Source organism: Dipodomys ordii, unplaced genomic scaffold (genome assembly GCF_000151885.1).
Source record: "Dipodomys ordii isolate 6190 unplaced genomic scaffold, Dord_2.0 Scaffold192, whole genome shotgun sequence".
NCBI classification, from domain to species: Eukaryota; Metazoa; Chordata; class Mammalia; order Rodentia; family Heteromyidae; genus Dipodomys; species Dipodomys ordii.
In genome coordinates, this window is record NW_012267408.1 from 2,189,911 (window position 1) to 2,261,999 (window position 72,089).

General features: G+C 40.9%; 1 protein-coding gene across 5 annotated transcripts; it reads left to right on the forward strand.

Moving 5' to 3' along the window:
* The first annotated feature begins 8,457 nt into the window (after positions 1–8,457).
* Eva1a (eva-1 homolog A (C. elegans)) lies at positions 8,458–59,398 on the forward strand. 5 transcript variants are annotated; one of them, XM_013034652.1, is made up of 5 exons: positions 8,458–8,574; positions 8,876–9,122; positions 35,597–35,718; positions 37,272–37,448; positions 58,138–59,398. In XM_013034652.1, exons 4-5 carry the CDS (start codon positions 37,349–37,351, stop codon positions 58,506–58,508), a joined length of 471 nt encoding a protein of 156 aa, XP_012890106.1. In that variant the 5' UTR covers positions 8,458–8,574; positions 8,876–9,122; positions 35,597–35,718; positions 37,272–37,348; the 3' UTR covers positions 58,509–59,398. The 5 variants fall into 5 exon arrangements, with proteins under 5 accessions (XP_012890106.1, XP_012890105.1, XP_012890107.1 ...); XM_013034651.1 differs by having other exon boundaries at positions 8,458–9,122; XM_013034653.1 differs by lacking the exons at positions 8,458–8,574; positions 8,876–9,122 and adding an exon at positions 17,981–18,001.
* Positions 59,399–72,089: the final 12,691 nt, after the last annotated feature.

Genomic DNA, 72,089 nt, shown 5'->3' on the forward strand with positions numbered 1-72,089 from the left:
CAGGTGAACTTGCTTTGTAGCTCCAGGCAGGGGCCAGGACAATAAGCTGGATGTGTTTGCGGAAACCCACACACATCTGGAAGGACTTGTTTTAATATCCTGTAGTTGAGAGTCATGATCAGCTTCCATGCAACTCTGGAGGGTATTCCCCAATAATGACTGAAATTACATTTTCCCTACAGAGTAGAAAGCTTGGGGTTAATCATGTGATAGGTGTTGTACCAATCTCTGGATTCACAGATAGGAATAAGCACCTACTAGTGTCACCGGGCTTTGATCTAGGAGAGAAGTACAAGTGCACAGCTCTACAATGAAGATCTGTCAGACACTGGGGACACAATGGGGATTACTGCCTCTATCCCAGGGCAGAGAAAGCTGTTCAGAATTTCTCACCTTTGTTCCGTGTCTTGAAAGATGAGCTGGAATTCCTCAGGAGGACGCGGGTGGAGTCAAGAACACTCTGTACAAAGGTACAGAGCGTGAAATAGCTTGGCATGTTTGGGAGCCTGTGAAGAGGTTGACATGGCTGAAACATAAGACAGGTTGTTACGGGCAGGGTGGAAGAGGCAGGTAGAGGCCAACCCTGAATGGCTTTGCATTTTGTTCTAAGAAGTCTCCATATCCTAGAGGTATTTTGGTGATACAAACAGAAGCATTTATCAAGAAGCAAAGCTGATGCAAGAAGATTGCCAGAGTAAGAGGGGATCTCAGAATTGAGGAAGTAAAGATGAGAAGAGAGTGTGAAGAAACGGTGGCCAATGGCGCCAATGCTACAGTCAGTCAGAACACAGCACAGAGACACCCCAACTAGTGACATTAATTATGTCCATTCCAGTAGAATTTGGGGACAAAATTCAGAGCTGAGGATTGAATGGGGGTTAAGAAAATGAAGATAATGAAAACATCCATTTGTCTGAGAAGGTTGGTTATTAAAAAAAATAAAGACACAAAAATATCTAGAAATGAATCCAGAACAAGGAAGTCTATTAATAATTTATGGTCATATGTAATCTTCATTTTATTTGTTTTTATATCACTATAGAATTGAATATATTATGGTGTTCTAGGTATTACGATTTATGAAAGCACATGAGGTAAATGTAGTAAATAAATCAAGAAAAGATGAACATGTCAAACACCTCAAATATTTGTCTTTGTTGTTGTTGTTGTTTGTTTGTTTGTGTATGTGTATATGCATATGCCAATCCTGGGGCTTGACCTCAGAGCCTCAGTACTGTCCCTGAGTTTTTTCACTCAAGTCTAGTTAGTACTCTGCCACTTGAGCCACAGATCCACTTCCAATTTGAAGGAGTGGGAGTAGTTAAATGGAAGTAAGTATCTCTTGGGCTTTCCAGTCAGGGCTGGCTTTGAACCTTCATCCTCAGTTCTCAGCTTTCTAAGTGTCTAAGATTACAGGCATGAGCCACCAATATCTGGATATCTATAATTTTTTGTGGTGAGAATATTTGAAATGTACTCTTAGCAATTTTGATTATTATTAGCTATATTTAACCATACTCACCAGGTCTCATGTCATAGTACTTAGAAATCCTTATTCTCTTGCCTACTATTATGCACACTTTGGCCATCATATTCCATTTTTCCCAGCCTCCAGACCCTGTAGCTACCATTATACTTTCAGAGTCTAAGTTATCTTAGAGGCCAGGTATACATAAGAATGTGAGGTGTATGAATGGTGCTCTCCATAGTCCTTCACATTCTCCTGTGCCTGGCTTATTTCACTTAGCATAATGTTCTTGAATTCTAGCCTCACTGTAATTAATGACATTTATTTGTTAAAGGTAAATATCAATCCATTTTTTGTATATATATCTATATACAAAGATATATATAGAGAGAGAGATATATTCTATTTTCTTTACCCATCTGCCAATGGATAGATCCTCAGGTTGACTCTGTGACTTGGCAATTGTGAACATTGCTGCCATCCACATGGCAAATTGATTTCAAACTTTTGAGGTAATTTATCCAGGAGGATTTCTGGATCATATGGGAGTTCTATTTTTAGCCTTTTGAGGAACTTCTGTACAGCTTTCCATAGTAGCTGAAACATGTTATAAATAACAAGGGAGGTTCAGGCATGTTCAAAGCTGGGGGCAAGGAGGCAGAGGAATGATTAAAGATGAGGAAAGAGGAAATGAGGCTGAAAAGGAAAGGTCTGGCAAGCAGGGGCTTGAAGCACAAAGACAGACCCCTTATCCCCCCAGCCCCACCCCCACTCCCACACCAAATTCCCATGTGCTCAGGGTGTTTGAAGCTACTCTTTGTGTGGAAGCTCTGTTGCCCTGTACATCTCATTGCAAGTTGGAAATTCGAGTAAACCACTAAAAATAAAGCAAATGTCTCATTGTGTAATACATTATAAATATAGTAATCCAACTTGCTCATTTTAAGGTTGCTTTTCCTTTGGTGAACCAAATGAACCAGCTATTTATTTATGATCTCATCTTCTCTTAGATAAACATCTCAGATTCCTGAACACATCTACAAGTAAATGTGGAACTCAGACCAGGAACTCAGTTTGGATTGCACACACAGGAGCCTGAACAGTTGCTGGTTGCAGACACCAGTTTAGGAATTTGGATTTGAACATTGGGGTCATAAATACGTTGCTACAGAGGATGTTTCATGAGATCTATCACACCATTCATCAGGACACCATGGTCTAAAACTTTCTGATACAAATGATGAAATCCTCTCTTCTGCTTAATGTACATTCCTAAAGGAAATTAAGAGTGCGGTACACTTTATTCTCTGTACTCTGGTTGCCCATTTATTTTTTCAGACCAAATCACTCTATTCCTTTCTCCAGCTTGTACGTTTCACAGTTAGAGGAAATCCATCCTTGAGGAATTTGAGACTTCTGCAGGTAGACGTGTAATGAATGGAACTCTGAATTAGGGACAAGTTATGTTGTTGCATTGAGCTATTTCAGTTCAGATTTATACCTTATTCCAAGATCATTTCATTTTGTTCTAGATATGCATTGTTTTCTACATATGATGGGTGATTAAAAAATAAACTAGGTCATGGGATGAATATGCAGTGGATTTTCCAATTTTATAATGAGAATCAATGATATCTTCAATATAAGAGACATAAATATTTATCTTATTGACAACTTTATGAGGCAATGCACATTATGACTGGGGATCTAACTTGTATTTTCTTTAAAAATAAGTATTAGCAATTTCTCTAGATGTTTCATAGTTCCATTGTATCATTATTTATTGTTGACTCCTCTCATTTTTATAGCAACTTCCTGTTATTAGAGTCTGTTTTATATAGATGATTTATTAAACTTCTGCTTCTGCTTAGTTAACCTTGTTAGCCAAGATGAAAGAAAGTAGAGGAGGTGTCAGCCAGAGAAGGAGACTTTCCTAATGGAAAATACAGAAGGAAAAAAGAAGAAGAAGAAGAAAATTATACTAAAATCTGTTTATGGTTTATATGGTGAATATGTTTTGATTTAAAACCTATCATTAATCAGAAATAATGTCATGTTGGGCAGCAGCAGGCTAGAGAAATATTTTTTATTTCTACTCTACTATCCCATGCAAGATAAAGTGGTTGGATCAAGAGAATTCAGATCTCTACTCTTCTGACTGGGAAATAATTCAATGAGATAAGCTTGTACTCTGTAGCAGAACAGATAAAGGGATGCTTAATGGATGCTGTTTCCTCACTATTTCATCCTTCTGGAGAACGTTGCTTCTTAAAAGAGAAGAAATGTGATTTAAATGGAGTGCGGATTTCACTTTGTAGCTATTTAGTCTCCGGAAGGTCCTTTGTGACAACTGAATGGTGATCTATAGATCCCTTCATATTCTTCTGTTTGGGTAAATGTTCATATCTGGGAAAGGAAGACAAAGGGTGGAGAACTTGGACTGTTTTTCTTTTTTTTGTGTGAAGTTGGTCATCTACATCTGAAAATTAGAGCCTCACAGAGAGATAACTGTCATCATTGATTTATTTGTTGATTAAAGAAATCCTTCAGACCTTATAAAAAATTGCTGGAAGAACTATAAGCAAAGGATGTTGTATTCTTCAGACTTTGCTGTCTAGGAGGTGTTAGTAGCTAACACTCAGATTGCCAGCTTCACTTTCACAGGCTGATGTGGAATGAATGCTTTTAAATGCCACCTGACTAATGACTGCCCATGAGATTTAACAGAAATCTCATTACTTTGCCATGAAATGCAATGGCAAAAATGAGTCAGTGGGTTAAAAAAATAAAAGAGAGAGAGGGAGGGAGAGAGTAAGAGAGAGAGAAAGGGAGAGAGAGAGAGAGAGAGAGAGAGATGTTGGCTATCCTTTCTCCAAACTAACATTTAACACAAATGTACATTTTCTCTTCAGGCTCACTTTTGCTAAGGTAAACTGAAATGAAATGACCACAGGGCAAAGCATTTTTAATAAAAAAGATGAAAGAAAGAAAAAGAAAAGAAAAACTTAGCCACCTAGTTTTCCTAAAGTGACATCATTATTTGTGACACATTGGTGTCTCTGTCTGTACATCCCTGAGCCTTTCTTTGGGCTATGAAGCAATTTCCTCTGTGTTTCATTATTCCATTTACATGACTTCCATGCTCCCACCACTCCTGGAGATCATTTACTACTTCTGGAATTAATAAGAGCTGGAAGTTTGAAGGCTTCTTGTAAATAGCAGTGCCATAGTAGAAGCACTGATTCTGGTTTCAATCATTTGTACTTTCCTAGGCTGGAACCAGACTTCCTACCCTTCACTATGTGGGGATGATTTACTCACCCAAGGCAGAATCAAGCCCAGGGATTGGGGGTCGGGGAGGGCTGTGATTTTGATGTTCATTTGTAGATTGAGCTCCTTATTGTTTTTAACTTCCTATCTGTGAATTGACCCAAGAGAATGCAGATCACTACTCTTCAGTCTGGGAGAAGGACTAAATTTAAGGCTCCGGGTTTTATCTGCATTTCCTATAAAAGTGAGTGTCGTACTGACTGCACACATTATATACTGGCAAAGGAGTTTTTTATGGTTATTTTCTAAAAGTCTTCCTTTGGAGATTGTGGCTCAATGGCTCAGTTTCTCTGGCCTGGAGTTCACTCTGTGATGAGAACATTCCCTGGGCTCAGTTTAGTGTGCAACAAGGTTATCCATGATCTTTGCACTCCACAGGGAAGCCCCATCTGCTGGAGTCACTTGTCCATATCAGAAAAGCTTCTCACACCGACAGCCCCAGATCACAGCCTGAATCTCTCCCTTCCCCTCATTGTGGATTGTGGGACTTGAATTCAGGGCCTGGGTACTGTGCTGGGCTCTTTCACTTATGACTAGTGGTCTACCACTCTGAGCCACAACTCCTCTTTCAATTTTCTGGTGATTAATTGGAGATAGGAGTCTCATGGCCTTTACTTCCCAGGCTGGCTTTGAACCACAATCCTCAGATCTTACCTTCCTGAGTAGCTAGGTGTGAGCCACAAGTGCCCAGCTGGACTCTCATCTCTGTGTAAATCAATGTCCCTTAACAGTCTATGGGTTGTCTACTCTACTCTCCTGTTGGGCTATGGAGTATCATACCACCACCTAATATCTTAAAAAGTGCAATCAAGGATGATTTATTTGAAAAAAAAATTAGGCCTAAAGAGTTCTGATGACTTGGAATCATATCTAGTGAATAAACTGTGAAATGAGAATTCTCTCTTCATGGAGGGACGTAGGCAGGGCTGGTGGTAGATGCAGGCAACATGGCTGGAGAGTGAACCACTTAAGAAATCTGGCCTTAGCCGGGTGCCGGTGGTGGCTCACACCTATAATCCTAGCTACTCAGGAGGCTGAGATCTGAGGATCATCGTTCAAAGCCAGTCCAGGCAGGAAGGCCCATGAGACTCCTATCTCCAATAAACCACTCAGAAAACTGGAAGTGGTGCTGTGGTTCAAGTGGTAGAGCACTAGCCTTGAGCTGAAGAGCTGAGGGACAGAGCCCAGGTCCAGAGTTCAAGCCCCATGATCGAACAAAGAAAAGAAAAAAGGAAGAAATCTGGCCTTCAGGTATAAATGGATCTTCCCCTCATGTAGCTTCAATTTTCAGACTTACAAAATAAAGATCAGTAGTACTGAAGAAAAAGGCATGAACAGGACTGGCACAGGCTTGTCAGCTAAGGCTCTCATTAAAGGCAGTTCATGCAGGCACACATATGTACACCCATACTACCATGAAGTGACTAGCACACTCAGGAGTCTTATTATTTATTTATTTATTGACACAAGGTCTCGCTGTATAACTCAGGCTGTTCGCAAACTCACCATCATTTTGCCTCAGTTTCCTAAGTGATGGGATTACAAGGCTGTGCTGTTACCTTTTGTTTGTTTTCTTGCAGTGCTAGTAAGGAAAGAACCCAGAGCCTGTATATGCTAGACAAAGACATAACCTACAGATCCTCTGATGATTATTTCCGCAGAATCTGGACCACTTACTTCCCTCAAGTTTCATCTCCATGCAAGGATGGAGGCTGACCAACAGGAACCCCCAGTGGGGTTCTTTACTTAGCAATGCATGTGCCTATATCCTGCTGCTCTAGATGGCAACTTTACTCCCTCCATATCCATGATTCCTTTTTTTTGTCGGTCGTGGGGCTTGAACTCTGGGCCTGGGCGCTGTCCCTCAGCTCTTCAGCTCAAGGCGAGCGCTCTACCACTTGGGCTACAGCGCCACTTCCGTCCATGATTCCTAAAAGCCATGGAAGAGCAGGAATCTAACAGTCTCTGCTGTGTTTTAATGAAATGAGGTAATACTGATAAGTAACTTAATGATTGACATGTTCTAATTGTTCAATGTATGTTGTCATTTGGTAGTAGTCATGATTGGTTAACATCCAAAGCTTGACTGGGTCACAGTGCATCTTATATCCTTTCTCCAAACTGAGATGCAAATGAATAGGCTCTGGATTAGGGCCAAATAGTCACTAAGAAACAATGGTGGGTAAAGTGGTCTCATGGGAACATCTATGCTCACCTATTGGCAACTGCGTTGTATTCCATTCTCCAAACATTTACTGAGCACCAGCTATGTGTGTGGCCCTGTGCTCTACATACAAACCTGTGATCTGTGGAATCCATGCATGCTGTGTTCCAGGCAGCCACACATACTACATTACATCAGGAAACCTCAGAACTGCCTGCTGATACAGCTGGCCGGTTCAAGGGAGTGCTGAGAGCACTTGCAGGTGGGGTGTGGGAATCAGAGTCAGTCAAGTGTGTGTTCTTTGTACAGATAGGAAAATTGCTGTCTGCCTGAGTGAGGAACACTTGCCCAAGTTCAAATAGATAGTAACCTATGGGCTCTTGGAGGCTAGGACCTGGTTCCTTGGTGTGTTTTTGGAAACAAAGTCACTTTCTACCAGACCAGCTACCACTGGATGAGAGTCTGTTTTCATATGTGAGTGTTATTCTTTTAGCTCATGGCTAAATGAAGTAACTCTTGGATAAGTCCAAAACAGTGGTTCTCAGCCTTGGTAGTGGTTAGATGGTGTGGTGACTCTTTCAATTAAGGAAGTATTTGGTGGGGGAGGGATGAGGTTAGGACCTCCTACTGGTTTATAAAGACTCCCAGGTGTTTTTAACATACAGTCTGGGATTCATAGCCTAATAGAATTAGTGTAACATATGGTCAGTGTTGTGGAGAGCCACAGTCCCAAACAGTAATTTGCATTTTGTTAGAGTACAGATTTGGATTCAGCAGGCCAAGGGAGGGTGGAGAGAATCTCCATTTCTAATAAGCTCCTGTGTGGTATGAGTATTGCCAGTCCTGGAACCACACTGCCAGGTGCAGTGTGATTCGGATCACAAGTTACTCTAGCCAGAAGCCTGGGGGAAATCTTTTCCCTGTACTTCCTCATCTCTACCCTAGGCAGGCATCCGTGGTAATCCCCTCTTGTACAAGGATTCCATCCTATCCCTGCAGGCAGCGCCTACAGTTTCCTGTTGGGCTGTCAGTGTGATGGGACCCTTACTTGCTCCTACCATCACTCTTCACCCTGTCTCTGCCATCTACTAGGCTGCCTCCTGATGGGGTTTTCTCATTCTTCCTGCCTCTGGCGAGGCTGCGCTCATTCCACAGATGGCTCTTCCACTCTTTGGCTGGTCTTAGAGACCCCTGCATCTCTGGACCCCCGTTCGGCCTGCACTAATTGCTGGTGATGACTGTCTTGGAACAGAATGCCCTAGTTGATTTCAGCATGTCCAGCACCCAGCCCAGCGCCTCTCAGACACTCCATAAACACTTGTTGAATTTAACAAACAAAAAACCTCAAACCCAAGGGAGGAAGGCCAAACAAAGACTGCAGCTCCTCTCCGATAAAAATGTACATTCCATCGAGATTATGCATCAGCCTTTAAACTTTTCACCGGAGGGGGGAAAAAAGTCGATCAAACTTTTAACAAAGTAAGTGGTTATTTCCTGTCTGGGCGAGTGTTTTAATACAGGCTCAAAGCAGAGGACAGGGCAGGAATGAGAGGATGGATGCTGGCTGGGGCTGGGAGGTCTGATTTTCAATGTGGGATCCTCGCGATAGGGGGTAAGGCTGGAGGTCCAGGACCCAGTGCGGGACGACCGAAGCGGGACCCTCCAGGCCCCGGGGACAGTCAGAAGCGCGGGGAGGCGGGCTGGAGCTGGGAGCGTGAACTAACTTGGAGCAGAGGGAGGGGCAGCGCGCGGCAGGCAGCCGTTCAGGTTTCGCATCTTGTAGGCGCCCACAGGGGCTGGGGAAGGGGGCGGGAGAGAGGGAGGGCAGGTCCGGAGCCGAAGAGGGTGGAGGAGAGGGGAAGGCCAAAGGAAATGAGACAACCTTTTCTTCCCACTCATTCGGATTCCACTAGCGTTTCGGGGATTCGGCGCGATCGCCCGTGAACGCCAAGGCCGGGACCCCGCGTCCCCCAGTTCAGTCCTGACCCCGGCAAGGCCGCTGGGATTTCTCTCCGAGGCGTCGGTGCCAACTTGGAAACTCGCGATCAGCACTTTGTCAAGTCGTCCCGTGGGGGATCGGCTCCGGGTTCCCCGGCTCGGCCCCGTGCGTGCGCCCGGAGCGCAGCCCCCGGAAGTGCGCGCTCGGCGGTCCCGGCGAAGGTAAGCAGCGCCCCAGAGCGCGCGCCCAGGGCGCAGAGCACCCGGCTTTCCATGTCGTCTCCCCGACTCCCCACCGCCCGGGTCCCTTTGGAGTCACCCAGGCCACTTCTGACCTGAGGCCGCCGCTTTGTTCTTGAACCTCTGCCCAGGTGTAGGCTGGATTTCCCCAGGGAAATCGCGCAGGGTTTCCTTTTTCTTTTCTTTCTTTCCTTCTTCTTTATTTTTTTTAAAAAATACTTCCATTTCCTCTTATTTTCTTTTCTGCTTCCTCCTTTCCATAAGCTGCCTTCATTGGATCAGACAACTTAGACTGGGGCCTCCGCAGCCTGGTGTCTGGAGTAGGTCCTTCCCAAGGCTGGACGCCTCCAGGCACGAGGCTGAGCCGACCGGTCTGCGCCAGTGTCTGGCTTTGACCTCGGGCCAGGAGCTCATCTGCCCCAAACGTTCCTGGCCCTCGTTCAACTATTTACCTGGCTCGTTTTGGAGGCTCTAAGCATTCTGTGCCCATTTGGCGACCCCCAACACCCTGAAATCTGTGGATTAGGGAATGGCAAAGCTGTTGGCGCCCCCTAAAGCCGCGATGGGACACTTTGTTCACGGAGAGGGGCGCAGTCAGCTCCCACATGGCTCACCTGAGGGGTCCCAAAGACTGGGGTGGGAGTGCGGAAGACCTCGAACTCGATCACCTCACTGGCATGGAGGTAAGGAGAAAGAGGTAGCTCGGAGAGGAAGACCTACCACATTGCGCTAGCCAGTCAGTTTGCTTCTTACTAAGCACCTAAGCTTCCACATCAAGTCTGTGAGTAGAGACTCCTATCCCCATTTTACAACAGGACAAAATAAAACATGAAGAGATTACTAAGTGCTCAGGGCCACACAGTTTGGAAAGGGTTCAGGCAGGATTTGGATCCCAGCTGACCGCACCGTGCAAATCCAGTCCTTCACTGGGTTTCTTACATTCACTTCGAGCAAGAACTTGCCAGCACCTCCTGCTTATACCACAGGGAAGGCTTTTTTTTTTTAAATAGCAAATGGATTCTACTCAAATCCAAACTCAAATCCAAACTATGTACTAGTGTCTACTGTCTTTTCGGTTAAGTAGCCGACACTGAAGTGCGTTTCCCCTCTAGTCAGTCATCAGCTCCCCACTTCTGACACACAGAGCTGCCTTGGGTCTCTCCTGCCTGAAAGGAAGTTTAATGGCCAGGAATGGTATAGTTTAAATTACAAGTAGAGTTTAGATTTAAAGTTTAAATCAACAATGGGGCTTGGTTTTGCTCCCTACATCCAGACATTTTTTGGAGTCATTTTTTGGTCACCAAAGAAGTGGGGAAGGAGGCTGTTCTGTCGGAAAGAGACACCAGGGATGCTGTTAAACATCCCCCATTGGAAGCCCAGCTTTGCCCAAGGCAGTTTTGTTAATAGTGCTTAGAAACTTTGGCTTAATTTAGTGCCTTGTAATCAGTGTCATTATTTCTCTATCCTTTGCTCTGCTCTACTTATACCAAGCTCTGGCCTCATGTGAGCCCCTGCCCTAGAGCCAGAATTCTGTAGCTAAATCCACAATGGGTCATACTGCAACTAAGCTTCAACCCCTTGTTGGTCTTCCCATTGCTAAAAGAAGGGACAAGGATCCACAGGTTTATAAGCATTAAAAAGTAACCTCTGGAAGTGGCGCTGTGACTCAAGTGGTAGAGCACTGGCCTTGAGCTTAAGAGCTCAGGGACAGCTCCCAGGCCCAGAGTTCAAGTCCTGTGACCAATTCCCACTGCCCCCCTACCCTCAAAAAAGTAGCTTCTTCTCTGCATGTTTAAGTGTGGGAAATAGTCTTTACACAACAAAACTGACCTGTGACCTGTTCCGCATTGGCTCAGCCCCAACTCACCTGCGCAGCCTCCCTTCTGCCATTTTCTCTGGGTTCTTGTCCTATCCTAACTCACTGCTTTTTTGGTATGCTCGGTCCTTACTTCTAGGAATACCCTTTCTCCTCCTCGGTTGGCAAATACCCCCATCATTCTTTAGAGTTTAGGACTGTAGACCCTTTTGGGATGAAAGATTTTTCAGTTCCTAGACAGCTCTGTTGTTTCTTCCTGTCCAAGCTGTGCACATTTCTTTTTTCACTAACTCACTTGTATTATTTACTGCATCTTGTAAAGACCCCTTGTTCATCTCTACAGTGGTCTCTGCATGTCTAGAAGTCTTCATATTGCTGTGCTCACAATGCTGGCTAAAGCTCTCAAATCCCAGCTTTGGCACTTATTACTTCTGTGACCTTGAGCAAGGAGACTCAGTCTCTCAAAGTCCTAGTGATAGAATATAAAGAAAATAGTTTGCCTTCTCTACAGACCCATGAGTGTGACAAACTAATGGGAAAATAATTGTTTGACTTATGTTATCATATGATTCCACCTTAGCAAATTGTGAGGTTTCTTTTGCTTAATCTATAATGTCTCTTTAAAGATAGCTGTGGTATTGTCCTTTTTGCCATAGTAAGAATCACATAGAGGCTGAACAGTTTGCTTAAAGACATACAGCTCATTGGTTCACAGGGCCAGCATTCACATAGACATCTGAATACCAGAACTTTACACTATGCAGGTAAAGGACTTAGTCCGGTGCTGGGCATATATTGAGTGCCCAGCAAAGGTGAACTGATTTGTTTATGGAGTACATTAATGAAAACCTAAATCCACTGAGTTTTTCACTTGTGCTATACCTGTGATGTAAGATGGTGCTTTTATCTTTACAATTCTTGTGTCCTTTAATCCTTGACTCACCTACAGCCACAGAAGGATGTTGGGCTGGGTCTGAGTCACAGTACTGGGTCAGCACCACTAACCTTGATACTAAATGAAGCATCAGTGTATCTTGTCATGGCTAGAACTTATTAGAGGTGTTAGAAGTGGAAGATAGGAAATGGAGGAAGGATGAAGTCAACACTCCTGCCTGAAGAGATAGTTGTAGACGTAGGGATTGGAACTTTATGAACCCAATTTTGTCTTTTGAGCATGTGGTTTTTGCCCTGTGCATCATGTACATGAATAATGATGAAATCAGTGAACTGAGGATAGATGAATAAGTGACATTGGCTGTCTCTCTCACCTTATACTTGATGAGATGTAGAGGGCAACTACTCTCCAAGAATTAGGAGGAACATTTACCTATTAAAGGTAAAACTTGTTAAAAAAATGTAATGGCCATCTGTGTTATTAGAGAGGCCGATTTGGAACCAGTTCCTGACTCCCCATGTGAGTTATGCATAACACCAGATACAAGGTTACAGCTGATCACTTCACCATCTTGGAATTTCCCCCAGAGCAGCCCCAGCTTTGAAAGCTGAACCCTTTCTTTGCTAGTCTCTGGACCACTTGGTCCATTGGACAGGCTAACTTGCACAGCAACCTGTGCATTTGTGTACTCTGGCTTCCTCTACAGCTGTACTACACAGCTGTAATCCCCCTGAGTTTGTTTCTTTTGGCAGATTGTTCCTAAAACTTCAATGGGATGATGTCACCTGGTATGTGCAAGGGCTAGCGTGGCAGAAATCTTCCAGTGAGAACTGTTTTATAGGGTAGAGCAGGGTGAAAACTTTCCTGTTCATTGGCCCATCTGGGACCCTTTGGATCTCATGTGGCTCAGCCTTCCTCTTCAGGCCCTAGGCATCTACTGGCTTTATCCCATCTCCTAGGTCACCAGCTGGCTGATCTGAAAAATCCCTACAGGCTGTTTTACTGGGTTAAAATAAAAACTAGACTCAAGATCCTTGAGCACCACTTATATGTAAACTGATGCTTTTATAGCCTAGCTTATATGATAAACCAGCTCAGGTGGCAAGGTGGGGTACCAGGCTTGGTGCCTGGTCTTCAGACCTCTATTGTCACACTTTGTTGGCTGCCACTGTGGATGACTCCTCTTAACTGGGCAGATTTCTAATGCAGCTGGCTTCTGGCTTTAGGGGGATATATGTGGATGGACCTTAAACTATGTTCTTCAGGTGAATTCTGTTAGGTGCAGTCAAAGGCACTTAGGTCTCAGACTAGAGTAATGCTAGAATTTTGAAGTTGCCTCTGGCTTGGAACTCCAGTGCAAGAAAAGCTATATGCTGGGTAGCATGAACACAAAGAAGAAGAAGGAATGGCCTGTGTCATCCAGATCATAAGATGGACATGTGAACAGGCCATTTGATGGTGATCGTTAGAATAAGAAATCTGCTTAAAGGAACCAGCCACCACAACCTAGGTGAGTCAGGATAAAGCATCAGAAGGGGTATTTCAGCTAGGCCTTAACACATAGGAAAGAGCCTGCTGGCTTTGTGAGGACTGGTGATCAAAGGGCATGATAGATTGGAAAGAGCTTAATGAAGTAGAAAGGCAAAAAAGAAAGGGGCTGGCAGATGTGTGGGGAGGACTAGAGGCTTGGAGATGAGTCTGGGGAGGCTTTTCAGCAGTCCCGCTTTCTGTCCCAGTACTGTTGGGAGACGGTGCTGAGGGCTTGTATAGCTCAGGTGTGCTGAGATCTTTGAATGGTGGCTGTGCCTTCTGTCTCCACTGGCTTTGTTTCCTCCGGGGACAGTGGACAAGAGTGGGGGTGAGGCAGAGACGTCGACTGTCTCCTGTAAGCAAAGAAGCCTCAGCCCAAACAAAGCTAAGCTTGATGGCCATGTATGGTTGTTTTGTTTTCTTTCCAAAGCCCTGGCTGATAAACTATGCTCAGGGCTCTCTCAGAGCCTGAGTTGTAGAACAATTACTTTTAGAGCAGGGGGGTGAGGTAAGGAGGGAGAACAGGAAAGAGAGAGAGAGATACCGAACAGTGGACAGAAAGATGGAAGAGAGGCTAATTTTGATACCCAGGTATTTTTTTTTAACTTAAAAACCATCCTGTAATCCAGCAGGTCAGCTGCTGTCAAGACCAATATGTTTTCTGAGAATTGTGTTCTCATTTACTGTCCTCCTCAGAGAGGGACTTTTATGGTGTCTGTTGCAAAGAGTTTCCCATAGATGGCAGGTACACGTGCTTTCTGATTGGACAGTTGGGCTTCTACAGATCATCCCCAGATTTGATCCCTCCTACACTCCTGTGCTAGGGATTGGACATAAGACCTTGCACGTGCCAGACAAGTGCTCTACCACTGACATATATAACCCAGACCTTCAGATAGATACTTTATTGACACTTAATTCACCTCTTAGTTACCTCCAGGGCACATGGAAGTACTTTGTGAGACATATGTGAATGAATTCCTCACCTCCAAGATGTTCATAGCCTACATGGAGAGATAGATGAGAAGACAGACAACCCAGCACAGTGACAACAGACACAGACATACATGAAGGAGGGACTCAGTCCAGTCAGAGGTGAGAGAGTAGAAGTAAGGAGAAAGAGGTGAGCGAGTAGAGGAAGGGAAAAGACTGCCCTATTTTGGGGCCAATCTGTCTTCCTCCAAAGAAATGGTCTCATGACCAGCTCCTATAGTTGTCTCCTTTGGTGGATGCCAGGCTTTGTGTTAGGGGCTTTGGCCGCCTTTGACACATTAATCTCACAAACCCCCTCTAAGGTTAGAAAAGTCTGTTTTCAAAAAGGGAATGGCTGCTTCCTCCTGTTTTCCTTTTTTTCCTCTGCCCTGCTGAATGTTGGCAGCTGTACCTGGGTAGTTGCAAACTCTTTGCTCTGGAGTTCAGTGACTCTCCCACCTCTTGCCCCTTCCTTGATCACCAAGACAGTCTGCACTTTGTCCTCCAAAGCCAGAGCAGGCGGAAATGCAGCATCATAAACTTGGGAGGAAAACAAGGGTTTTTACAAAACACCTGCTCTAAGTGAAGCCTCTCTCCTTTGCCCTGGGCCCTCCTGCCTGTCACTCAGAAGGACATTTTCTATAGGGGACAGACTTCAGGGATCTTGTTCCTGTGTAGGGCCCTGTGATTACAGAGGGCTGGGAAAGGCTGATTTTCCTCAAGACACCTATTCAAGCACTGCTTGACTTTCCTCCTGCCCACTTGTCTTGTCAGGACAAGACAGACCATAGCAGCAAAAGGGAAGAGGTAGGTAATGGCACATGTGTTCTTTCCTGAGGCCCTTACCCTGAGGGCCTCTTCTCTGACCAACCTCTGACAGTGACTCTGTTGTTCTGCAGTTGGACAATGAACCAGATGGTGGGTGGAAGGAGCATTGGGTCCTTCATTTCTCAGGGAGTTTCATGGGGCAAGAATGGTTAGCCTCTAGCTGTTCACCCTAAGAGCCTCATGAACATTTGGAAACGAATGACTTAGATATTTGGTCTCAACAAGACACATGTAAAACTGAGGAATGTGCCTGCGGGGGGGCCCCCTTGTGCTCACCGAGAGTGCTTGGTAGCCTTGGTTTGTTTCCTCAGCTTAACTGTCACTATTTGCTGATACCCTAGCCCTGGGGATCTAGAGATGAACAAGCTTATTTTGTTGTTGCCAAAAGACCTCAGTGATCCACATCAGATAAGGAATCAGAGGGACTAATGCTGTGTGCTGCTACGCATCCCTCTCTCTAAGTTCTCTAGAAGCAGAGCATATGTCTGGTTGATTTCCTAGGACACCACTGCCTTACCTTGAGCTGTGGTATGCAGCAGGTGTCCAGCCAATGAATGTTGCCTTACTTCCTTTTCTGTTGCTACAAAAGGATACCACAGACTGGGTATTTTATAAAGAAAACCATTTTATTCAGTTCATAGTTGAATAGCCCAGCTTGGCATCTAGTTAGGGCTTTCCTGTTAGATGGTAACTTGGTGAAGGGTGTCATATGTCCAGACAGAGCATGCATGCTAGCTGGAGTCTCTGCCTCTTCTTCTCAAGCCACAAATTCAGATGTATGAGTCCTACACACATGACCTCATCTAATCCAAATTATCTTCCAAAGGCCCCACCTGCAAATACCATTCACTGTGACTATGGAGATTAACTTTCCATCTCTGACATTCTGAGGAACACACCCAAATGATTGTAGTTGTATCTTACTCAAATGCAGTGCTCGAGGCAATCACAGATGGTTGTGAGTGCCCAGAAGAGGAACACTTCAACTCAGCTAACTGGCAGGTCTAGGAGGACTTGTAATGAGGAGAGTGAGACATGGGCTTTTGGACCAGAGAGAAAGGGGAAGACAGGCAGAAGGGCTGTTTGGGAAGCCAGGGTGGCCATTTGGGTAGATCAGTACTGCCTTACAAGAAAGAAAAGAAGCTAGGTAGGTGGCTGGAGATGTGAGTTTGCAGAGAAGCAAAATAACCACACCAGGGAGAGCCTTGCTGAAGAATCCTAACTTTGGAGGGACATGGAAGCCATTGCAGGGTTCCATACAGAGGAGACATAGGGTCCAAGTATCCAAATAATGGCAGTGCTCTCTGACAAGACAGAAGAAGACATGATGGCAGAAGAACATTCAGGTTGCTATTGTAGGGAGAGTAGAGAAGGCTTGGGGTTTGGAGTTCAATGTGCCTCAGATTACTTCCCTGCTTTGTAACATCGGTGTGCAACTTAGGCTGTGCAGTAAAGCTCTCTGAGACCCTGTCTTCTCTGAAAACAAGTACTGTAATTCCTCCCTCCTGGGTGATATGGTATGGCTAATAGTCAGGTTATGAATGATGAAGTAGATGAAATGTCTAGTGTAATGCTTTATCCATAATTGGATTGTGTTAATAGTGGCCAGTATGTTTTACTAGGGTTGCTATCATCCAAATGAGAAACAATGAGGTTCTGACTAAGACACTAGTGATAGGGCTGGAGAATTGGGCACAAATTCAAGAAATACTTGGGCGATAAACTCAACATGATTTTACGACTGATTGGATGGGGGAGTAAGGGAGGGGCAGGAGACTGTGATGATGACTACAGCATTTTGGCCTGGACAACTAAGGTAAAGATATAGTAGGCCAATTCATTAGGAGAAGTGATGGAGAAGGAGAGGAGGAGGTCCAGAGAGGGTGATGAGCTCAGCTTGAGACATGCTGTGTTTGAAGACTCAAAGCTAGTCAGGGAGAGGTGTCTGTGGGCAGATGTTTTCATAGGTTTGACATTCAACACAGAGGTCTAAAGATGAGGCCAATTTTAACAAGAGGTAATGAAGTCATAGTGGGGATGAGTTGATCAGGAGAGTTATAGAGTTTCAGAAGAGGAATTATAGTGGATAATACTTACTGAGTGTGTCCTGTGTGTTCTAAACACTCATGCGTATGAATCGTCAACAACCATCACCAGAGTGACTTCTGTTGGTATACCTGTTTCATAGTGAGTAAGCTGAGACACATGAGTGGTAAATAATCTACCTAAGGTCTACAGATAGTAGTGATAGCTAATGATTGGATTTTAGCCCAACTTCAGGATCTGGGCATGTGCCAGCTTACTTTGAATGTGGGTTCCTTGGGTATAACATTTTTTAGCTCTGGGGAAGATGACTTAATGAAGACCACATTAGGAGGTGACTGGGAGAGAGCAGGAGGGAGTGGAACACTGGAAAGTAGAGGGGGAGTTTCCAGGTAGAATGGATCGACAGCATTGGGTCATGTACAACTCCATGTGCTCTGAAATATCCTTGTGGAAATTAGGAAGTTCTTGAAGCTTTAGGGAAGAGAGTTTGAGAGAAAAGTGGCTAATCAACCAGTGGAAGCTGAGGAAGTAGAGATACTAGGCAGAGTCAGCTATTTCTAGAGCTTGACAATGGCAGTCAGAAGGGAGAGACAACAGTGGGATTAGACAGAGACACTGTTTGGAGAAGATCGGCCTGTATTTATACACAGTCGCCCTGGAGAGCTGCCACGGACCCACAATGTTCATTTTCCTTTCCACAGAGGCCTTTAATATGTCACCCCATGTTCTGGATGCTGCCATGTGTGGAGCTGCACATCCTTAAAGAGGTGCTGGGTCAGTGTTTCAAATCTCCAACTTTTAATAGGTGGAACAGAGAAATTTTCACAGTGCCCAATGACGAATTATCATTTGTTGAAGCCAGACACTATCAGGTTCATGTATAGTGTATCACCCACTGAATTTGCCTTCAGAAGAGTTTCTGAGACAATAGAAAGTGCTACGGTTTCATGCCCGGCACAGGGAACTGGCATCGACTACGTAGATGGGAGGGAGGTGAGAACGATGGGTTGTATAGGTCTTAAAGAGGAAGGAACGTACTGGAGTTTGTTGGGAGGGGCCACCAGTTTTGACCTAGACTTGAGATACCTGGTCTGCTGAGCAGTGGGAAAGGGGGTGGGCATGAAAGCAAATTTCTGGCAGGAAACAGAGTTGCTTGTTATTTTGTAGGAAATGGAAAATATAGTGTAAACAGATCTGCTGGGGTCACCATCCCCTGTGAATGGATGGTATAGCTGCTGTCGTCTAAGTGTTTTTGTTTTTTTAATTTGTTTTTGTTGGCACTGGGGCTTGAACTCAGAGCCTGTATGCTGTCCCTACCGGGTGGTAGATGCTGATGCTCTACCACTTGAGCCACAGCTTCACTCCCAGCTTTTTATTTTGTTACTGTTGTTGATGAATTGAAAGTGAGAGTTTCATGGACTTTCCTATCTGGGCTGGCTCTGAACCACAATTGATACTCAAATCTCAGCTTTCTGAGTAGCCAGGATCACAGAATTGAGCCACTGGTGCAGAGCTCAGTTTAAGTTTCCAATAATGAAAAAGATTAGCATTTCCATACAAATGCCATGAGCAGGCATGCAAGTCGAACAGGAGCTGAGATAATTTATTTTTACCAGTGGCAAAGGCAATCATTAAGCGTTCATGTCTAGAATCCTTTTATTCAGATCACAGGCAGATACCACAGAGGGTTAAAATGACTTAAAGAAGTTCAGCTTTGCCTTGATTCCTGGTGCTGACACCCTGAGGCTCAGGGCTAGAATTAGGGTTTGGCTGCCAACCTCATAAATATGCCTTGGTTGAAATGGCATTTTCCCTCATCTTGGAAACATCTCAGTGAAATGCACATACCTTCACAGAGAGCCTTTATGGATGGAGCACTCTCGGTGAGACACTGTCCTCAATCAGAAAGGCCACACAGGAAATGGCCTCGGGGTGTGTGTAAGTTTTTTCAGCAATTCAGCTGAATTATTTGCTTGATGTGAAGGTTTGGGACATTAAGAAAAGTGAACAAGGCATCTTTCAAGAGTCATAGTTCAAGCTTGGAGGTTCCTGTGGTCTCGTTCTCTAACCCCATCCTACCCAGATCCTTAGCTTGGATGTGATCTTATGCAGAGTGTTTTTGGCCGTGTTTAAGTATGACGGACCTAGGGACAGAGAAGGAGCTGCTGGTGCTTTGTCCTTACTTTTCTCAGCAGGTGACAGGGAAGGACACCCTTCTTGAGGAGGATGTGGGTAGAATACTCTATTGCTCAACTCAGTGAAGATTCATAATCCTACATCTGGCTTGATTCCAGTTCTTCCAGAGCTGAATTTTCTGCCATGGGATAACAGAACAGAGAACAGAAGGCTGCTTATGGGCTTGTTTATTCATACCCAAGCAATCAGTGATGCTCTGGTCCATCCAACCATCTGAATGTAAGGTTTGGTGAAAAGAGACTGCCACATGGCTCAGGCAGAAAGGAGTTTATTAGGGGGAAGAGCAAAATGCCAGCCTGCATGAGATGGAGGCACGAGAGAGAGAAGAAAGAGGAAGAGGAGACGAGGGGAAGAGAAAAGAGAGGGTCCAGACAGAGAAGAGAAAAAGAGGCAGGGGACTGTAGGTGAGTGGGATTATACAGGCAGAGGCAGGGAGGTGTGGTCACAGTGGATGCAGAAGTGACCTCAGCATCTGGGTCCTTTGCTGACTCACATTCAGGTGATTGACAGTCAGATGATTACTGGTTTCAAGCCAATGAACAGGAAGAGCTGTTCTCCCAAGCCAACCTAACACTGAACTATGAGGCTCCAGAGGGCCCCAGAAAGTAACAGCTTTGATATTCCTTGCATTGATTCCCTTTCATTTGATTCATTTATAAAAGTAACTTTGTTTTATTTTGTTTAGTGTTCTGCTTGTTAGATTGGCCAATCATTTCGTTATTCCAAAATCTGAACAATTTCTAGTAGCTTGCTCCAGACTGGATTGATGAGAAAGGAAAGTGGTAGCGATTCACTAGTCTTAGTGCTTGCCTTCTTCAAACTAAGATGTTGGGTGATAGACATTAGGGAAATAAATATACTGGTAAGCACACAAGAACAAACTATAGAAAGTGCTGTGATGGATATGAACAGGATAGTTTCAGAGGCAATGAGGGAGAAGTCAGTTCAGGTCATTTTTTTAAATTGTTTTTGTTGGTCATGGGGCTTGAAATCTGGGCCTAGGTGCTGTCCCTGAGTTCTTTAGCTCAAGGTGAGTGCTCTACTACTTGAACCACAGTGCCACTTCCAGTTTTCTGGTAGTTAATTGGAGAAGAGAGTCCCACGGACTTTCTTGCCCAGGCTGGCTTTAAACTGCAATCCTCAGATCTCAGCCTCCTGAGTAGCTAGGATTAGGCATGAGCTATTGGCACCCAGAAATCATGTGTTTTTTCTTAAAAAATTATTATAAAGATGATGTACAGAGGGTTTACAGTAATGTAAGTCACATAATGGGTACATTTCTTTTTGAACAGTGTCACTCCCTCCATTTTCTCCCAGTTTTTCTGCTCCGGATCCCCCCACCAAGTTGTATAGTTCATTTCCAACATAGTGAGTATTTGCTAAATTAATTCACCCTTTGTCTCACCATTTCTGTGTTTCCCCTTCTGCTCCCCAAATTAGATAAATAGCCATGTGTTTTGAGGGAAGTAGACAGATGTAGACCTCTGGTCAGTGCATAGCACATACTGTTTATTCAAAAGATAGAAAATACAAAGTGGTAAGGCAGTTCCAAGATAGGTGCTGACTCTTGGAGCAGACCAAGAGGACAGTTCTGGAAGATCCTGATGGGCTTTTTAAAAAAATTATATTTTCATCACCTTTCAGTAGTTGTACAAAGGAGTATAAATCAGCTTCTGAATACAAGACATCTTGTTGACATCCCTTTTCATCATTTCCCCCTTCTGACAGGGACATTCAAGAAGAGTCTTGAATTCAGAGTTTTCTGGTAGAAAAAGGAGTAGCAGTATACATAGTGGAGAGATTCTTCTCAGCAAGGGTAGAGCTAGGAGTGGAAAAAGATGACCTGGGCCAATTAACATGATTCATAGTTTGGGGATTAGAAACAAGTCTCTGGAAGGAGTGACAAGTTACTATTGTGTTAGAAAACTTTTTCTGTGAAGGGCTAAAAATGTGTTTTCTAAGCTTTGTCTCAGCTACTCAGTTGGTCACTGTAGTGTAAGAGCAGCCATGGGTGGCTACATGTATGAATGAGCCTGGCTGTGTTTCCAATAAAACTTTATACAAAAACAAGCAGTAGGTGGGTTGCTTATAAACTATGGATGACCACTCCCTGCTCCAGAATGATAATTCTTGTGGTTCAGGCAAGGCTAGATTAGAGGATGGAGAGAGGGTAGATACAGACAGGCCAGTGAGGAGCTACTGTTTTCATTTGGGGGAACTAAGCTGGGTGCTGGTGGCTCACACATGTAATTCTAGTTACTCAGGAGGCTGAGACGCTTATCTCTAAATAACCACAAACAAGCTGTGGCTCACTCAAAGAGTAGAAGCACTAACCTAGAGTACAAAATTCTGGACAGTGCCCAGGCCCCACTGGCATGTGCTCACACACATACACACACACACACACACACACACACACACTTTAGTTCATGGAAAGTTAGGCACAGACAATGGGAGAAATGGTTTGTAATGTTGTCAAGGTAAGAATGATGAGACTCCATGACCAGGGTGATGGAATTATGTTTAGTTTCTTTAATGATTTGTGGCTGGATCTTTCTAGTGAAAGAACAAACAATTATGGACATTTTGGGCCTGAACTCAGAATAACATGCACTTTCCAGAAGGTAACGTGCTGGTCACCAGAGACTGTGCTTGGTGCATTTCAGAGTTTATTTCATCATCATTAAACATAATTCTTAAGAATACATAAGGATATTAAATTGTATTTACTTTCTCAAACTCAAGTTTAAGAATATCTCATTTGCCTCAAATCTTGTAGCTGGTAAATGGGTATTTAACTGGAATCTGATGGCAGGGCCTGGGCCATTTCTCCAGGGTGTAGGCAACATGAGCCTGTACAGTACCCTTTTTCCTCTTTTCCTCTTTGTCTTCCCCCTTGCTTTTTGTGCTGGGGCTTGAACTCAGGGTGTGGGTGCTGTCCCTGAATTGTTTAGCTCAAGGCTAGTGCCACTTAAGCCACAGCTCTACTTCTGGCTTTTTGGTGTTTAATTGGAGATAAGAGTCTTGCTCCTGCCCAGGCTGGCTTTGAATCATGATCCTGAGATCTCAGCCTCCTACATAGTGAGGATTACAATTGTGAGCCACTGTTGCCCCGTTCATTGTTGCTTCTGAGACCCATCCAACCTCTTAAGGTTCTAAATTAGCCTCTACTGGGACAAGACTGGACCTATGTTTAATCTGCAAAACTTAGAGGCTTCCAAGGAGATGTAGCAAAATTTACACCTATACAGTGTTCCGCTCATGATATGTGTGTGTGTGTGTGTGTGTGTGTGTGTGTGTGTGTGTATGTTATAATATGGATAAGGCATGTTGGCACTGAGTTATGCCTTGACTCACATTTTCAAAGATGGCCTTCCAAATATTGTAGTGTTTGAAGGTATTAGAGATGGAGATTTTACCTTATCATAACTGAGCCCTTTTCCAAGAAGAAAGTAAGAAGTTCCTCAAACTGAGGTGACTGAGTGGGTCTCAGCCTACTTTTCTACTTTAAGATGTCTACTTCATCTGTGGTGGTTTTCTGTCCATTTCCTATTTGTGATGCTGGGGATGTAGAGATTCTGTGTGTATTTGTGCATCATTTAATTATTCTTTGTCAGATGGCTTCCTGTCCTAATTAATCAGTCTTTGCCCTTGCTAGTGTGGTCTAATCCCTGTTTGCTACATCTGCCTTTGTGGCCTCTCCTTTCCTCGCTTTGCTTTTTCCCCCCATTTATTTGTTAGTCCATGTAACATGCTGACTTCCTGTTTCATTCCAAGTACTGCCTTAAGCTCCAAGAATAAAAAGGTTAAAAGATGAAAAAGGCAGTTTCTGCTCTTAGAGAGTTTTTCTGAGGGTGCCACATAAATGAATAGTGTAAAGAAAGTGAGTCAAGAAGTTCCATTTATGGTTTTCTAGTGGTTTATTGGAGATAAGAGTCTCATGGATTTTCTTGACCTGGCTGGCTTTGAATCGTGATCCTCAGATCTCAGCGTACTGAGTAGGTAGGATTGCAGGCATGAGCCACCGGCGCCCAGCTCTCCCACACATTATTTACGAGTCATCTATCTGTATGACCACTTCTTTCCAGGAGTCAACTATAGGTCCTTTCTCCTGGCTTCCTCTTAGCTCTCTTTGGTAACAGCCTCTCCTTCCCTAGAGACTCAGGTCTGGCTTGTTTTCATGGTTATTCCAGTCCTAGTGTATTGTAGGTGTCCCCTTTGTCTCCAGTAAATGAGTGGACAAGTGAGTGTTGTGTTCCTGGCTCTGCTAATGCACTCTAGGCTATGTTTTCTCCTTGGCCTCCCTCCCCTGAATCACACATCTGGTTACTACTTTTTTTTTTTTTTTGCTCCAACTCTAGAGACCTCACCTCTCATGCTTACTCAGCTGTGTTGTCTCTAATGGTCAGTGGCCACACATGGCTTCCACTGGCCATCCACTCATTGGTCTGAACTGCTAGCTGGTGTGTAGGAAGAAAGACTTTCTAGGAACGCAGAACTTCCATTATGGCCTTCTCTTTTCCTATTTCCAGAGCTTCTTTTTCTTGATGAATTCGACAAGCATGATTTTGAGCTCCAAGTGTGTAAACTTAGGGCTATACTAGAAGCATACTTACTCTCTTGTAGTTTCTGCCTTTTTAGCCAAAAAGACATGTTTCTTTCCTGCTCAATATATTGGTCTTCTCCTATGTATTCAGTGGCATAGTGACTTTCAAAAATATTTTAGCATTAGAACTCAACGAAATATGTAATATCAGTCCATTGAATGAAAGAAATCAGCATTACATGATGCATATTATTTGCTTTGACAAGTCTAGATGATTAGGCACAGTTCATTAATGAGAACAATGAAGGTTGAGATGAATGTGAAAGCCGGAATACAGCCTATTGTACTCTTGCTATCAAGTGCACCCCTGTATTGTGCCTTGGCTTTATCGCCTGGTGAAAACTGACAATTTAATATTGAGAGTAATAGTGCTTTAAACAGGGTACCCTGTAGATTCAAGCTATTCTGATTCAAACAGTCCCAAAACTTGAAAGAATATAGGAAAATTGGTTTTAATTTTGACTCACTAACACCAAAATCATGTAACATAGTTGCATTCCTTAACTTTAAGGGATTTAGCCAAAAGGAATGGACAAACAAGTTCTCCAACCAGGTTATAACGTTTCTTGGCAGAATATAATTCTCCAACTTAGGTCATTATAAGTGGTTAATAGTGATCATTTTTAACAAAGTAATTTGAACTTAGGACCATATGCTTGCTAGTCACATGCTCTAGCACTTGAGCCAGGCCTTCAGCCCTTATTCTATTTCTTTTTGTGCCATTCCAGGGCCTTGAGCTCAGGACCTTGGAACTGTCCCTGACCTTGTTTTGCTCAAGGCTAGCATTCTACCACTTGAGCCACAATACTACTTCCAGCTTTTTCTGAGTAGTTTATTGGGGATGAGTCTCAGGGCCTTTCCTGCCTGGCTAACTTCAAATCATGATCCTCAGATATCATCCACTTGAGTAGTGAGGATTACAGGCATGAGCCACCAGTGTCCAGCTATCCTTTTTTTTTTTCCCCAATGAGAAACTTCAGTACTTGTTCCTCTTCAGTTATCAAGTCGTTAATCGTCTTCAAGTCTTTAATATAGCAAATATTGATTAATTTGGCATATTGAGCCCAAACATCAGACACTGTGGGTCACAGGAGAGCTGCATTAGAGTGGACCTGCATTAGGGTATGTTTTGTTCAGATATTGAAAGTCTGCTAAACAATGTAAGAGTAAAACAAAAGCTGTAGTCATACTTACAGCTGATCACCCATTATTGTAGGGGGCATATATATTTGTACATGGTGATATAAGATAAGATGTTTATATCTTTATAAAGCATGCACTCAGTGAGATCTACTGAGCCTCACCTGGCATTTTAATTGAACATGAGACTTGGCAGCCAAAGTGGTGACGGTATTCTTACTTACAGAGTTTTACAGCATGAAAAGACTTGCCTGGATCCAAGCTGTTGAAAGACCTTTATGGAACTGCATATTTCCTAATTCATGATAGAGCTACCTGTTTTCTAACATATTCATGGTTTGAGTAGTAGAATCTTTATTCTGAAGTAGATGTAAGTCTCTTAATCTGTCATCTATAAATCCAGGGGTCAGTGATTATTTACATTGTGCATCCAATACTCCAGTGTGTCTATTAACAGTTTTTAACTTGAATCAAATATTTGGAGAGTCCTTGAAATAAAGTAGGTGACCTCCTTTGTATGGGAAGAAGGTTTAAGACAATCTAGTCTCAGCTGGGACATTTAGCAGGGCTGGCTTGGAAAGACCTCTTTGTTGAAATCAGATAAATGTCTGCCCAACTCAGAGCTTTATACCTCCTGTGTGCTCAACAATTTGTCTGCATTGGATTGAACTGAATCAAACAGAGCAAGTTTTGCATGGCTGTGGGACTAGCTCCCTCTGGTGAAGAATGATCAGGAAGGTCTCAGATGGGAGCTGCCTGGCTCTACACCATCCCTGTCCCTCACACCCCTGGTTAGAGCTTCTGTTTTCTCTATGTATCCGGAGGCTGTCCTAGACTTCAGGCTGTCTATATAGACAGGGGTTTTGACACCTCCCTCTTGAATTCCTTAGGCTTTCTTTTTTTTTAATTTAATTTTATTTTATTTGTGAACATACTGTACAGAGGGGTTACAATTACATGGGCAGGATAATGCGTACATTTCTTACCAAGCATTGCAGCCTCCTCCTTTGGTTTACCCTTCACATCCCTTCCCAGCCTCCCCCCTCTGTGCTTAGGTTCTAGTTTTAATCATTGCAGTGTCCCTACAGGACACTTCTGGAACTGGAAGGCCAACACTGAAAAGAATTTGATGCTTCCTTTTCCCATTGTGTCTTTATATTGTTTAGTTCTCCATAGCTGTAGATGTCTCAGGGTTATGGGGCTTAGAGGCCTTTGGTAGTAAATGGTGCCATTTCTCAAGAAAGTCTGGTCAGGAAAAATGTACAGCAAATGTATGGCCTTTATTCTCTTGAATCAAGGATCCACATTGTCTGCTAGCATGTCCTACACTACTGCAGTTCTAGAAGGAAAATTCATATGGGGTTTGGTGAGAGTTTTTCAGGCACATGAAAATGTGGTTATATTCTTTTCATGTCTGGTGTGATTTGAATGTGTGGTTGTCTTCCATTCCATGCAACTGTTTTCTGCCAGTTTTCATGATGGCTCCTTTAGTTTCCAATGGGTATTTTCAGACTGGGGTTCTGAAGGTCACTGGCTTACTCTTCATACCTGATATTCATTCTCAGTTCCATATTTGTGCTGATAACTCTCAAACACTTTTAACTATCACTTTGGAGTCACAATAAGGATTCCAAGATAATCTTCCCAAAGTCATTCCCTTAAATTCTTTGTATTTCTTACCAACTATTCAAACTCAGTGTTCTTGGGTCCTCCTGTGCCTCCTTCATGAAGGGGAATCTGAGCTTAGATCTTATTTTCAAGAAGCTTCAAGCCCAGTGGAGTAGCAGGAGCAAAGCACACATAGCAGGCACTTTACATTCAATTGAGATCTTGGATGAAAGTATCTTACATTCTACCTCTTGAATTTTCAACATTCCTTTGGATTGTTACCCTTCTGTCCCTACCTAGGTGGTAAGAACTTGCGACAGGACCCCTGACCTGTGTGCCATACTTGAGGGCTTTGGATAGCAGGTGCTTGTATCTCCTATCCTGACTACTTTTGCTAATGACTGTACCTTGGCTCTGGCAGTATTCTCATCCAGTTCCATGAGAGCTTCCTTTGTGTTTATGGAAATAAACTGAAACTGGAGAGAAGTCTGGGAGCATCTAGGGCCTCCATCACAGCTTTAGTCAAACATCTTCCATCACTTTCTTCTCATTCTAAAAACTTCACATAATTAAAACCATTCTCAGCCAAACACTAAATAAATTTTGCACATGCTGCTTGAATTACTGTGCAATCTTATCCCAGTGTGGCTTTCTCAGAGATTAATATTTCACTACAACTATTCCTCTGGGTAAGCTGAAGCCAGCAGCTGTGGAAACTCAACATTTGCTTTGTACAATGAAATGTTAGGACGGGGCTGCTATTCACATTTTCGGATACCCTGCTCATTTGGAAAAAATAAAATAAAACGAACATTCTTGGCAAAGTCCACGTGGCATGAGCCCCAGCTTGTGTTTCTGTCTATTCAGATATAAAATGGTGAGAAAATATGCTTCTGAATGCTATCATATAACATTGGCACGTAAAAATTATAATTACATTTATTGAGCACTGCTATGGTTTGGATGTGGTTTGTCTCCCGAGGGTTCTTGTGTTGGAGGCTTAGTCTCCAGTGTGGCGATGTGGGAGGTGATGGAATCTTTAAAAGATTGGCCTAGTGGGAGGTCGTTAAGTCATCTGGGACACAACCGTGGAAAGGATTAATGTAGTTCTCGGGGGACCCCCAATTAATTCCCAATTACCCTTTGGTGTCCAGTCTGCCATGTGATCCCTCTGGTTTGTATGAGCTTTTATTGCTCTCATGCCATCTTCCATGATGTGTTTCAGCCAAGGGCACCCTTGGCAAAGTTGGGCTCTTTGGACTCAGTCTTCAAAGCTGAAAGCATCAATTACTATGACTTTTCTTCTTTTATCTATTAATATGGTTGATAAAATTGAAGGACTTTTTTGAATAATGAATAAACCTTGCATCCTTAGAATAAGTTCTACCACAATCATGTCATCAAAAGTATTTTTCACTGTGTTGTCAAATCCTATTTTTTGATATTGTGTTAGGGATTTTTATGTCTGTGTTCCTGAGGATTTTGAGTTTTCTGGTTTTTGTATTGTCATTGTCTGGGATGGGTATTAGGGTCATGCTAGATTCCTGAAATTAATTAAGAAGGTGTCCCTTTTTCTAATTTTCTGGAAGAGATTGTTAATGTTTTAAGTATTTAGTAGAGTTTTCTAACAAAAAAATTGGTCTAGAGATGAAGGATTAGTTTTGGGAATTCGATTTCTTAGTAGTTATAGTATTAATTGAGTCATGTTTGTTATATTGGGTGAGTTGTGCTGGTATTTTATGTCTTTTAAGGAATTGATTAAATTTGCTTAAATTGTCAAATTTATATAAAGTTTTTTCCTAATTTCCGTATTATCCTTTATATACCTGAAAATCTTTAAAAGATATTTTGAGTTTTATTCTTAATATTGGTAATTTGTCTTGTCTTTGTTGTTAGTCTTACTACAGTTTTATTAATTTTATAGGTATTTTTCAAAGAATCTCTTATAGTTTTCATTGCATTGAAGTTCACTTTATCATTCTGCCTTACTTTCATAACTTTTTTCATGATAAAAAATTGTATCCTTTTTATTGAAATTTGTCCATATTATTAGATTTGAAGTTAATTTCTTGTAGACAGCATACCTTTAATTGGTTCATTTGGATTATTGACATTTAATGGAATGATTGAGATGGTTGGGCCTATATCTATCTCCCCTGCTTCTGCTTCTGTTTGTTTTATTTTTGTCTTTCCCTGTTTTCTATTTCTGGCCTTTCTTGGATTACTTTAACAATTTTCCCAATTTCAGTTTGATTTGTCTGTAGTATTTTTGAGTGTGTTTCTTTTGTCTAGTTTTCCTCGTGGTTGTTGTAGGTATCACGTTATATAGTCAAATGTAGCACAGCCTATTGGTGTTTTATCACCAGTCTGAATAAACTATAAGAAGTTTTCCTTCTTTTAAGTGTTTTATTGTTCTCCAATTATAATGTAATTATTGTAGATATTTCCTTCTCATACAATTGGAACCACGTCGAAAATGTCCTTTTTTTTTTTTCTCCAATTGTTAAATACAGTTTGGAAAACTCATGAAGCAAAGGAAAGTCTATTCTATCTGCCCATATTTTTGCTTTCACTCTTCCTTCCTTATAATTCATTCCTTTTCCTTTTTCCCTTTTCTTTCTATTTAGAATACTTCTTTTAATTATTCTTGTAGAACAGGTTCACTGGTGACAAGTTTTCTTAGGTTTCCTCCATTTGAGAATAATATTTATTTCACCTTTATTCCTGAAGGGTGGTTTTTGCTGTATATGTATTGTTGGTTGATAACTCTTTTCATTCATCAGCTGAAATGTACCTCTCATGTGTTGGTCTCCCTGGTATCTAGTAAGAAATCTTCTATGTTTGGATTGGCTTTTTTCTAGAGCTAAGGCATTATTCTCTGACTGTTTTCAGTATGTTTTCATTGACTTCTGGTTTCAAGTCTTGGCATTGAGTTTTTTGGGTTTACCCTAACTGAGGTTTGCTCACCTACTGTACCTGTGGGTTTATATTTCTCTTCCAATTTGGAAATTTTTGTAATTTATTTTTATTACTTTTTAATAAGAAGATATAAAAAGGCTACAAAAGGGTTTCAATTCAACATTTTCAGCATGTCAGTTTCTGAGGATGATGTAGATTGATCAGTGTCACTGCTTCTGCAACATTGGAATTTTTAAAGCTGCTTTTTCTTTGTTACTCTTTTAGTTCCTCGTGCTTGTCTCTCTTCTTCTGGACTCTGATAATACAAATTTAGTTTAATGTAGTTTTTTTTCTTCTGGGGTGTGTGTGTGTGTGTGTGTGTGTGTGTGTGTGTGTGTGTGTGTGTGGTCATCATTCTAAAAGTCTTTAGCTTTATTTTTTTTCTTTCAGTTGGTTTTTCTGTTGATAATTTCTGTTCTGTCTTTCATGTCACTGATTATTTCCTATGTCCACCCCATTTTGCTTAGTTTATTTATTAAGTGTTTTCTATTGATTGCCATATTTTTAAAATTCTGTACCTCCACTTTTTTCTTTATATTCTCTAGTTTGTTTATCTGAGACGGTTTCTTTGCTGAGACTTTCAGCAGTTTTCATTTGTTTCAAACATCCCTCCCCCACAGTATAACCCCTGCTTTCACTGTATTTGATGTCAGTATAATTTGTGGAGGGGAAGGGGAAAAACAAATCGTTTAAATAGGGATACAGGTGGCCCCATTGCAACAATGAGATGTACAAGTCGTTATGTCGAAAATGAACTTTACAACTTTGGTGTGGGGGGGGGAGGACGGGAAGGGATGAGGGGGAGGTTAGGAAGGGATGGGAAGGGGAAACAAAGGAGGAAGCTACAATGCTTGATAAGAAATGTACTCATTATCTTGTCCATGTAATTGTAACCCCTCTGTACAGTATTTTCACAATAAAACAAATAAAACATCTTCACAATTGCTCACCAAAACATTTTTTACCAGGGATGTTCAAATATCCTGTCAGATATTTTACCTTCTCTGTTGGCATCTGTTGGTTGGCTTCTCATTGCTTTTGGATGAGAATGAAAGTTCTGGATCCCATGTAGTCTCCTCTGATGTAAGGCTTGTAACCACTGTGCTTATGAGTAACCTCATTCTCTACAAGGTCTCCCTCCTTTCTTAACCCAAAATAGAGGGGTAGGGGTGCCTTATTTCTGGGTCAGGGTACATTGTAGGTTGAATGTCCCCAAAGTTCATGTGTTAGAAATTTGATCCCCAATATGCCAGCATAGAAGGTGGGGCCTAGTAAGAAGTGATTAGGTCTTCAGGATTCTGCATCATGACTGGATCAATGTTATTGCAAGAGTGGGCATATTTGCTATAAAAATGAGTCCAGCTTCTTGTTCTCTTGCTCTTTCTTGAACTTCCACCTAATTCCATGGGATGATGTAATACATAGTCTTTCCTCAAGTTGCTGGTATCTTCATCTTATCTTTATTAGCCTCAAGAAATTGAAGGCAAATTTCTGTTCATTATAAATTACCCAATGTATGATGATTCTGTTTTAGTGATGCAGATCTTCAAAAGGGACCAAGACAGGGAGAACAACCAAGTTTCCCTCCTGGCCTTCACTGATATGGCATGGATAAGGGCTCATTACCAGCTACCTGAGATGCAAGTTTCATTTCTATACTTGGCCTTCTGTTACATCAGTCTGGCAGGGATGCTAGGTCTTTCTTGTTTATAGTATACCAAGAGTAGAAGTCTAAGCTCTTAACTTAGGTTTTGCTCCTGTGGGTGTGGGTATGGTAGATGTGGGTATGGGTATGGACACATCTTTTTTTTCCCCCCTATTGATGTTTGGCTGTAGTAGAATAGTTGTCTAGAAAGATTTTGTCTTAATAGGCTTACCCTTTTCTCATCTTTTGGCTAGGAAACACAGGCATTTATTGGATGTTTCTATGCCCTTGTTGGGCTGAGTTTCTGGGTTGCTAACTTCTTTAGCTACCTGATCCTTTTGGTTTCTGGTGCTCATCATTCTTAATCTGGACTTGTCAGCCCCTTAATGAACATTTCAGACCATCTGTGACTTCTTCAGAATATCTTTCACACTTAAGCTAGCATTTTCTTCATAGAAAGCAAAAGAGATTGTATTAACCTCCGTTTAATGTTCAAAGTTCTTTATTTTCTGTAAAATAAAGCTCAAATTCTTTTTTTTTTTTTTTTTGGTTGTGGGACCTGAACGCTGGGCCTAGATGCTGTCTCTCAGCTCTTAAGCTCAAGTCTAGTGCTCTACCACTTGAGCCACAATGCCTCTTCTGGCTTTTTCTGCTTATGTGGTGCTGAGGAATCGAACCCAGGGCCTTATGCATGTGAGGCAAGCACTCTACCACTGAGCCACCTTCCCAGCACCAAACTTCAAACACTTTAAGGTACTATAGATCCTCCAATGTCCAATTCCAACTTCATCTTTCCTGTTTCAGCTTCCTTTGAGTCACTCTGTATACCTCAGTGCTCCACGGGTACTATGTATTCATGCCCTTCCTTCTATCTCCAGCCCTTTTCTTTACTCTGGGTTGAGATAGGTTAAAAGACAAGATACTCAGCTAGGCACTGGTGGCTCACGCCTGTAATCCTAGCTACTCAGGAGGCTGAGATCTGAGGATAGCTGTTCAAAGCCAGCCCAGGCAGCAAAGTTTGTGATACTCTTATCTCCAATTAACCACCAGAAAACCAGAAGTAGCACTGTGGCTCAAGTGGTAGAACGCTCACCTCGAGCTGAAGAGCTGAGGGACAACTCCTAGACCCAGATATCAAGCCCCACAACCACCAACAACAACAAAAAAGACAAGACACTGGAATAGTGCTTCTTATGTTTAAATCACATCTCCAGTGTTTTATAGCTTAATAACATCAGGTCTTTATCAGTTTCTTATCTAGAAAAATAAGAGCATTAACAAGCCTAGTGGGAGATTTAAATATTCCTCACAAAGCATTCAGCAAACTGAGTAGTTGCAGAAGGCTTCAGTAAATGCGAACTGTTAACATAATTAGTAATGGATTTAGTACTCAGTAGTTCAACTTTCAAGTTGAGTGTTATCTCTGTCTATGGAATCTTTATGAGTTCTCCCCATTGCTACTCCATTATTAGAGTTAATTACTCTTTCCCAACTTCTCCTGTACCACTTAATTTACATTGCCTCATTCTGTTTTCGTTGTAGGAAACTGGACTGCAAATCTCACTGACCACATTATTCATTTCTAGGTTCACTTATTCAAAGGAAGCACTTACTATGAATCAGGCACTGGGCACATAAGTGAGTAAAATGTGGACCTTCCTTCAGGTCATTCTCAGCCTTTTGCTAGCAGTAGTTTGATAAACTAAATTAGAACTAGTGAGATTTAATGAGTATTTATTGACTTAGGAAAAGTAGGTCTGCCTTGGGATAGGAAAGCAGTCTGTTTCCAGGCCGCAAGGCATCAAGCCAAGAATGCCAATTTTTGTAGGCCAAGAATTAAATGATGGAGGCAGTGGCTAGAAGAAGTATACGTTTGTATGTTTGATTGTGAAGGAAAGAAGAGTGAGTGCCAAGAAACTACAGAGGAATTAAAGGATGTTTGTAATAGATAAAATGATCAGAATGAAATATAGTTCAAGAAAGAATAAGAAAATAGTTGATCAAGAAAAACATACCAAACAGGGCACTGGTGGCTCCTAGCTACTCAGGAGGCTGAGATCTGAGGATCGTGGTTCAAAGCCAGCCCTGGCAGGAAAGTCTGTGAGACTCTTATCTCCAGTAAACCACTTAGAAAACCAGAAGCAGTGCTGTGGCTCAAGTGGTAGAGTGCTAGCCTTGAGCTGAAGAGCTGAGGGACAGCTCCTAGGCCCAGAGTTCAAGCCCCACAACCAACAAAAAAAAAAGGAAGAAAGAAAAACATACCTACATGCATGTATCCATTCTTCCACTTAACTTTTTATATAGGAGCTGGAAATCAATTTAAAGAGGAAAAGAAAAAAGGAATGTATTATTGATGGAACCATGTTCTGTAGAAGCAGGAAATGATTTGATGAACAGCACAGGTGACAGCTCCTTAGAGACAAGATGGAAGAAGGCCAAGATACTATGGAAGAGTTCATGTAGATGGCCTCTTTTTTTTTTTTTTCAGGGAAGCTGGGAGGTTGGAGAGTAGGAGGGTGGAGAAATAAGCTTCAGAAAAAAGAGCTGTGGTCTACTTTCTCTAGGAAATAAAAAAAGTAAGGAGATGAGATGTCAGAGATACACATAGGATCAAGTGCCACAACTGGTTGTCTTGATACACCAAACATCTGCAATGATGCAAGTACACATGGTATTTTTTTTTCCAGAAGCACTTAGCCTGGAGAGCAGGCAGGTGAGGATAGAATAGTTTGGGGGTTAAAGCTGGAGAGAGAAGGGCAGAAAATAGGGAGTGTTGAAGTTGTTATACTCAGGCTGTGTGTGTCGGGGGGTGGGAGGGAGGGGGAAAGTGAGCCTAGATGAGAATGGTAATTCTGAGTGAGCTTAGAGGTCATTGGGAAGTTGGAGAGCACATCTGCTTTGATTCTAGATGTGTGAGAAATTGGACAGAAGTTTCTGATTAGAGAGCGGGAGTTCTGAGCATGAGTCCTTCCTCCAAAAGTTGCTGGACCATCAGCTCTGACACTCGTGGTAGGACACTTGGAATGAAGAGAAAAATTAAGACAATCCTTGCCCGTGAGAGGTTCACAGCCCAGCCCTTGGGTGAAGTAGACTTTCTAGGTAATAACGGGCTCTACAATGTGTCCCTGGAAATGATTAGCTACAGTGAGTTGGAAGAATGGAAGCATCTGGTCCACAGGCAAGCGTGTTGCATGAGTCTGTCATCTGTGGTGTTATCAGTCCTCTAGTAAAAATAATGCTTTCTATTTGCTTAGTTGTTTCTCTAGAACCGTGAGCATCTCTGCTTAGCCCTTATGCGGGAGCCATTTGCTCTTTGGGCTCTGAGTGACCATCCTGAAGGCAGTCCTCGATGGTTTTTATGAGTGTAGCGTGGCAGTTCAGAGATGTGCTTTCACTTGTGAGTGCATGAGCCTATTGAAAACTACTGATCTTGTGCCTCAAGTTTCTCTTCCTTTTTTGTCCTTAATTTCTTGACAGGAAAAGTGGAGATAAGAACGTGCTGCAAATCCTTTGTAATGCAATAGCAGCTAAGTATCAAGGAAGGTATCGACAGGCAGGAGTTAGACAAGTAGGATAGACAAGGTGGTATGGTGACAATGGATGAGTGTGTGCACACAGAGCAGTGGTGTTTCATGCTCTAGGAGCTCTATGATCCATCTTGTTCTTCCTATACGCTCCTCAGTAAAATTGGGGGTAGAAAAGAGCTCCTGGCTACCCAGGAGAGGTCATCTGTAGAAGGAACAGGTTATGGGAAAGCACATGTCAGCATTTCCAAGGGTTTAGTGCCCACACAGAGCCGTGTGTAAGACATTATTTCATAGTCCATCTGAGCATTGCTATCTGGGAACTGAATCCCCTCCCTTCCTGTTCCAGAGTGATTGGCCTACAAACTCCATTGATGAAGAGCCAGACCAACAACATCCCATTCTAGCTGCGTTTGTGGGTTTTGGCTGATGAGTAGGAAGAGGAAGCACATGTCTTTGTTCTTTTACCTCTTGCTTCCTTTCTGCTATGACCTTGGGAGGTTGGTTTTTCTGGCAGTCTAGTCCATGTTTCTGTAGCAATGGGCTTTGTCTCTGAGGGGACTTTGTCATTCCAAGGACCCAGGTCCACACCACCCGTGCTGTCTGCTATGTTCCTGATGACATCAGGCCTAAAATATGAGATGATCTCTCAGGTATGTGATGATTTTTGTGTCACCTCTTTTTTCTTTCAGAACCTGAGACACCAACTGGCACCAACCAAGTTCAGAATTTTAGCTGGCTGAAACGAATATCATCAGAGATGACCTGTCTTTATCAGCCACTGCTCTGTTCCTGACAGCACATCTCTTCCCAGGTAGCTAACAAAATGAGGAGATTTCTACCCTCTGTGCATTATGTAATGAGATACCTACTGGCCTGGCTCTTATGTATCAGAAGGTGTTCACTACTGCTACTTTCCACCTCACACCTTTCATTCAGTGGTTACATTCAGTATAGATGGTTGACTCAAGGCTACAAAGAATAGTCAGTGGAATAGCAAAATGAAAGCCAATGACAATAACATATCCAACTAGCCATTTAGAATGTTTCCACACATGCCACACATCCTGGTTTCTACCTTTGAAGCTCAGTGAAGTCCAGGTCATTGGTCAGCTCTTTGCCCACTTTAAAAAGTCTGGCAACAGGTGGTTCCTTCCCTGCATGACCACTGGCTGCCCTTAAGAACTTCTGGGTCATAGCTATGAGTTTGCCCGTCTTCTTTTGATCTCCCTGATACCTGCTGCACTTTAACCGAGTGAGAATTGTCTTTTCTGCTATAATCCATTCCCTCCACCTTCTAGAACTGCAGCTTTCTGAGTTCCCCAAAGCTAGCACACATTACTGATGTTTGTAACTAGACAGCTAAAGTTTCTTTCCCGAGAACTGGAGCCTTCTGCTCCTCCAGTCAGCCTGTGCCTTGGCTCCCTGCTCTCAGCTCCTAGCAGCATTATATGTGAGTTATTGGGGTCTTGGCCACTTCTTCCATCCTCAGGACCTCTCTGTAAAGTCTTCTGAGTGTTGGGTCAGAGGAAGATGATGGATCAGGAACGTGTTGTGCAGATCCATACAAACATTCCGTCCTTTCAGACTGAGTTAGATCCTCATCCCTGTCCTGCCCCATGGAAGGATGCTGTTGCCTGCTGCCAGGGGGAAGTCTGTGGGCCATGAGTGTGTGTGTGTGTGTGTGTGAGAGAGAGAGAGAGAGAGAGAGAAAGAGAGAGAGTGCACGCATGCATGTGCACGAGAATGCACCCATAAACTGTCCCACCTTGTCACACATTGGGTCATGGAATTGGGGGTTGGGAACAGGCCAACCTTACATATTCTTATGAGGATTTTAGAACTATTGCCACTTTTATCGTTCTGGAATAGCCACCTCTGACCCATTTCCAAGGGGGCAGTTTTTGACCTGATAGGCAAAGCAAACGAGGCAAAGTACATAAGCGTCAGCAGTGCGAGCTCCAAGGAAAATGGAAGTGGAGCACATTGTGATGTGGGGTTAAAATGCAGTGATGTGGTGATGATTATGATTTGTACCTGATGGACCAGGAAGGTGGAACTGAGCGAATGCAGTAGAGTGAGTTTCAAGAAAGGTAATAGGGGAGGGCATGTTGAAGTCAGGAGCTGGGAAGATGAGAAAAGAGAAAGGCCAGGAGGCTCAGATGTAAAGCCCTACTGCCTCCCTGAAAATGAGGAAGCTCCTTGAACAAAGACTACAAGCTCTTTGTTCTGGGATCTTAGTGGCTCCCTGATGGGAAAGGTAAGTGGCATTTAGGAGACTAGCTTTTGGTTTGAGTGTAGGACACCTGGAATAAAGCCCCCCGGGAAGCAGAATGCATATCATCACCACTCTTTGTCTCCAAACAGAAGAGAAGAGAGGTAGAGGGAGAGTGGCCAGGTGGACTTGGCTGAAACATCTTCAAGAACTCTCCTCTGGATGCCACATGAGGCTGCCCATCAGGCCCCACGCCGAGACAGGGATCACACAGCACACAGACATGAGTTTGCTCAGCAATATCCTAGCTGCCTATTCCTTTGTCTCAGGTAAGTTCCTGGCATTGGCTGGGCCAGGGCTGAAAGCTGGGGCAGGGTCCAGGGCTGCTTCTCCGTCTTGTAGTAGGAGAGAATGCTATGTAATCACAGTAAGAGTTCTGCCCTGATGAATTTTGAGATAAAAGGGTCTTCTGGTTGGGAGTCAAGCTTGGCATTCTCTGGAATTTGGTAGATGAAGGGTTATGAGAGTTTTATCTTGATGGAAATGTTTGGTTTCTTTTCAGACAAGTGGGTGATTGAAGTAGCCTGGGGCTACTGGTGATGTCTGTCCTAATGCATCAACTCTGATGAGGGAAGTTGCTGATTGCAGACTATAGCTAGGTGATTTTTCTGTGTGGGTTTCCATCCAACACAGGTGTTGTGTGTGTGTGTGTGTGTGTGTGTGTGTGTGTGTGTGTGTGTGTGTGTTACTGTGTTCACGGGCTATTTCTTTCTGGGAGAGATGGCCACAGAAGGTATGGGAAAGTCAGGGACAGTCTTGTATTTCCTTCTTCCTTGATTCAAAGTTGACTACTAAGATAGTTGATTTTCTCCTCAAGATTATTTCTGAGGAAAAAAATGCTGTTCAGATCAAAGAAGCCTCTAAAATTTACATGGAAATCCACTATATGCGTTGAATGCTCAACTTGCTCTTATGTTCCTTGCGGGGGTTTTAAATTTTTGATAGTTTGCTTTTGTTCTGTTTTGTTCTGCCTGCTGTTTCTAGATAGAGTGTGGAAAGAAAGGGACTGCGGTTCTTATTTGATTTCCCATAGGGAAGGGATGTTTTTTGCTTTCTGATTTCTATGATTTCTTTTCCTTTGATGTTCAAACATAAAAGCTGGTATTTCTGTTTATCATGGCCTGTTGAGCCAAAGTTGAGAATAAGGGAAGCTCATGACTTTGTTTTGTGAGGGGAACGTGGATGACATACAATCTGTTGGTTCTCAGGGATTATCCTGATTGAAAGGATGTAGTTCACATGCACAACCCATCCTGGGTTCTGTCCCAAAGCTCAGTGAAGTCCAGGCTATTGGTCAGCTCTTTAGCTCCCTTAAAACCTTCTGGTGCCAGGTGGCTCCTTTCCTGCACACCCACACATCTGAGGAATTTCATTTCTGGTATTTTCCTCGAGTCTCTTTTAGGGATAGTGGAGCTGAAGCTGCAATAGGGATGTTTGAAACTGGCATCTTGTCTTCTCAGGTGGTTGGATAATGGTTTCCTGACATCCTCCAAATAAAATGGAGGATGGGGGAGGGTCTGGAGGTTTGCAAGGTCTCAAAATATACCTGTACATCAGCAGTTGCAAGAGAATATTTCTGGTGAGAGCAAACAGAGTACTGGACTTTGGAACTCTGCTCAGCACAGGAGGTCCCTGGCAATTGTCCATTTCAGTCAGCATGACCCTGGAATGTGACTACTGAATGTGGAACTCATTGAATGGGCTGGTGCCTTGTGAACTTGTCAGGGTTGAAAGGGTACATGGCCTTGTTTGTCTGTCCCCTCCTGCTTTCTGTCTTTCCATGCCATACTCTGGAATTAAAATGCTGCTAGGGATGTTGGAAGATAATGCTCCTTTTAAGTAAGTGTGGGCTGGGATGCAAAGAGTGTGCCAGGCAATGGAAAATAGAATGGCTAAAGTAACATTTGTTAGATCTGATTGAATATCAATGTTGAAATAGGGAATAGCCCTGATTTTAAAATAAACTAAATAATAAAGTTTAAACTAAGAAGGTGAAAATAATAGTTTCCAAGGAAAATATAGTAAATGGGGTAGCTAATGTTGCAAAGTATGACATTAGAAATTGTGGGAAATAGCCCAGTCGAGTAGTTTTCTTATGATCTCATTTTGCTATATCTAGTCTTCAACTGTTGAAGAGTCTCTCACCCCTTCTGTTTTCTCTCCATGTATTAATTGTGTGACGGTTCATCTTGGTTGTCAACTAGACTGGGTTGTCAACCGAAATGGATAAAGCAAACTTCTGGTTCTGTTTTTAGGAGTGCTTCTAGAAAGGAGTGGCATGAACCTCTATGATCTAAGTGAGAAAAAGACTCATACTGAACATGGATGGGACCATCTGATAAGTTGGGGGCTTAGATAGAACAAAAATGTGGAAGAAAGCTCGTGTTTTCCTGTTGGAAGTTTGTGCTTAGGCATGCTCTATACTTAAGTAGGTGCACTTCTTGCTTCTGCCATTTCCTATGGACATCTTTGGCCTTTGAAGGCAGATTTGAACCAGGGATTTTTCAGGTCTTCAGTTTCTGACTAGCACTGCATCCTGGCTCTACTAGTTCTGAGGCTTTCAGCCTCTTGGACTAGCTCTCTAGCCTGTGGATGGCCATTCTAGAACTGTCCAGATCTGATTTGTGTAGGCAAATCTAATAAATTCCTTCTTATAATTATATGTGAACTTTATTGGTTCTGTTCCTCTGAGAAGCTTGAGTAATACAAGTTGACTCTTGTCCTATTAAAGTGGTCCATTGAGTTAGTAACAAATTTGCTAATACACAAAACTGCCTTCTTCCTTTGTCCAGCTTTTCATTAAACCAGCAGATTAAAATCTTGATGTGTGTGTGTGTGTGTGTGTGTGTGTGTGTGTGTGTGTGTGTGTGTGTATGTACTGTGTTTGGGAGCTGTCTGCGATATTTATCAACAATATTTTGGGAGAGAGGGAGCTAGAGGTATGTCTGGTCTTTGCCTCTTTCTTGATTCAAAGTTGATTTTCTGTTAAGATGTCTACCTTTCTCCTTGAAGATTATTTCTGGAGGCCAGATGCTGTTCATATCAAAAGAGCCATTACAGATACATGGAAATACTCTATGCTTTAAATACTCTATGCTTCTAACATAACTTTTTAATTTTTGATTGTTTTGCTTTGCTTAATGTCTCTGGATATCTCTCTAGACAGACAATTAGACATGTGGCCACTTAAAAAAGGTGACTACTTTCCTTCTGCCACCAAGCTACCAGATTTAGTTGCATTTACAGGTTGAAACCAGTAGAAACTCATGACTCCAATTTCAGTTGAGCCTTTCAAATAGTTCTGTAGTCTTTCTGTTTGCTTCTGGATACATTTTGTTTCCATTCTTCACAACAGCCATTTCAATCACGGACTTTTCCAGTAATGAACAATATTTACTTAGCAAGTACAAGGGCTTGGGATCAATCCCCAGTACTGAACACAATGTAAACTTTTTTTTTTAACTTTTAAGCAAAAAAAGTGCAGAGGGAAAAAGAAAACTGGGAGAAAACAAGGGAAGAGGTGACATTAATTGTAACCCTTATTAACTATGCATTGTTAAAGTTAACAAAATAACCACTTTTACAAATTCCTAACAGAAAAGTTAACAAAGGATAAGAATTAACAGTTTGCAAAAGGAAGAAAACATAAAATATCAAGGAAACAAAATAATTTAAATTCTAGCAAATAAATGCAAGATGGAAATATAGAGAATATGTATAGAGATGAGGACTTGTATATAATGTCAATGGAATTAGAAATGCTACAGCTTCTCAAGACAGTAATTTGGTAGTAAAGTGTGTGTGTGTTTGTGTGTGTGTGTGTGTGTGTGTGTGTGTGTGTGTGTAATATAGTAATCCATCCCACTGTTAAGAATTTGTCCCAAGCAGATAATTAGGGATGTAGAACCATTCTACATCCCTATAAAGAACTGTTTATATAGTGGAGAATGAGAAAATAGGGAATGTAAATTGAAATAGAAATATTAATGATGTCTTATTAAGTGAATAAAGCCTCCTATCACTGAGCACATTGAATACAATCTTAGTATTTGTGTACATTTGTATATAAGTGTAACCATGTTTTGCTGCAATTTATATCTGAGTTCTCAGATTCTACAGGTGTGTTATCTATATTTTGTATTTTCCTTTGTTTATAAACCATTGCTTTGACTTTGGAATAAATGTGATTTATTGGAATATTGATTATTTCTAACATGTAATTAGACAGTTACCATTTCTTTATATCTTTTCTTAATTTGTGAGCTACACATTTCTAAGTGTCCTGGATGTGTTGTGAACCTAGAATAGAATACTGTCCTGTCCTCTTTAAATGTACTCTTTCTGTTGTGTAGCTGTGTAGGGCTGCTCACTGCCTCTATCCATCTGGCCAAGGTTGGGCTGTGAAGCAGCCCATCAATGACATCCCCTCTGTTCCTTCTGGCACTGATGTAGTTGATGGTCATCATCCTGCTTGAATTGCCATCACGGCATTTTCCTTAGTCTTCCTGTCTCCAATCTTACTTCATAGTCCACATTTTGTAGCAAACTGTTCTTTCCAAAGATGCACCTGTGGATGATGCCATTCTGATTTTTCAGAATCCCTCAATGTCCCTCATTATCTCAGAGATAAAATCCAAACACTTTTGTATTATTTAACAGGTTTTTTTTTTTCAGCTATGAATGGTAGAAGCTTTCAGGCCAATAGCCTAAAGCAAGCACTAGGAGTTAGTTTTCTTTCCATCCATATTTCCCCCAACATGGGTTTTATTTTCTTCTTTCTCAGCACTTGGATTTAGAGAGTTAACTTTTCTTATTTTAACCGTTTGCAGGCGAGCTATTAGAACCAGAACATAACGCTTTATAATGAAGATAATACTCTCGTTAATAATTATAGCCTCATGAATAACTTTGAATAGCGTTATTAGAAAGAGTAAATGGAGCCTTTACTCATTGTAATCGAATGATTTGAATATTAAATATGATCACCTGGATTAAGTTTTTCTTTAAAAATAAATGACCTTTGTGGTGAGTCTCATGCTTGTCAATCCATCTACCTGCTTATATCTAAGACTTCATCTCTGTTTCTCCTGTTTTCTCCCCATCCCCTTAACACCATATAATATACTTGGTTCATAATATATTTAGTTTGTTTATTACCTACGTGCCCTACTAGAAAACAAACTCCCAGGAGCAGAGAGATTGTTGTTTCTTTTATTAGCTACTGTACATCCTTAGCATATCCTCTGATAGTTCGTAGAAGCTATCAGAGGCTTAGTAAATCAGCAAGTGAATGTATATGGCTCAACAACCGTACAATATAAAAAAGAAAACAGACATGTAGGAAGAAGACTAAAACTATAGCCTCCCTGTCCATATCATTCACAATCTCTTTTTAAGTTTTTTATTGTTACTATAAAGGTTCAGAAGAATTACATTTACGTAAGTCAGGCAATGGATTCATTTCTTTTTGGACACTGTCACCCCTTCCCTCGCTCTCTTCCAGTTTTCCCCTCCCATCTCCACCCTCAAGTTGTGTAGTTAATTTTCAACATAGTGTCTAGTGTGTACTGCTTGCTGTATTTGCTCACCTTTTGTCCCTCCATTTCTCCGTTCTCCCCTTACCCTCCCAAAGACAGATAAACAAACAAATGAGACAAAAAGAAAAGAAAACAAACACAGCAACAAAGGGAAAAAACCCTCTTGTTTCCATTTGCTGGAGTTCATGTCAATAAATATTATTTTATATGATTAGAGGCACAGAGACATTACACCTCTGTGTTTCTCTCCTAAGAGCATCTTCCTTTGGTCTCACTATGTTTTAATGCATATAATCCTATATAATTGAACATTCTCAGTGCATTTTAGATCTAGCTTCTGCACATGAGAGAAAACATGCATCATTTGCCTCTGAGGTTGGCTTACCTTACTTAACATGTTCTAGGTCTATCTATTCCCCTGCAAATGACATCTTATTATTCTTTCTAATGCTGCGTAAATACTTCACAACCTTAAGTTCTCACTATGCTGCATACTCATGATCTTCATGCAGATGTGAAGAAATATGAACTCACGATCTCCAACTTCCCTATTTTGTGCACACAGTTTATCAACCATATTGGAATTTTTTCCTATTTTTTTCAAATATATTGTTTTATGCTTTTCTTTTTTCACTGAACAACCTACCCTGGAGCTATTTTAGGTCATCCTACAGAGACAGCCATCATTCTTTTAGACAGCTGTATACTGTCTCTTGTATGGATGGATCACCCACAGTTTAACCAGCTGTTTACAAATGGCCCGTGGAAATGGGCCAGATCTTTTCCAACACGAATTATTACACTTTAGTTCACAAGCCAAATCCAGCCAGATCCCTGTCCTGAAAAATAAAGTTTTATTTGAAAGACAGTCATGTATATGCATATATATATTGTGAGCACCTACTTTTACGTTGCATCAGAGCTAAGTTGTTAGAGCAGAGACTGGCCCTTTATAGATAAAGGTTGCTCATCCTTGATCTACAGAAACAGAAATTAAATGACACTTAGATATTTTTTGTGAATGTATAGATCTGTAATTACCGTCTGTGACCTAACTGTTCAAATGCATTTGCAGAATTCTTTTTTTTTTGGGGGGGGTCCGGTTGTGGGGCCTGAACTCTGGGCCTGGGCGCTGTCCCTCAGCTCTTCAGCTCAAGGCTAGCGCTCTACCACTTGAGCCACAGTGCCACTTCCAGCTTTTTTCTTTTCGCTTATGTGGTGCTGAGGAATCGAACCCAGGGCCTCAGGCATGCAAGGCAAGCGCTCTACCACTGAGCCACCTTCCCAGCCCAGTATTTGCAGAATTCTTAAAAGCAACCTTGCTGGATTAAAGTGCATATGAATTTTTAGGGAAAAAATTGACACGTTGACATTTAAAGAGTTTTATCAATTCACTCCTTAAAATATGTTCAAGAAACAGCTTTACCACTGTTTTCAATGTTTTTGGAGTTTTCATAATATGATGAACTAAAAAAATGACACCTAAGTGTTATTTAATTTGTTTCTTCAGGTCAGGGGTCTGCCACCTTCCCTGTAAGGGGCCAGAGAGTAAATCATCTCTGTTCTAATGATACAGCTCTTTCTCAGCCTAAAAAAACAAAAACAAAAACATATAGAGACACTGGGTTTGTGAATGGACAGAGCTGTATTCCAATAAAACTTTATTTATGAGAACAGGAGTATATGACCAGATTTAGCTTGTGAAACATGCCTGCCAAGCCTTGTTTTTTTCATTTTTATAATAATTTTTTTATTGTGAAAATACCGTACAGAAGGGTTACAATTACATGAGCAAAGTAATGAGTACATTTCTTATCAAGCATTGTTGCCTCCTCCTTTGTTTTTTCCCTACCATCCCTGCCCTCCCATCTCCAAGACTACCTCCCTCTCCTGCCCCCTGATAAGGTTGTAAAGTTCATTTTTCAACATAGCATTTTGTACATCTCATTATTGCAATGGTCCACCTGTATCCCTAATTTGTTTTTTTCCTTTCCCCTCCCCAAATTATACCAACATCAAATACAGTGAAATCAGGGGTTATACCATGGAGGAGAGACATACAAAGCAACAAAACAATTACCTTATAAATATGTTAGAAACGATAGCAAGAAAGAAAAAAAAACACTTGTGTCCTTATCTTGGGGTTCATTTTGCCTAACATCATCTTATTTGACCTTTTCTGCTTATCTCAGACATATACTAGTTATTTATTTATTTATTTGGTTGGTTGGTCATTGGGCTTGAACTCAGGGCCTGGGTGCTGTGAGTTCCTTTTGCTCAAGGCTGGTGCATTGAAGATAATGAGCAGCACACAAGTTAAAAAGGAAATAGTATTAAGCACAAAAATATTTCTTTCCTCACTTTTTGTAATTTTTTCCAACAACCTACAATCCCTTCCCTCCCACCTCCCCAACTCCTCCCTGCCCTGTCCCTCCCCCTAGTTGTAAAGTACAAGACATATAGTGTCTTGTACATCTCTTTGTTACAATGGGTCAACCTGTATCCTTATTTCAGCATTTTGTTTTTTCCCTTCCCCTCCCCAAATTAGAAAACTGTATATACAAGATGCAGGGCACTGATATTAAATGCAATGAAAACAGGGGTTATTCTGTGGGGGAAGAACATACGAGAGAAACAAAAAATTACATAGTACATTTTAAATACGTTAAAAACAATAGCAAGAAAGAAAAAAACCACTTGTGCCCCTATCTTGGGGTTCATTTCACTTAACATCATCTTATATGGTCATATGTACATAGCTTTTGACCTTTTCTGCTTGTCCTAGACTTATGCTAGTTATTGCAAATAAGGGAAACCATGGGACCTATGTTTCTTTGGGCCTGGCTTACTTCATTGAATATAATTTTTTTTTCCAAGTCTTTCCATTTCCTAACAAATGGAGCTGTGTCATTCTTTCTGATGGCGGCATAGAACTCCATTATATATATATATATATAAAATATATATAATGTATATATACACCACATTTTCTTTTTCTTTTTTTTCCCTGAACATTTTTTTATTGTGAAAATACTATACAAAGGAGTTACAATTACATGGGCAAGATAATGAGTACATTTCTTATCAAGTATTGTTGCCTCCTCCTTTATTTCCCCTTCCAATCCCTTTCCATCACCCCACCCCCAACCCCCATCTCCCTCCTCCCCCCACAAATTGTAAAGTTTGTTTTTCAACATAACGACTTGTACATCTCGTTGTTGCAATGGGTCCACCTGTACCCCTATTTAAACAATTTGTTTTTTCCCTTCCCCTCCACAAATTATACCAACATCAAATACAGGGAAAACAGGGATTATACCACGGGAGGGACATACAAAGCAAAAAAAAAAAATCACCTTATAAATATGTTAGAAACAATTGCATGAAAGAAAAACATTTGAATACTTGGGGTTCATTTTGCCTAACATCAACTTATCTGACCTTTTCTGCTTGTCTCAGACATATACAAGTTATTGCAAATAAGGGAAACCATGGGGCTATGTTTCTTTGGGCCTGGCTTACTTCACTTAATATAATTTTTTCTAAGTCTTTCCATTTCCTAACATATATACCACATTTTCTTGATCCATTCATCTACTGAGGGGCATCTGGGTTGGTTCCCTATCTTAGCTATGGTAAATAATGCTGCGATAAACATAGTTATACTGGTAGCTTTAGTATAGGCTGTTTGTGATCATTTGGGTAAATGCTCAAAAGTGGGATTTGCTGGGTCATAGGGGAGCTCTATGTGTAGTCTTTTGAGGAACCTCCATATTGCTTTCCAAAGTGGTTGAACAAGTTTACACTCCCATCAACAATGCAGTAAGTTTCCCTTTGGCCACATCCCCAGCATCTGTTGTTATTAGATTTCTTGATTATAGCCATTCTACTTGTTACTGGCATAAGAACAGACCTGAGGACCAATGGAATAGAACTGAAGACCCAGAAATGAACCTACAGACCTATAGCCATCTAATCTTCGATAAGGAAGCTAAAAAAATAGAATGGAAGAAAGACAGCCTCTGCAGTAAACGGCGCTGGCAAAATTGGTTAAGCAACTGGAGAAAACTAAAGCTAGATTCTTATATATCACTCTGCACCAGAATCAACTCCAAATGGATCAAAGACCTTGAAGCAAAGTAGACACCCTGAAAACATTACAGGAATGAATAGGAGAAACTCTAGGGCTCCTTGGCACAGGCAGGAATTTCCTTAATAAAGACCCAGAAACACAACAAATCAGAGAAAGGTTGGACAAATGGAATTGCATGAAACTCCATAGTTTCTGCATAGCAAAGGACATAGCTAGCAAGATCAATAGAAAGCCTACAGATTGGGAGCAGATCTTCACTAGCCATACACCGGACAAGGGTCTCATATCTAAAATATACTTAGAACTCAATAAACTAAATCCCCCAACAGCAAATGCTCTTCAAAGAAACAACTGTCTAATAAATAAGTGGGCTAAAGACTTGAGAAACTTCTCTGAAGAGGAAAGAAGGATGGCCAATAGACACATGAAGAAAGCCTCAACTTTTCTAACCATAAAAGAAATGCAAATCAAAACAACATTGGGATTCCACCTCACCCCAGTTAGAATGGCTATAATCAAGAAATCTAATTAATATATTTTCTCTTCCTTGTTCTTTTAGTGTTATATATGTGTATATATGTACATATAGACCACGTATGCAAGCATGTACACACATACATGCACACAAGCACTTACATACACAGATGTGTACCAATTCACCACAATTGTATTAACTGAAATTAATGTCATACTAGAAAGGAATAAATATACAGAAGTATTTGTAAATATTTGCAAATTTATTATATAAATTATAGTGCACATATTAAGTGAACAAATGTTCAACTGAAAGTTTAGAAATTATATGCTCCTGATTTAACTTAATAACTATTTGGGAGAAACCCATCACGGACAATGCACTGTGCTCTCCACAGTGAGACGTCCACAGTGAGTCACATGGGCTCTGTCCTAATAGCTTCTCAGTGACATGTGGAAAAGTTAACTGTTATATCACTAATTATAACAAAATTACATGAAGTGCCAACTAGATTGAAGGGACCAAATTATCTGCTCTTCTTTCCTTCCAACCCTGAGGAATCAGAAAACATCAGACTGCACGGACTTTAGCAGTGAGAAAGCCAGATTAGAGAGCAGGACAAGGTCTTCTCTCTGCTTTCTTCACTTGTATCCCAGGGAGGCTGTGGAGATAAAGCCTTTTCTCAGTGCAAGTAGATTCAGATGAAGGCTAGAGAAGAAATAAGGAAGTAAAAAAGGAAGAAAAGAAGGGAAAGGAGGAAAGAAGGAGGGAGGAGGAGGAAGAGAGACAGGAGAGAGAGAGAGCAGATAGATAAAGTATCTTTGACTGAGTCTTTGCCAGGATCTTGGACAATCCTTTCCACTGGACATCATCACCAGTGGACTGGGAAGAAGCCTAGGGAACTGGGAGATTTCTTGTGGGGTTGTTTATTAAGTAGGAGATAAGGAGATTTTGAAAGGGGATGAAATCAAAGGAGCACCCTCAGAGCTGTGCTGGTGGAAATAATTTTTCTCGAATCCCTTTTTCCTGAGGGGTAACAAGTCCAGGATGGAAGGAGGAAGGAAGTTTTCTCCAACATGTCAGAGAGGACAGAAGTGTGAGTGAGCGTTTCTCTTTTCTATGGATTGGGGCAGATACCATAAAGAGACATCTTTATAATACCCTAAGAGTTCATCAGAGACATAACTCAGTCCTCCCTCATTCCACAGAAGCTCTGTTATTTAAAACAAAACAACAAAACAAAGTTTTAATCTCTTCCACTTAAAGGACTGAAAGCTTCAGGGTCAGCAAGATAGCCAGAAAGGGAAAATGTTACCCTTTCATGGAGACCTGGCCTGGCGTGGTTACTGCTGTCCTTTCCTGCAGAACCTGCTGGGCATCATCTGACCTCCAAGGGTGAAAATGAAATTAGCCCGGGGACCTCCACATAGGGCCTCTTCCTGCCCTTGAAAACAATGACCCTGCAGGAAACAAGATACAGTAATACAGTTATTTTTATTTATTAAGGGAAAACAACCAACAATAGCCCTCCCCACTGGCTTCCTGGGTAATTAACAGCAGTCTGGATTTGGTCAAAACCAGGGTGGATCACTGGTGAAGAGGAAGTGACCTGGAGCAGAAAGGATTAGAGGAGAGCAAAAACAACCATCACAGGGCTCCAGTTTTTATATCTTCATAAACATGAGGAAGAAGCATGATACAAATTACATCAGCGATGATAGCTGTACTAAGACATCAGTCAAGGGCCCAGTGAAGCCAGACAAAACCCCTTGCCCTGTGTGGTTGAACATCCGTAGGAGTCTGTGTCTAGGATACTATGTGAATAAGTGAATGTGTTCTCATTCAAAGGACCAGAATAGGATCAAGAAGTTAAACTAGAACAAGAAGAGCAGTTTCCAAACTAGAGTTCAAAAATGATTTCAACGTCGGGCCTAGGCCAGTGAGCCAGGAATGGTGACACATCTCTCTAAGCACTCAGGAGGCGGAGACAAGAGGAATGAGAGTTCCCGGCCTACCTGGGCTACATAATGAGGCCTTGTCTTTTAAAACCAACCCAAATAACCCAGAAAAAGTTAGGTGGGGTAAGGGCAGGACGTGATAGTATGATTTAATTTTCTTCCTTTACTGTTGAGTAGAGTTTCCTTTCCTGATAAAAGTATATAGACTTGCCTCACTCACACGAGCCTCCTATTTTAAGCAAGAGTAACAACACTTACCTACTCTGCCAAGTTGTAGTAGTGGATACAGGTAGATGACCAGCACAAAGGAATTTTTTGAGAACCTATTAAAGATTCAGTAAGATGATAAGGGCTATCTGTCTGTCTGTCTTTCTCACCCTCCTTTCCTTCGTCCTTTTCTCATCCCTCACTTCCTTCCTTATTAGTGTATCTCCTTTTCTTTACGTAGGCACATATGCCATATGTATATCTGTACATGTATATATGTGTGTATATGGCTTGATCTGTAGTTCAGGCCAGCCTTGAATTCACTGGGTATCTCCAGGTAGGCTTCAAAAACATTCACTCTTCCTGCCTCTATCTCCCACATGCTGACATAACAAGAATGTCTGACTATATGTATTTTTAAACATTCTTAAGTTCTAATGTTAGGGAAGGGGACATAAAGAGATTCCACTTGTGGTGGGTTTGGAAAGTGAAGGAGTTGTCCAGTCTTTTCCACTCTGTCTGACCAGCATTTACAGGCCAGTGCTAGCATATGGCCAATGTGATTATGGGAACTTTCTAGTCTGAAAACTCTAATAGAGTATATAGGTTAAGTCTGCAAGCAAAACAGGCAGAATCATGGCATTCCAAGATTATGTTCCATTAGAGAGGTACATTGTTTGTTGCCTGAGTGGATACCTAAACTCTTGAGAACTTAAAAAAAAAAACCCACAAAAGCAGAAAACAAGATTTTAAATTCCCAGCATGCATTGCACAGCTCAGTTGGCATAGAGAAGCTCTTGGCCAATTTCATGTTATCTTCAATTGTTTTTAAATCATGCCATCCGTCCAGTGTTTCCTTACCTTTGTGAATATATGCTTTCCCAAAAGCACATGGTGTCCCCCAAAGCAAAGTAAAAATTATTGTGCTTAATTTAAATGACAAATTGAAAAATTTACATTCATTTAAGGCATTGTGTCCTTAGTGGAAGTTGGAGAATGGTTATGGGAAAAATGAATCAAGCAGATTCACTTTTCAGATAAACAGAATGAAATAAGATCTAGTTTTCTGTTAACAGTATTAATGTATACAACAATAATGTAGTCTACTCCATAGAGTACCAAGTATGGAATTCTCTGCATCCTGAACATCCTAATTTTTCCCTCAGTGGCAGTTTCCTTGGAACCATGTACTTGCTAACACCTAGTGTCTGCTATATTAGTGTCTCTCCCCAGGTCCTTGGGAGAAAAGCTAGAGAAGAGCCAGGTACTGGTGGCTAATCCCTATAATCCTAGCTACACAGGAGGCTGAGATCTGAGGATCACGGTTCAAAGCCAGCCTAAACAGAAAAGTACCCACGAGACTCTTATCTCCAATTCACCACTCAAAATTGTAAGTGGAGCTGTGGCTCGAAGTGGAAGATTGCTAGCCTTAAGTAAAGAGCTCAGGGACCGCACCCAAGCCCTGTACTCAAGCCCTGGAGCCACCGCCACCACCAACTAAAAGCTAGAAAACAAGAACTGGGTCTCACAGTTTCATCCAAAGGAAATGGACACCAAATGTCATTCACAGTGATTTACTCTCACTCCTCTAGCAGTGCTCCTTCCCCCATCCATGGGAGCAGCTCCAGCTTCCCATTGATGACTGCTCCTTCAAGGGTGTTATATTCAAAACAGGACTGCCCCTCTCTTTTGTGCATTTAGAAAAGCCATGGCTTAATTATAATTGGCTCAACCTCTTTAGCTTGATGAAGAAGGCAAATTCCCCCAATGCCAGGAATCAAAATCTTTTTATTTCCAAGCCCTACTGAGTAATACAAACTTATCTCTAATTTATATGCTCAAAGTCATACTTCCTAAACCAGCCCATTCTAAATTCTTTTCATCAGGGAGAATTTTCATAATGGCCTTCTGTAGAATGTTAATGAAGCAATCTTTTCTCCATATCTTTAAAAAATTTACTGGAATTGTATGGCTACTCTGTCTTAATGTTTTGTTATATTAACTTTCAAAAGAGCTCTATTTATTGACTATTAAAGATGTAGGTTTTAGTGACTATTATATCTTTGTGACTTAAGTTCCAAACTGAGATTTTTCCACATTAGAATGAATTCAGTCTATAACTGCTCTAAAATCCAATAATTCTACATTTTCAAATATTTATAAACTCCCCACACATCTTCATTGCCAACAGAAAAATAGATTTGGCGTCATTCTTTTTTTTTTGTAAACATATTGTACAGAGGGGTTACAATTACATGGGCAGGATAATTCGTACATTTCTTAGCAAGCATTGCAGCCTCCTCCTTTGTTTACCCTTCACATCCCTTCCCAGCCTCCCCCCCACAATCCTCCCCGCCTCCCCCCCCACCAACGTTGTAAAGCTCGTTTTCGACATGACAACTTGTACTTCTCATTGTTGCAACAGGTCCACCTGTATCCTTAAACAACTGGTTTTCCCCATCTCCTCCACAAGTTATACTGACATCAAATATAGTGAAAGCAGGGGTTATACTGTGGGGGAGGGACATAAAAAGCAACATAGAGATAATCTTATAAATGCATTAGAAACACATGCATGAAAGAAAAAACATTAAAATACACATCTAAGGGTTCATTTTCCTGACATCACATTATCTGACCTTTTCCGCTTGACTCATACATATACTAGATATTGGAAATAAGGGAAACCATGGGACCTATGTGGCTTACTTCACTTAATATAATTTTTTCCAAGTTTTTCCATTTCCTAACAAATGGGGCAATGTCATTCTTTCTGATGGAGGCATAGAATTCCATTGTGTATATATACCACATTTTCTTGATCCATTCATCTACTGAGGGGCATCTGGGTTGGTTCCATATCTTAGCTATGGTAAATAATGCTGCAATAAACATAGTTGTGCTGGTAGCTTTAGTGTGGTCTTGTTTGTAAACATTTGGGCAAATGCCCAAAAGTGGGATTGCTGGGTCATAGGGGAGTTCTATGTGAAGTCTTTTGAGGAACCTCCATACTGCTTTCCAAAGTGGTTGAACAAGTTTACATTCCCACCAACAATGAAGTAAGGTTCCTTCTGTCCACATCCCCTCCAGCATCTGTTGTTGTTAGAGTTCTTGATTTTTGCCATTCTAACTGGAGTGAGGTGGTATCTCAATGTTGTTTTGATTTGCATTTCTTTTATGGCTAGGGATGTTGAGCATTTCTTCATGTGTCTATTGGCCATCCTTCTTTCTTCTTCAGAGAAGTTTCTCTGATTTGGCATCATTCTTATGAGATTAACATAAATAAAATTAGGTAGAGCTTTATAAAAATCAAAGCAGAATAGAGACAATTATATGAATAACTCAGAAGCAAAGTAAAATGAAGTAAAGCAAAAAAAAGAACTTCCAGTTCTAAAAGTGTCTTAATTCAATTAATTTATAAGTCTATTCAAAAATCTCTAGAACTGAAGTGTTAGGTATTAATGTTTAAGATATCTGTAATGTTGCATCTTCCTTGAAATTCAGCATGTTCTTTTAGAGACTCCAGACCAAAATCTTGCTTAAAGAAATATTCTTGCTAACAGCAACTTAAATATGTAGACAAGTGCCCTTCAAATTAGATGATTCTAACCTAGTGTTTTATTTTACTTATTTACTTATTTTTGTCAGTCATGAGGCTTGAACTCTGGGCCTGGGTGCTGTCCCTGAACTCTTCAACTCAAGGCAAGCACTCTACCACTTAAGCCACAGCACCATTTCTGGTTTCTGATGGTTAACTGGAGATAAGAATCTTTCAGACTTTCCTGCCTGGGTTGGCTTTGAATTGTGATCCTCAGATCTCAGCCTCCTGAATAGCTAGGATTACAGGTGTGAGCCACCAGTGCCCGGTTTAACCTAGTATTCTTTTTTTTTTGGGGGGGGGGTTCCGGTCGTGGAGCCTGAACTCTGGGTCTGGGCGCTGTCCCTCAGCTCTTCAGCTCAAGGCTAGCACTCTACCACTTGAGCCACAGCACTACTTCCGGCTTTTTTCTTTTTGCTTATGTGGTGCTGAGGAATCAAACCCAGGGCCTCATGCATGCAAGGCAAGCACTCTACCACTGAGCCACCTTCCCAGCCCTCCCTCCCTCCCTCCCTCTCTCTCTCTCTCTCTCTCTCTCTCTCTCTCTCTCTTTCTTTCTTTCTTTCTTTCCTCTTTGGCAATAGGGTGATAGGGCTATTTTCAATTATGTTAGTTTGACAGCCTTGAAGTGATCTTAACAGAATTATAAGAAAACTTGTTAGAATATTTCATACTATCAAAATGGAGAATATTTTGTGAAGCTCAAAGCATATCATTTTAAGCAGCCGCTACACTAATAAGAGGAGGATTCAGTTTTGCTTTTTTCCCCCATTTTGGTTTTTCTCCATTTTCTTTTCTTCATTTTTACTTTCTTTTACTTTTTACTTATTGTTGGTGGTGGTATAGGGGTTTGAACTCAGAGCTCACAAGGCAGGTGCTCTACAACTTTTTTCCCATCCTTTTTGTCTTAGCTCTTTAGTTTTGAATAGGTTTTTATATTTAGAGCTGTGGGCAAGTGTGGACTGAGATCCTCCTGTTTATGCTTCCCTCATAGCTGGGATATAGGGAAGTGGAGAAGGAAAGAAGGAGAAACAGGATGACTTGAAGTAAAAGATTATCAGTGTAAGATAATGTTTTATATGAGGCTGCAAGGTAAAAGAAGAATTTTGAAACACAAAATTAAAGTTTATAAGAAATAGACATCATAAAGGGATGAATGAAGCTGGACACCAGAGGCTCACACCGGTAATCCTAGCTACTCAGGAGTCTGAGATCTGACGGTTCAAAGCCAGCCCAGGCAGGAAAGTCCATGAAACTCTTATCGCCAATAAACCACTCAAAAACTGGAAGTGGCACTGTGGCTCAAGCGGTAGAGCGCTTGCCTTGAGCTGAAGAGCTCAGGATCAGCACCCAGGCCCAGAGTTCAAGCCCCAAGACCAACCAAAAAATAAAAAAAATAAAAACAAAGGGATGAATGAGTTCCCTCATTAGCTTCTATCTTTATGGGTAAATATTACTAATTGCCTTTGGATATGGTAGCATACATCCATAATCCCAGCATTTGAAAGGCAAAAGCAGGAGGATCATATGAGTTCCATACTAGCCTGGGCTACATACTAAGACTCCTCCTCCTCCTCCTCCTTCTTCTCCTTCTTCTTCTTCCCCTTCTTCTCTGCATATATAAATGTGTATGACTTATTTTTACAAGATGAGGCTCAGTGATTCAATGAAAACGTTATTCCTAGTTGTCATTTTTATGCATTTAGTTGATGAAAAAGTTGCTTCCAATAAATATATAGGAAAAACAAAAGTCTTGTTATAATAGTATTATTCAAGTCTTTGAATTAAATTTGTGTTCTATGCCAAAAAAAGTGATTTGTCATCAAAAATTATTTTTAATTATCCATCAGCTGACAAGTTGATTAGGCCTTTTTCTGTTCTGTTGACAACCAAGTACTGGAAACAGACTTAGAAGAGGATGTATTACCCAATCTTTAGAGGCTGTGGCTTCCTGACCTCGATAACATATGCTGAGTTAATTTGCTTGCTGGCTATTTTTGCACTCTGGGGAAAAATATGGTTCAGGTGGCAAAGTTCAAGTGTGAAAGGTTAATCTGCTTCTTACGACATAAGGCAAGTTGCAAGGTATGGAACAGGTGAGCACATCCCTCTTCTCACTTAAATCCAGTAGGAAACAACAAAGAATCTGCCCACCGAAAGGCATTACGTTGGTTCCCTTCGTGCCAGCGTCTCCTAGTTCTTGGTGTCCACATTCCTATGTGGGAAGGTATTCCCACTGTGAACATGGCCTGGCTACAGAAAAGTACACAGAAGTGAGGTGATACTCAGGCCTTTCTGAAACCATTAGAGATCTAGGAAAGTCAGTAGCTTAATGGGGCCCTGGGAAGGCTTAAGGAGGACCCTGGGCTCTCTGGCCAGCTGTCATATCAAAAACAGTGACGTCCTACTTGAGAAGTCAGTTTGCAAGCCAGGTGCCAGTAAATCACGCCTGTAATCCTAGCTATCCAAGAGACTGAAATCTGAGCATCGAAATTCAAAGACAGCCCTGATAGACAAATCTGAGAGAGTCTTATGTCCAATTAACCAGCAAAAAAACCCAAAAATGTAGCTGTGTCTCAGGTGGTAGAGTATCAGCTTTGAGTAGAAAAGCTAAGACAGAGCACAAGGTCCTGAATTTGAGCCCTGGTACTGGCGTGCACGCACGCACACACACATACACACAGAGTTTGCAGAAAATCAACTCTGTTAGCAATTAAGAATAGATTTCTGAGGACAAGTCAAGCCTGTTTTAGAGTGACAAGACTCCTCCTAGAGACCCTAGGACAAAGCAAACAAGCCAAGACATGAGTAGGAAAGACTTTATGTTGATAAACAGCTGCTACAACATTCAGGCTGACTTTCCCCTTTACTGAATGCTTTTTGGATATACCTTCACAGTGAAGCAGATGTGTGCTTTATTACCAAGGCACACTCAGTCCATTCAAGTTGGCTATCAAGATTGACCACCATAGATCTTAGCTTCTCCATCCAATTATGTTTCCAGAGCTCCCTTTTTACTTCTTAGCAGTGGAATGGGAGGGAGGAGAGGGAGGCAGGAGGCTCAATTCCCTACTGTACTGTTGGTGCCTTAACGCCTGCGTTCGCTTGGTTCTCTCGGTGTTTACTGGTACTATCTGGATAGAATCCAGTCACAGCCTGCACTTGTTGACTGCTTCACTTATTATGCTTGTCTTCTGCTTTCTTTTCCACTGAACTCTTTATTCTTTTAATTTACATGGCTGTTATTTTGATGAGGATTTCAGAGAAAGGAGGAATACTTAGACTGATAGAGCCTTTGATTTTATACAGTTTAAAAAATATGAACTTAAAACCACCTATGGTCTTGCTAACAAAACTACATAAGTGATTCTATGAGTACATGTAGATATTAGTACATTGTCTACAGTACTGATTGAAAGTGTGAAAAATTAGAAACAATTTGTATATTATTGCTAAGAAAATGATTGCAAGCCAGGCATGATGACTGATACCTATAATCCTAGCTACTTGGGAAGCTAAGATCATAAAGATCAGTGTTCAAGGTCAGCCCAGGAAAACCGTGTCCAAGACTCTATCTCAACCAATAAAGAGGTATGCATGGTGATGCACACTTATCTTTTTTATTTTGGAGTTGTAAATAGAACCATCATGAGAAGAATGAGAAGAAATACATCAGTAACCCTATGCTACAAAACTCTATGTAATAATAATTTTTTAAAATGTTGTTGACCTAAATACACAGATACAAAAATCTAAGTAATATTCTTAAATTCAGAAAGCAAATATATCTCATCTATGATTCCACTTGTATCATTCTAAACCACAAAAGCAGAATTATTGTGATTCATACTCACAAGTGAATGTAGAATATGGGAAATTCATTTGGCCAAATCCTCATTGATCTTCAGCTTGACCCAATGGCTGTCTGTCATTCACAGGAGCCATTACTCACCAAGGAAAAACTCACATACTTACTCTTCTTTCAGTTAGCTTGATGAGATCATCCCTAAATGCCTATACAGTATGGGCTTTAGATGTGTGATTGCTGCTTTAAGTTCTCTTTTGGCATGTTCAAACAACTCTAAAACCATAATGGCTTAAAACAACACACTTACGTCTCTTCCTGTGGTTCAGAAACCTGGGCTATGGCTTAACTGGCTTCTCTGGCTCAAGGACTCTCATGAGGCTGCAGTCCAGATCTCCCACAAGGCTGCTTGCTGCAAAGTTGGGCCTGTGGTCATCCCAAGGCTTCACCAAGGGATGACTCACTTCCAAGTTCATCCATGTGGCTATTGGCACCACTCAGGAACTTGAAGGTTGTTGGCTAAAGGCCATCCTTATAGCTCCCTGAAACTTGGGCCTCTCTGTTGAACAGCTCTCATAGGACAGATAGTTTCTTCAGAATGGGCAAGTAAGAAGCAGAGCTGGAAGAAAGAAGGGAGAAAGGGAGGGAAGAGGAAAGAAGGGAGGGAAAACAAGCAAAATGAAATCATATAGCCATATGCAAATGAATCTTAGAATCGCCCAATGTGTTTGCTATATTCTGTTTCTCAAAAGTAACTCTTTAGGTACAGCCCTTAAGAGAAAGGGATTACTTCCCCTAGGGGCATATACCAGGATGTGGGGACTTCATAAGCTGACTATCACAGTGATTAAAGATAATTCAGATGTTGCATGAGAAAGTCACAAGCCCCCCATGCACCAAAAAAATGTTGATACAGGTAAAGAGTCTTTAGGCAGATACATCTTAAACATGAGATGTATCTAAGCCCCATTGTTTGCATATGATAGGTGCTCATTCATGTGTTTTTTTTTCTCTTTGAACTTATTTGGAAATAATTCCAAAGTTGAAAAAAAAAAAGAAGTAAAAGAATCCCCTATGTACTTATCATCCTTTGCAGAATCACAGTTTACCACTAATGGGGGACTGAAAACATGAAGTTTGCCACCTGGGAGGACAGTATTGGTAGCCATCGAAGTATTGGGGCCTAGTGAGAGGCATTGGACCCCAGCCCCATTTGCCCCCCCCGCCCCCCTGCAGATGAAGTTGCCATGTCTGCAATCTTTTCTTCTCCCCCCTCTCCCTACAGAAAACCCTGAGAGGGCAGCTCTGTACTTTGTCTCTGGCGTGTGCATCGGCCTGGTCCTCACCTTGGCTGCCCTGGTGGTGAGGATCTCTTGCCACACAGACTGCCAACGGCATCCTCGGAGGAGGTTTCTGCAGGACCGAGAGAGCAGCGACAGCAGCGACAGTGACGATGGCAGCGAGGACACAGCATCTGACCTCTCGGTGCGGAGACACCGGCGCTTTGAGAGAACTTTGAACAAGAACGTGTTCACCTCTGCGGAGGAGCTGGAGCGTGCCCAGCGCCTGGAGGAGCGGGAGCGCATCATCAGGGAGATCTGGATGAATGGTCAGCCGGAGGTACCTGGCACCCGGAGCCTGAACCGATACTACTAAGGGAGCAGCTGGAACCCCTGGTACCCCTGGAAGGGAAAGGTCCTGCAGGGATGGGTGGAGCCCAAGGAGCTTCACCCAGCTCTACTAACATGGTGGTGGCGGAGTGATAGCATGGCCATTTTCTAGCCAGGAAGACTGTGTTCTCCCTTTCAACTTGTTGTCTATGGAGAAGTAAAACAAACAACTTTTGCAGGACTTGGGATGATGCTGCGCTTCCATTGCCAACCATGGGGATGGAGATTTGAGAACCAGGAGGATGGTTTCTCTTCATTTCTGAGGTTCTCAGAAGTTTGTGTAGACTTCATGGCCGTGGTATTCCTTTACAAAAGGAGCGATTCTCAGCATGAAAGCTGGAGTTATCGGGGTGACCTTAGCCCAGGAAATGTAATTGTCTAAATGACTCTGCTAGGGAGGTGATTCTGATTCAGGTAGCATGACCTGTGCTTATTATTTAAAAGTAATTTCTAAAGATCTCACATTGCAATAGCAACCTCTCCATTTTAACTGGAACCTCAGGGATTAAAATCCTATTTTTTTAATATAGCTCCCATCACATTCATGAAAATGAATAGAATTACTATATTTAGGGCAATGTGTCAGTGGACCAGACAATGTCAATAACCTCTAAGGATGAAGGTTTTTTATTTTAGATAGTTTATAAAATTTATATATATGGACATGCATATTTGAAAATGCTGCATAAAACTAAAATGTGTGTGCCCTCCCTCTTTGGAGAGAAGAAAGGTTTATGGCGGTTCCAGATAATCATGAGTTTTAACCATTTTTGTTTTTTGAAAAAAAAAGTCTTGAGTTCCAAGAAAAGAATGGAAATGGGAGGTAAAGATTAAAGCCAAAATTAAGATGAATAAAAAAATGTTTCATGAAATGTTCTTTATTTGTTTGTTTCATATCTGTCTCTGGAGCTGGCCTTTGCTGGGCACCTTGAGGATTAGAATGAGAAAATGGACCCTGTGTGATTATGGGGCTTCTCATTTTCTGTAGATTATATGCCATGACTGCAAAGTAATTAAATTAACGAATTATTAAAAAGAGGACTAGAGTCAGGTGTCGGTGGCTCACGCTTGTAATCTTAGCTCTTCAAGAGGTTGAGATCTGAAGATTACCACTGAAATCCAGCCTGGGTCTGTGAGACTTTTACCTCCAATTAATTACCAAAGGAACTGGAGCTATGGCTCAAGTAGTAGCCTTGCGGTGGGGGGGGGGGGTGTTGAGAGAAAAGAAAAACAGTCCTAGGACATCATGCAGGCCCTGGGTTCAAGCCTAATGACTGGTACATTCATGTGTGCGTGCGTGCACACACACACACACACACACACACACACACACACACAAAGTAGAGTAGAAGACTTATTAAGAACCTGACAAGAAAGATGGTGACTACCACATGGAGAGAGGAATTGGGAAAGAAGGGAAATTGACATGACAAGGCTGTCACATATAGAAATGGGTCACAGAGAAAGAAGTAAAATTCTCTAGATGGAAAAGAAGTAATCGTGTAATCTATCTGTTGGCGCCCTTCTCTTGTGAGAGAGAAAGTTGCTTTAGTTCATCTATCTATATGGCTGATCCAGAACCTTCTAGATAAATCCTGCACACTGACTTTGTCATTAGCCTAACAGAATAGTCACGAGACATCCTCCCATGAAGTCTCCATAATTCACTTTCTATTATGGGGCCTTAAAGAACTGTCCTAAGAACTAAACAGTCATAACCTCTGGTTGCCCAGGCACCAATTCAGTTTGCTTGAAACAAAACATTGTTAAGCCAGCATGACCTTGTTTGTTATGCTTACTACTCTTACCATATTGTTGTAAATCCAACCATTTACCTGTTCTTCAGAAGCAGAGTCTGTCTTGTTCTTCTTGAGTCCTGTAAGATGTACAGTTTGTCAAATATTATATTTTCAGAAACTTTGGTGTTGGATTATGAACTATTAATCAAACCTTGTTTCCTTCATTTCCTGGGCACATAGATGTCACCGTTTTCCAGCCACCTTTGTAGTTAGATGTTGCCATGTGATCAAGTTCTGCCCAGTGGATTATAGAATGTCTATGTAATTGACATTTATTTGTTCAGTGTTGTCTGATTCATAAAGACTACTTCTGATCCTCTACTCTGTTTCTGTCTCTCTCTGTCACTCTCTTTCTTTCTCTCTTTCTCTCTCTCTGTCTCTCTCATTTGGAGGATCTATAAGCTAGTAGAGCCTAGGTTTTGAGTCACCAAAGAAAGCCACTCAGGACCAAGAACATCTACATTGTATTTTGAGATTTGATGAAATAGAAATCTGAATCTGGGTTTGGGAGGGCTGTAAAGTCTCTGTTTGCAACTCCCTAGATCTAAATAGGCATATTCCTAACTCATTGTTCATATGTAAAATTGATACCAAAACTTCAGAGGGGATTCTCTAAGTCAGAGTAACCCCTGGAATATGATATATTATGATGTATGCTTATATATAGTATATTATATAAATTATGTGATATTAAATAATATACAAATAATATGTAATTATATTTATATTATATAATTATAATTATATAACATATTTTAATATGTTATATTATATAATTTATATTAATATATTGTACTATATATGATATATTACATATTATATTACTATATATAATATATAAACTTAAGGGACAAGGGATAATCCTTAGCCCAGCCCAGGAAGTCTTAGAAGACTTCCTAAGAGAGGAAACATGTCAAATATTTAGGATGAGTAGAAGAGTGGAGAAGAAAATAAAATTTTATTTTGCTAGCCATTTCCTTTGACTGCTTTTAAGTTGTTCTGCTTTAAAGTTAGCTTATATTCATAAAACATTTTATCCATTGTCCTTTATTCATATTTCATATTACATTCTAAATGTTACCTCCAAAATCTCATTTTTTACCTAACTTCTTTTTGAGTTTAATATTTTGTGTATGTGTTACTAGGAATTGAGCCCAAGGCCTTTGCATACAAAGCAAACACTGGACCATTTCAGTTACACTCCCAGACTTCTCCCTTTTATTCTAATATCCATTTTGAAGTATTCATCTCTTGAATTCTTTTTTGTTGAATAAAGTGAATGTGGCAATACCTCCTCACTCCACACCTCCCTGTCATAGCCTCAACATCACACTTCTCAAGAGGCTGCTCTGAGCAGGGAAACTTGCTCTTGGGCAGAGCAAAATTAGCCTTGTTTTTTTATGCTTTTCTTCATCTTCTCAAACTATATTGTTGTTGCACAAATGGACTCTTCTAATTGTAAGCCCATGTAAATCTTTATAGTTTAGAATAGGATTCTTTCTTCCTCACATACTTGTTTAATCAACATTTTAAAACCAATATCAAAAGTTATCAGCCTTCAGTGATAGATGGTCCTTCTAAGTCTTTGTGAAAATGTATATCATGATCCTACCTTACCACTGTAAATTTGAAAATGTATGGCTCTTTTAGGTTTAAAAGATATGAATTGCACTTTCTTTTAGCCTGGGATATAACTGTGTTATCTTATCACTGTAAATTTGAAAATGTATGGCTCTTTTAGGTTTAAAAGATAGGAATTGCACTTTCTTTTAGCCTCGGATATAACTGTGTTTCATTTTCCAGACAGAGTGAAACACTTCTACTATATCCCCATCATTTCTTTTGTACCTTTCTTTAGACTCTAGTGTCTGAGCCACTGGCAGCTGAAATGTATTTTACTCACTTCTGTGATCTCAGTGTTATCAGTATGCATGTCAGATGTGCCTCATAGTAACATATTTGTGGGTTTTGTTTTCTTCCTTCCTTTCCTATTTTCTATCTCTCTCCTATTTCCCTCCATTCTTTTCTCCCTTTTTTTCTCCTTCTCTCTCTCTCCTTGCCTTCTTCCCCTCCCCCCCCTCTGTGTCAGTGGTAGGGCTTGAACATGGGGCCTGTGGCTCTCCCTGAGCTCTTTTGATCAAGATTTGGGCTCTACTGCCTTGAGCCACAGTGCCACTTCCAGTTTTCTGGTAGGTAATTGGAGATGAGTCTCACAGACATTACTGCCTGAGCTGTCTTTGAACCATGATCCTCAGCCTCCTGAGTAGATAAGATTATAGGCATGAGTCTTCTCTTCTTTTTTTCCCATCCCCTCTCTCCCTTTTTCTGTTTCTTCCTCTCTCATTTTCTTTTTATCTTCTTTTAAAAACCTTTTGAGACATCTTGGTGTTTTTTTTTTTCCCCACCGACACCTGTCTCCCTGGCCTACCAAGTGGCTAGAACTACAATACATGCTGCTGCACCCAATGCTTTTTGAACTAATAAAGCTAATAATTGATAATGAATAAAGCTAATAATAGATAGCTAGAAGTATGTATCAAGTGATAGGGTATGTGCTTATCAAGTGCAAGACCCATAGTTCAAACCCCAGTACCAATAAAACAATGAATAAAGTCTCAGAGTATAAAAGAGCCTTTTTCAGCTATTCCAGAGTCCCAAATACTGATTATTTGTGACAAGGACATTCCATTTATTTATTTAGTTAGTTAGTTAGTGCCGGGGATGGAAGTCAGGGCCTGGGTGCTGTCCCTGAGCTTTTTTGCTTAAGGTTAGCACTCTACTACTTGAACTATAGTTCATCTTCAAGCTGTCTTGGTACTTAATCAGTGATAAGAGTCTCCAATAAGATTGGAGTCTTTCCTGACCAGGCTGGCTTTGAATTGGGATTCTCAGATTTCAACCCCTGAATAGCTAGGATTACAGGCTTGAGCCACCACCTCCCAGCTTCAAGGATAAGTTCTTAAGTCTAAGAACATCTCTTTTATTCATCTCTTCATGCTTCCTTCTACTACTAACCATTTCCTTGTCTCTTTAGTCTGTAGGTTCTCTCTAGTGTTTCTCTATTATCTGCTAAGATGTGACCAGATGTTAGGGTTTTCATTTCATTTCTAATTTCAATTTATCCTATGGAGTTTTTAAGACATATTATAGGTTAAAAGCAATAGGTGTTTCTTCTTGAGCTACAGTGGTCATTCTTGACCTCAGTGATGACCAATTTCCAGTCGTTTATGGGTTGAACAAATAAAAGAAAAATCTTCAAACTTATTCTCTGGGAGTGGGCCCTATATTTCTCCAAACCAGTCACTCCTGTAACCTTTGTTACTCCTGCCTTCAAGATAATCTCAGTCTCATTCATCTGGTTTGATAAATTTTACCTCAGGCATGGTTTTCCCCCTTTTCATGGGAAAACCCATCATTCAGTCCCTGAGAGAAGAAAATATGGTATAAAAGTTTCTTTTTCTAACCATCTGCTCTCTTTTGGTTTTATTGCCTTCTGTAGTAGGAAGAGACTTGGCTGTAATGGTAATGACAGGAAAATCAACACGACCTTTGCTTCTAGCTCTCATTTGAAAAACACAAGGAACCTCTGAGGTTCTAAAAAGCAAGGTTTCTATGGGCCTGAGGCTGAGTTCATATTAGGGAGTCTATTGAAACTCAGAATTATAAAACAAGCCTCTATAGTTAAAAATGACCAAGGAGATTAACTATAAATTTCCCTTCATAATGCTAAAAGTTTGTGTTTGAAGACATTGTGCCTATCTGCACTTTTCATGGGGAGTATCTGATGCCCTGTACTCTAATATCACATAACTCTGGCACATGTTTGGAAGAAAAGGTGTGGACACTCAGGAAAGTATCTGGATATTTACAAATGATTTTTTTTGTGCATTTGTTTAATCAGGAACTTTTTTGTAGAAAGGAGATACATGATGGTTTTTTTTTCACTTTGTAAGATTAGACTTTGTCCTATTTAGGATCCAGAAACACTCCCGTGCTGCCTGCTGCTGAGTAAAGGTCTAGAGATTTCAACCGGAAATAAGGATACAGAACTCTATCTCCTCTTCCCAACCAAGGCATGCTGAAGAATGCCCCTTCCCCCAGAAATGTTGATTCAAATTCTTAGAACCTGTGAGTGTATTAACTTACATTTTTAAAAGATGCTTTGCAGATATACTTAAGGATCTTGAGATGTGGACATGATCTTGGATTTTTGGGATTGGCTCAATGCAATCACAAGGTCCTTAAAAGAAATTCATAGGAGGGTCATGGTCAGAGAAAGTATGACAACAGAAGCAGAGATTGGACTGATACAAACAAGAGCCGGGAATGTAGGCAGCCTCAAGAACCTATAAAAGGTAAGAAAAGAGATCCTTGTCTATCAACTCCAGATACAATGCAGCCAGGGGAAAAACTATACAACTCATGATCTGAACTCCAGATCTTATCCTCCAGATTTTAACACTAGTAATAGTTTTAAGCTGCTAAACTTATGGTCATTTGTTATAGCATTAACAGGAAACTAATCCTATCATCTGTGTTTCGAGGATTGTAAAATAATCACAAACATTACCACAGATTCTCTCCAAATACAGTCAACTCTATGCGTTAGAAGAAGAGGTAAGACTGAGAGGAATCTCAGAGGATAGAACAGATAGCTAATCAGAGAATGGTAGTTTTAGAGAGAACTTTGGCCTCCAAGGAAGACTATAAAGTCAGTAGAATAGAGAACTGCAAAGTAGAGTGTAGGTTAAAGTCAAGGAGAGGTGGATGGTTAAAAATCTGGAAGATCAGACATGGTTACTTTAGCTAATCTCAGGTTTACAGTGGCATCTACCCAGGTATCTAACTAGAAACTAATAACATTTCTATTGGCAGAAAGACAGAAAGGAGAAGTCTCATGGTATTATGACTATTTTTTAGTCAGTCAAATAAACCATGTGGCTTCCTTTCTAATCAGAATATTTATCCCCACCTGCCTCTTAACTTCAGATTCGTTTTCTTTCCCCCAACCAAGAATACAGCTGCTCATTATATTTTCTGCAATTTGTACACAGTGGTATCTCTGACAACCAGTTATTTGCTACTGATACAAAATTTAAAATAATATTCTTATTCCCAGAAATAATTTATTATACAGACTTGAGTCTCTTAAGAAAATTTTTCTCAAATTCTGTTCTACAGATCACTGATTACCACTCCTTAAAAGTGAGAGTCTATAGGACAAAGTTTGAGGATTGCCTCTCCTACCTATTTAAACTCAATGCAAAAGATATATTAAAATTGAAATTTGAAGTTACTTTCCACCTGTGTTCTAGACCTTAAAAAGATTCCAGTGCATGGAATTCCTGAAGTTTTCTTAGAAATCTGAACCAATAATGGAATATTAGCCTTTAAATTATTTATAAGCAATATGATTTAAAAGCACCAAAACCAGAAGCTTCTTTCAGATGTTCTTTCCAAATGTTTGAGTAGTTTTTGTTAACTTTGTGAATCAACTTTGAAGTGAATGCACTGACCCCATCCATGACCCTTTTCTCAGTGTTATCACAAACTCCTGTTACATGTGGGGTGACAGACCTGGCTTGTTGAAGGGACCAGGAAGTAAGCAGGTGTTTCTAAAGGACTTTTGTACAAATGGCATGCCAATTCTTCCTCTTTGCCTGTTTCTGAAAATGGGAAGAATTACACAACTGTTGGTGTTTTCTGATTGAATAAGAAATAGCCTTGATTATCAGCTTTGACATTTTGCACATGAAAAAGTAGATGAGCTTCACTGCTGAACGGCTGTTTGGATAGGAAACTTCTTTAATTGTCTATCTCTTCCACTGATTATAAATTGGATGAGGTCAATAAATTTGTCTTACTCAGCACTTAACACACAGCACCATGCTTCAGTTCCTGCCCAGAAAACGTGTTGAAAGAGTGACCAAATGTTAGGTTTTAACATCCTAAAGCTATTTTGAAATGTGCAGGTAATTTTGGAGTTACTGCTGTTGCTATACAAGGAGGTGAGGCTAATTGCAATATGTGTAGTAATTTTCTGCAAGGCTATTTCAAGTTGCTCACGGTGAAAATACCTTCTTTTAGTTAAAAGAAACAAGATAACATCTGACTGTATGTGTAGTTTACTTAGAGATTCTATAGTTTAATTAGAGAAAAACCTGTGAAAAGGTAGAAACTTCTAAAGTATTAAAAAAATTTCTTTGCCACCAAGATCCCTTGGCATAGATTTTAGGAATTTCTATAGGCATCATTTTGACAGGTATTTACTGAGTACTTCTTGTGTTGGAATGTCTCAAAGATTGATTCCTTAGTGTGCATCTACGTTGCAAAGTTTAATGCAATAATAGTGTGGTTGAATGATACATATTTCTAGGACTTCTAAGGAGGAAGAGAGAACTGGCAGCTAGAGAAAAAAAAACAACTAGGGAACTGCCTCTACTTGAAGTATTCAGTTTCAGGAAAAATGAAGACTTTGTGACACAAATAAAGTCCAAATAAATACATTTAAATTAAATATGCATCCATTAGCCATATTTTCCCTTAAATTAGAATTCCTCTAGTGCTGGTTTGAGGACAGCATGTGTTCATGGTGTTTGCTTTCTTTTCTGGGAAGAATAGCCTTATCTGAACATTTCTATTCCCAGAACACTAGGCTATTTCTTATTTACCAAAGCCCTTTGTGAGTAAGTAATATATGCTCATTTATGAGATAATCTAGTAAGAAACATACTAAGATTAGCAGAAAATGCCTGTCTGATGCAGTCTTTCACTTCATTCAATATGATTTTAAACAACTACAAAGCAATCCATCTATGAAATAGAGACACGAGGTCCTAGAGTTGGGCCCAAAGAAAGGAGAGCAAATACATCCTGGCTGTAGAGAAACCTACAGAAGTGGAGAGAAGTGGACCAAAGAATAGTTCCCATTGGCTAGGGGCATGGGATGTCTCTAAAAGTTTATTGGAGGAAAAAAAATCTGGAAAGGTACATTGAAGTTAGTACCTGGAGGGTTAGCATTTCAGAACCAATGAGTAAAAGTGGTCATTTGTCATTAGGCCTGAAGATCATGGGAAGTCTGTGAACCAAAAGATGGTCAACTCGCATCGGTGCCTTAAAAAGTCTGTATGGATTAGAAAACAACTGGTAGAAGGGGATTTAGATTGAAGACTAGTTCAGGAAGGTCTAACCACAAGAAGAGAGAGAGGCAATTGGAGAGAAAAAAGAAATGGTCCTCAGACTTAGTGGAATTGAAGCAAAAATTAAGCTTGACATTGGAATGTGGATGGAGAAAGAGAAGCCTGCAGCCTCCAAAGCTCTGAAGGCTGAAGCCTGAGTTATTTATAGTTGTGATAGGAATAAAGTGGTGATAGTAATAAAGTCAGTGACATCAGAGGGATTTAATTCAATGTGCATAATGTTTTTTTGATATATTATCTTGTCTAACTGGAACAAGAAAGTTTGTGGAAGGATTAGAGTTGATAGCTTTTGTTTCTGCCTATTCAGCATGCTTTTCTTTTTCACTTAATTTTTTTCTATGAAAACCTAAGCTGTTTGGCTCTCTGTTAATGTGATTGAGTCTTATCCATTGTTTCCAAAGACTTAGACTTCAGTAGTAGGCGTTTTTCCACCTTTCATTCATGTGATAGGTTAACAGTCTAGTCATTGTTCCAAGTAACAGGATGATTAGTGTTCCAAATGTATCCAATGGAATTCAGTTGTGGATTTTGATGGGATTACTGGAGAAGACAAGTTTTGCCTTTCCCCTAAGTCTACTGAGGCATTGAAGATAAGCCTTGTGCTTATGGGAACATAAGATGAATACTGTCATAGAATTTCTGAGACAGGGAGACAAGGAGGGTTGAGAGAGGAGGAGGAGAAAGAGGAAAAGAAGGAGAAAAAAAGAAGAGGAAGAAGAGTGAAAGGAGTAGGAGGGAAAGAAGAAGAAAAGAGGAGAGAAGTTTGATTTTGTGAATATACTATTTGTGTCCTTGCATCTAAGTCAGCCCTTTTTGGTTCAGTTACACAGGAAAATAGAATCTTCTTTTCTTCCCTATATAAGCAAGCTGAAGCTGTATTTCTGTAATTGCAAGCAAAAAGACTGATAAATGCAATGACTATATGTTTCAACATGAGATAGGGTCACAGATTCCAGAATGTGATCTTAAAGGACAGGGGGCCTGTTGCTCAGAAGAGAGTTGGTAACCAGGGATGTGTTCAGTAGACTCAACCACATGAAAGCGAAACTGAATCAATGGCAATGAGAATGGATCCCCACAATAAAGAATATCTAGAAAAAGGAGAGAAAACAAAGAGTAAAGTAATGCCTGATCTAAGTAATAGAGAAGAAAGCAATAGTTTGCAGGTGGGGGGGGGTAAGTAAGAATTAAGCAGAATGAGGATTGACATTGGACATTGGATTGCAGTCTGGAAGTCATTGGTGATCATGGTGATTGTTATTGGTAGAGTCCTATGACTTTAAAAATAATTATAAGAGGATAAGGTATGACTTTCTCTCCATTTATAGAATTTTAGTTTATCCTGGCATTTATATAAGACTTATGCAAGTCCCTGTAGATCTTACTCATTTTTAACACTCTGACACTCAGTAGACACTAAATAAATAAAGGTAGAAAAAATGTTCAGAGACAGTCACAATGGCTCATGCCTGCAATCTCAGCTACTCAGAAGATGGAGATCAGAAAGATTTCAGTTTGGGGCCAGTCAAGGAAAAAATTTAATGAAATTCCTATCTCAACAAACAAGCTAAATGTGGTGGTATATTTCTGTAATCTCATTTATACAAAAGGCAAAGGTATGTAAAATCATGGTCTGAGGTTGAACTTGAGGCTTTCAGCAAAAATATGAGAGCCTATACAAAATATAACTAAAGCAAAAATAATAATTTAGAAGGGTTAGGGAGCTCCCACCCAGCAGTCTCAAGGTCTAGAATTTAAACTCTACAACTTCCAGAAGAAGGAGGTAGAAGAAAAAGAGAAGGAAGGGGAGGAGGAGAGGAAGAAGAAGAAGGTGGAAAAAGAAGTAAAATTTAAAGTTATGAATATATAATTTATCAAGAAAAACCTCCTAGTTATAGGGTATTCATATGCAAGTGTGAAACTATTCCCATGGCATAACAACACCCACAATTGAAAGCTGGTAGTATGAGACTGATTAGCTCAGGTAACTACCACATCTCTCAGACTATGACTGGATGGATTTTAGCCTGCTCAAGAGCTCAGTTATAAACACAAACATGCAAAGCAATTTCTAAAAAAGGAGGGAAACACCTCATATTTATTACAAGAGAAATAATAAGACACAGAACCTACATCACTGGTCTCATAATTAGTAATAGATAAAAGTTGTTCCCTAGATAATTTTCTATTTTATGCTTTATGCTTTCATTTAGGAAAGGAAGGCGTTTTTTGGCTTTTTTTTTTTTTTTGGTAAACATACTGGACAGAGGGGTTACAGTTACATGAGTAGGGTAAGAGTACGTTTCCTATCGAGCATTGTTACTTCCTCCTTTGATTTTCCCCCACCATCACTTCCCTTCCCACCTCCCCAACTTCTCCTCCCCCATTGACATTGTACAGTTCATTTTCAACATAGTGTTCTGTATATCTCACCGTCACAATGGGTCAGCCTGCATCCCCATTTAAGCATTCCGCTATACCCCTTCCCCTCCCCAAATTACAAATATATATGTATATAAGATGCAGAACACCAGAGTCAAATACAGTGAAAACAGGGGTTATACCATGGGGGAAGAACCTACAAAAGAAATACAAGAATCACATAATGTATTATAAGTACATTAAAAATAATAGCAAGAAAGAAACAAACCATTGTGTCCCTGTCTTGGGGTACATTTTGCTTAACATTATCTCATATGGTCATATGTACATAGCCTTTGACCTTCTCTGATTGTTGTAGTCATGTACTAGACACTGCATTGTAAACAAGGGAAAACATAGGACCTATGTTTCTTTGGGCCTGGCTTACTTCACTTAATATAAGTTTTTCCAAGTCTTTCCATTTCCTAACAAATGGGGCAATGTTTCTACCTCACCCCAGTCAGAATGGCTATAATCAAGAAATCTAATAACAACAGATGCTGGAGGGGATGTGGCCAAAAGGGAAACCTACTGCATTGTTGGTAGGAGTGTAAACTTGTTCAACCACTTTGGAAAGCAGTATGGAGGTTCCTCAAAAGACTCCACATAGAGCTCCCCTATAACCCAGCAATCCCACTTTTGGGCATTTACCCAAATGATCACAAAAAAGGCTATACTAAAGCTACCAGCACAACTATGTTTATCACAGCATTATTCACCATAGCTAAGATATGGAACCAACCGCAATGCCCCTTAGTAGACAAATGTGGTGTGTGTGTATATATATATATATATAAATTTCTGTTAAACAGCTCTTCCATTAAGGTGGAGGAGCCAGCCCAGAACACACACATATGTCATAGGTCACCTCAAACCTCCTGCTCTGTGGGTGGTCCACATTTTGTTCCTAGTACAGCTTCTGAGAAAGAGGAAGGAGAGCTTGCTTTATATATATATATATATATATATATATATATATATATATATATGAAATGGAATTCCATGCCTCCATCAGGAAGGCATTTTTGAAACAGGATGGAAAATAGGCCTAAATACCAATGGCAGTCCAGAGTTCTAAAAGGACTGCAGAGCTCTACAAATAAAAACTAGTGGTGTCAGTTGATTGTTGATGTCTGCATGGACAAGGGGAGAGAGGGGGATTTCTCATTTCATTTAAATCTCTGCTCAAATAATAGTTATGAGAGGGGCCTTTCCTCATCCTTAATCCAAAGTTATATTCCTATTTTTCCTATTTCACAACACAAAGTATTATTTAGAATTACATCAAGTTTACAAGTTTGAATGTCTTCTCTCTGCTGGGATAAAATTTCTACAAGGACTTCACTGCTGTATTCCCAGTTCTAAAACTGAGCATCCTCACTTAACATTTTTTGAATGAATTAATGTTTTTCATGCTCTATATTAACCAAACTGGGATAAGCAGGAGTTCAGCTTTGAGAGTGGTGAACTCAAAAGAGATCACAGCCTACAGATATTACATTCCTTTAGAAAACATTCATTCTCTATACTTTTAATTAAAGAAAAGTAAGTCAGAACCCTTATAATCCATATGTGGAAACATCAATACACACTGAAAACGAATCTGAGGAACAGGCAAGCAAGCTCTCCTTTTTCTCAGAGGCTGTACTAGGAACAAATGTGGACCACCCACAGAGCAGGAGGTTTGAGGTGACCTATGACATATGTGTGTGTTCTGGGCTGGCTCCTCCACCTTAATGGAAGAGCTGTTTAACAAAAACAGACACAGTCTTGAGAGAGATAGAGATGAATCATAACATTGTAGAGACACTAATTTAAGATTCAAAGGGTTGGGGAGACAGGACTGTCAAACAGCAGTGTGAGTGATGCTGGGCTTAGAAGCTTTAGTTATGAATGAGGGCGCATGCATTCACCAAGCAGCAGGACATGAGTATACAAGAGATATCTTGGTCAGGTTTATTTCAGTGCTCAGGATTTAGGGGTAGGGTGCAAAAATCTCTGAGCTAAACTCCTTTTATGTTTCCCCTCACACCACAGCTCACCCCTCAATGAATGCTTGACTTCCTGAGGGTGGATGATTTCTTTCCCTGGAAAGAAAGGTGACACTAATTGCACTCTCCTAACATGGGTGTTATGGTGGCCCAAATC

Coding starts and splice junctions, on each gene's coding strand:
- Eva1a (XM_013034651.1), top strand. CDS start 37,349: ATGAGGCTGCCCATCAGGCCCCACGCCGAGACAGGGATCACACAGCAC. Junction 37,449..58,137: donor TGCCTATTCCTTTGTCTCAG/GTAAGTTCCTGG, acceptor CTCTCCCTACAG/AAAACCCTGAGAGGGCAGCT.